Source organism: Vicia villosa, unplaced genomic scaffold (assembly GCF_029867415.1).
Source record: "Vicia villosa cultivar HV-30 ecotype Madison, WI unplaced genomic scaffold, Vvil1.0 ctg.000345F_1_1, whole genome shotgun sequence".
Classification (NCBI taxonomy): Eukaryota; Viridiplantae; Streptophyta; class Magnoliopsida; order Fabales; family Fabaceae; genus Vicia; species Vicia villosa.
In genome coordinates, this window is record NW_026705154.1 from 1,055,363 (window position 1) to 1,127,451 (window position 72,089).

At 34.0% G+C, this 72,089-nt stretch overlaps 3 protein-coding genes across 3 annotated transcripts; 2 read left to right on the forward strand and 1 right to left on the reverse strand.

The window, feature by feature from the left end:
- Positions 1–13,596: 13,596 nt before the first annotated feature.
- LOC131627019 (putative FBD-associated F-box protein At5g56820) lies at positions 13,597–16,504 on the forward strand. Its single transcript, XM_058897854.1, has 5 exons — positions 13,597–14,398; positions 14,487–14,757; positions 14,871–15,044; positions 15,521–15,787; positions 15,981–16,504. Exons 1-5 carry the CDS (start codon positions 14,214–14,216, stop codon positions 15,984–15,986), a joined length of 903 nt encoding a protein of 300 aa, XP_058753837.1. The 5' UTR covers positions 13,597–14,213; the 3' UTR covers positions 15,987–16,504.
- Positions 16,505–22,024: 5,520 nt separating this feature from the next.
- Positions 22,025–24,300, forward strand: LOC131627049 (inactive LRR receptor-like serine/threonine-protein kinase BIR2). The gene has a single exon (XM_058897887.1). The coding sequence runs from the start codon at positions 22,205–22,207 to the stop codon at positions 24,032–24,034; it is 1,830 nt and encodes a 609-aa protein (XP_058753870.1). The 5' UTR covers positions 22,025–22,204; the 3' UTR covers positions 24,035–24,300.
- Positions 24,301–30,565: 6,265 nt separating this feature from the next.
- Positions 30,566–32,196, reverse strand: LOC131627020 (CLAVATA3/ESR (CLE)-related protein 25-like). The gene is made up of 2 exons (XM_058897855.1): positions 31,775–32,196; positions 30,566–30,774 (listed from the first exon to the last, which is right to left on the reverse strand). The coding sequence occupies exons 1-2, from the start codon at positions 32,101–32,103 to the stop codon at positions 30,735–30,737; spliced, it is 369 nt and encodes a 122-aa protein (XP_058753838.1). The 5' UTR covers positions 32,104–32,196; the 3' UTR covers positions 30,566–30,734.
- Between the last annotated feature and the right edge of the window lie 39,893 nt (positions 32,197–72,089).

Here is a 72,089-nt window from a genome sequence, read left to right on the forward strand (position 1 = left end):
CCGTTTGTAATTTAGTCCTCGTTCTGTTTCTTAATAATCTTATAATCTTGTTGAATTGTATGATTATTATCATTATGATGATGATAATGGAAATTCTGAACCGCTTCAGTTTCCGTTTATAATTTAGTACTCGTTTGATTTCTTAATGATCTTATAATCTTGGAAAATCGGTATGATTATTATCTATATGATGATTATAATGGAAATTCTGAAAAGCTTTAGTTTCCATTTGTAATTTAGACCTCATTCTTTTTCTTAGTGATCTTATAATCTTGTTAAATCGGTATGATTATTATCAATATGATGACAACGGAAACTCTGAAGCGCTCCAGTTTTCGTTTATAATTTAGTCCTCGTTCTGTTTCTTAATGAATTTATAATCTTGTTAAATCGGTTTGAATATTATCAATATGATTATGATGAAAATTGAAACTGTGAAGCGCTTCGATTTTTCGTTTGTAAATTAGTCCTCGTTCTGTTTCTTAATGATCTTATAATCTTGTCGATTCGGTATGATTATTATCAATATGATGGTAATGGAAATTCTGAAGCGCTTCAGTTTCCGTTTGTAATTTAGTTTTCATTCTGTTTCTTAATGATCTTATAATTTTGTTCAATCGGTATGATTATTATCAATATGATGATGATAATGGAAATTCTGAAGCGCTTCAGTTTCCGTTTGTAATTTAGGCCTCGTTCTTTTTCTTAATGATCTTATAATCTTGTTGAATCGGTGTGATTGCTATCAATATGATGATGATAATGGATATTCTGAAGCGCTTCAATATCTATTTGTAATTTAGTCCTCGTTCTGTTTCTTAATGATCTTATAATCTTGTTGAATCGGTATGATTATTATCATTATGATGATGATAATAGAAATTCTGAAGTGCTTCAGTTTTTGTTTATAATTTAGTAATCGTTGTGTTTCTTAATGATCTTATAATCTTGTTGAATCGGTATGATTATTATCAATATGATGATAATGGAAACTTTGAAGCGCTTCAATTTCCGTTTGTAATTTAGTTCTTGTTATGTTTCTTAACGATCTTATAATCTTGTTGAATCGGTATGATTATTATAAATATGATGATGATAATGGAAACTCCGAAGCGCTTCAATTTTTCGTTTGTAATTTTGTCTGCGTTTTGTTTCTTAATGATCTTGTTGAATCGGTATTATTATTATCAATATGATGAAGATAATGGAAACTCTAAAGCGCTTTAATTTCCATTTGTAATTTAGTCCTCGTTCTGTTTCTTAATGATCTTATAATCTTGTTGAATCGGTATGAGTATTATCAATACAATGATGATAATGGAAACTCTGAAGCGTTTCAGTTTCCGTTTGTAATTTATTCCTGGTTTTGTTTCTTAATGATCTTATAATCTGGTTGAATCGATATGATTATTATCAATACGATGATGATAATGGAAACTTTGTAGCACTTTAGTTTTCGTTTGTAATTTAGTCCTTGTTCTGTTTCTTAATGATCTTATAATCTTGTTTAATCGGTATGATTATTATCAATATGATGATGATAATGGAAATTCTGAAGCGCTTCAATTTCCGTTTGTAATTTAGTCCCTGTTTTGTTTCTTAATGATCTTATAATCTTATTGAATCGGTATGATTATTATCAATATGATGATGATATTGGAAACTCAGAAGCGCTTAAGTTTCCGTTTATAATTTAGTCCTTGTTTTGTTTCTTAATGATCTTTTAATCTTGTTGAATCGATATGATTATTATCAATACGATGATGATAATGGAAACTCTGAAGCGCTTCAGTTTCCGTTTTTAGTTTAGTCCTCGTTTTGTGTCTTAATGATCTTATAATCTTGTGGAATCGATATGATTATTATCAATTTGATGATGATAATGGAAACTCTAATGCGCTTCAATTTTCGTTTGTAATTTAGTCCTCGTTCTGTTTCTTAATGATCTTATAATCTTGTTGAATCGGTATGAATATTATCAAAATGATGATGATAATGGAAACTCTGAAGCGCTTCTGTTTCCGTTTATAATTTAGTCGTCGTTCTGTTTCTTAATGATCATATAGTCTTGTTGAATCGGTATGATTATTATCAATATGATGATGATAGTGGAAATTATGAAGCGCTTCAGTTTCCGTTTGTAGTTTAGTCCTCGTTATGTTTCTTAGTGATCTTTTAATCTTTTTGAATCGGTATGATTATTATCAATGTGATGTTGGTAATGGAAACTCTGAAGTGCTTCAGTTTCCGTTTGTAATTTAGTCCTCATTATGTTTCTTTATGATCTTATAATCTTGTTGAATTGGTATGATTATTATCAATATGATGATGATAGTGGAAACTCTGAAGCGCTTCAGTTTCTGTTTATAATTTAGTCCTCGTTATATTTCTTAATGATCTTATAATCTTGTTGAATCGGTATGATTATTATCAATATGATGATGATATTGGAAACTCTGAAGCGCTTCAGTTTCCGTTTGTAATTTAGTCCTCGTTCTGTTTCTTAATGATCTTATAATCTTGTTGAACTGGTATGAATATTATCAATATGAATATGATGATAATGAAAATTCTTAAGCGCTTCAGTTTCCATTTCTATTTTATCCCTCGTTCTGTTTCTTAATGATCTTATAATCTTGTTGAATCGGTATGATTATTATTAATATGATGATGATAATGGAAACTCTGAAGCGCTTCAGTTTGCGTTTGTAATTTAGTGCTAGTTTGATTTATTACTGATGGGATAATCTTGTTCAATCGCTATGATTATTGTTAATCTTTTAGAAACTGAGGCTTTCTAATAAGAATATTTTCTTTATTTTTGTTTCAATTTCCATGTTTCTTCGTTTCAATATTTTGATTTCAGCTTCCAACTGTGACCTGAGTTTGTTCTAGAGGTAATGTTACTGAGTTCTTGTTCATAATGGTCAATGTTAATCATGACGAGAGGAGCGACCGATAGGTGCTTTTATGCTTGAAAAAGTTGTGTATGTGTCGGTGACTGGCACCTACACCGAATTTGTAATTGCATTTAACTTATTCATTTTTTCCAATTATTACTGTATCATCGTGTCACTGTCGGTGTCGGTGTTTTGTTCAATTTTTCCGTTCTTCATAGCTTGTTCCTGATTATGTAGGCGACAAAACCATCGCGATAAAACGATATGGCAAGTGCCGATGCCCGATACCGTTATTTACGTGACTGGGAGGCAACCACCATTATACTATGAGGTAAATATTTTTTTTGTATAAAATTATATTCCATTATTTGTGTATCTTATATAACCTAGGTATTATTTGTTTTTTTAGATTAAGTCATGCTATTAATGTGCAAGTACCTGAAGAGTACTAGCTTCCATCTCTAACAACCTTGAAGATGGATAGTATTTACTGCTTGTTTTCAAAATGAATAAATTTCTAGAAAGCTGCTTCAATTGCCAAAGATTGTATTTGAACTTCTCGACTGATGATTTACCGGGCACCCTTTCACCACCCGTCTAGTTAGATGAGCTGACAGTAATAGTCAATGGAGAAGCAGTTCAAATCGATGATGACAATCTCAGAGCTCCACTTGAGTTGGTCCCTCAAATGTCCTTCCAATGAACTTGTTAATAAGGTAATATTTTTCTAGATATAAAATGTGTACTACATTTTAAAGCTGTTTTTTCTTGAGATAATGCAAATGATTGTGATGATAATTCAAATGGAATTACTGAATTTTTAAGCTGATCAGAGACACCCCAACTTACAAAACTTGTAAAGATGTTTAGTTCTTATTTTGATGTTAGAAGAACATTTTCTACCTACACAATTTGTAATGATGTTTAGATGTTGTTTTGTAATGATGTTTAGATGTTGTTATTTTGATGTTAGAAGAACATGTTATTTGGTTGATGTAATGACAGTGTCACTTATTAAACTCTTGTTCCATACAAGGCTTCCAACACTTTTGTCCACATACACCATAGCTATTGGGTATATGATAAATGTTAGGGAGCAAATATTGAACATAAAACAAATATGAAGGTCTTAATAAGAGTCCTCCAATTGTTCTTTATCTTGCAGTGGTTGATTAACTGCTTAAAAATTCTTCAATATTTTAAGGTTGGAAGAGGGTTTTTTTTGCCTTATGAGAAGAAGAGACTTGATGTTGATAAAACTTATGGAAAGTTTTCTTCTTTAGTTAAGTCTCCAATTGATTATGAAGAAGATTTTTTTGCCTTATGAGAAGAAGTAGAGGTGTCAATTTAAAGGGCTAGGGCCTAATAATTAAGGCCTAAAAATATAAAGGGCCTAATTTTTTAAAAGTAACGGAGCCCCAATATAAAGGCCCAAACTTTTTCACAAAATATTTTTCATAAAAAATTAACTTTTTTTTTTTTGAAAAAACCGATGTTTTTTATTTTAACAAAATTCAACTTTTTTATATTTTCAAAAAAAAAAGACTTTTCTATTTTCGAAAAAAATCGTTTTTTTAACGGAAAATCGACTTGTATTTTCGTCAAAAAATTGGAATTTTGCCGAAAAGTCATCTTTTGTATTTTTGACGAAAAATCGATTTCTTTTCAGAAAAAGTCGACTTTTTATATTTTAAAAAAAATTAATTTTTTTTTGAAAAAACCGATGTTTTTTATTTTAACAAAATTCAACTTTTTTATATTTTCAAAAAAAAGACTTTTCTATTTTCGAAAAAAATCGTTTTTTTAACGGAAAATCGACTTGTATTTTCGTCAAAAAATTGGAATTTTGCTGAAAAGTCATCTTTTGTATTTTTGACGAAAAATCGATTTCTTTTCAGAAAAAGTCGAATTTTTATATTTTAAAAAAAATCGATTTTTTTCGGAAAAATCAATTTTTTATATTTTCGAAAAAAATGTTTTTTATCGGAAAATCGGCTTCTTGTATTTTCAACAAAAACTCAAATTTATTTCTGGAAAAGTCGATTTTTTATATTTTCAAAATCGATTTTTTTCGAAAAAGTCTAATTTTTATATTTTTGATAAAAATCGATTTTTTTCGAAAAAACCTACTATTTATATTTTCGATTAAAAAATTGTTTTTTTCCCAGAAAAAGTCGAGTTTTTACAATTTCGAAAAAATCGATTTTTTCCGGAAAACTCAATTTTTTTCTTTTTTGAAAAAAATCAAATTTTCGATTAAAAGTATTTTTCGAAAAAAATCATCTTTTTGTATTTTCGAAAAAGTCGACTTTTTTAATTTCAAAAATAAAACGGTTATTTTTTTCGAAAAAGTCAATTATTATATTTTCGACAAAAAATCTGTTTTTTTTTCTTCCAGAAAGTATTTGTTTCAAACTATTTAGTTTCAAACAAATTATAATTTGGGGCCCTTACTTAGGCCCCATAAAAAAAACAAAAAAATAAGGGGACTTTGAAATATGGGGCCAAAAAATTGTTTATTTAGTAAAGGGCCTAAAAAAGAGGGGCCTTATAGGGGCCTAATTGATTGGGCTTTACAATTTTGGGCTTTTTTGACCCCCTCTAAGAAGAAGGAACTCGGTGTTGATAAAATTTATGGAAAGTATTCTCATTTAGTTAAGTGTGCAATTGATTATGAAGTGTGTTTGAGAGTTGATGTGTTTGTTCGAAATAATTTTTCTACTTTTTCAAGCCTCATAGTTTTGAAAGAACACAAAACGTTCAAACATGCCTGCCATACATTCACCTTTTCATCTAGTATTTAAATCTTAGATTGTCTAGAAGTGCTTCACGATTTAATAATTAAGCATCTTTCACGACTAGCCATGCATGATCATGGTATCATAATAAGTACATGTCCGATTGGTAAGGTGAGGAGTGTCCCTCTATATATATTCTTTCAATGCTCTATCTCCAACCAATGTGGGACTCTAGGTTCTTCCTAATACACCCCTTCACGCCCAACACTCTTTTGGATTTGGTGCGTGGATATTAATGGTGGACGGCCTATGACCCGATCAATAGACTTTGATACCATATTAGAGTTTGACCTAACTCATCCTTACAAAACCGGTTTGTAAGGTGAGGAGTGTCCCTCTATATATACTATTTCCATGCTCTATCTCCAACTAATGTGAGACTTTAGGATCTTCCTAATATGTAGTAAGTAAGACTCGGTTTAATTCCCCTATAAGAATTTTTTTTAGATTCTCCACTTATAATGTCTTGATTACATGTGTATGGCACCTTCTTTTGACTATTTCAACCTAAAATCTTATAATAATAATTCTATGTGGTTGTATTTGGATGGTCTAACCGACATTATTTTGATTTTCAATTATATTTTAAATGACATTTACGTAAACTAAATCATTTAAATTTATTTATCAGACCATCGTGTTTATTCTCCCAAGTAAAAATTAGAGTTTCACTTATATTCCCAAATCCGTATTCTCTTTCTGTAGTGAATGCAATGTCGAATGTAGAACATTAAACTTTGTTTCAAACTCTTTTTATAGAACATGCAACTGTCTAATGTAATTTTTACCATGGAGGTGAATTTGTAAGGGTCTATGATAAGGATAAATAGTACAAAGGTGGTGTGCACACGGGAGGTCGTGTCCACACTATAATTTATGGACAACATATTGAGTGTTATGAAAAACGATGTCAAGAACAAAATATAATAGGGAATTAGTGAAGATAAGAAACACAAGAATTTGTTATAACTGCTATTCTTTTACTTTCTCTTAAAACAAGATTACAAGTTTACAAGAATAACAAATAACCTCTCTCACCTTAAATTAGGATTTGTCGCTTAGCAATGATGAGAGACTAGTATGTTATTTATAATAAAACCTAACATACTAACTAATGGGCTTTTCCACAAGGCCCATTACACAAGCCAACTTAATAAAAAAGTTAACTTAATAAATTAGGGTTTAAACACTAAAACCTAATTTAACATGCTAATAACCCTAGCATCTTCGAAACAAGCATGTGAACAATCTTCGACTTCATGCTTAATTCTGTCAAACCAAGAAGCTACCCGTCGGCCATACTAGAGTTCGATCCAATATCTCACATTGAGAAACGGACAATGTTTGAAATTTATAAGTTGGTTAATGAGTGGAGTTATAAAGAAGGAAGTTATAGGGCTTGGACGAAATTTCTTGAAGTAGATGAAATTTTTTCATTTAAGTAAAGATGATGATGCATACGATTTTGATGCATATGTTTGTGCAATTCAATTTAATGGTGATTATTGCGGCGGAAAAATTAAGATTAAGCTATTGATTAACTTAACTAGAAAAGCAAGAGTTACAACCGATCTTTATTGTTTCCAAAGGGAATGGAAAAAGAACGAATAAAATCCACAAAAGTTTTAAAACAAAATTATTAAAACAAAGAGATAAGGATAAGAGGGTTAGTTATGCAAGGGGAATACGTTAGCAACCCTCACATCCATGGTACTCCATGGGAACCTTTTAGATATATGTATTAAGGCTAAAATTGGTAGTTTGCAAAACTATTGTGGAGATGAGGAAATTATATTTTTATTTTTATTATGCTCGGCAAGACATCGCATCTTGTGCCAACATACCCCTTATGTGCAATAGAGAAGTCAGGGCATTTGTAGTTCCGCTAAAAAAAGAAATAACGAAAGTTTGTTGATTGATTTTAATTGAGAGATATATTGTCTTATTTGAGTGGAAAACACAACATACTCTCTATCGTAAGTTCTTTGGTTTTATGATTGGCAACAACTTTGATAAAACATGATTCACAGAAAGATGCTGTGACAAATATAAATAATATGTTGGTAATACATCTCAAAAGAAAAATGTTGGATAAGATGTTGTGACATCTTGAACAACTGATATAGCAGGAGCTGCTGTTATTTTCTTGATTTGATTTGTTTTTCTAGTGAGATTCTCTATGGAAATATCTCACTAATTTGCGCAGGTCAAGAAGATTTTATTTTAAACAATTGATTTGATCTCCTACTGTGTATAAGTTTCTAAAATAGGTTCTTGAGACAATTTAAGAAACTTGATATTTTTGTTCCATAAATCAAGGAGATTTTTCTGCATTATTGATACAACCCTCAGCTTATGGATCAACAACAAATTTGGTGAAGATTTTGAAGCTCATGGACAACTGAGGAGTACATAAAGAGAAACCTAATCCTGATGAAATATGACTTTCACAATTTTGTATTAAAAAAAGGAAGTTTAGAGTCTTAAGTTTTAAGAGTTTCTTTAGTGTGCTTTGTTTTGTGTATGTCACTCATGTATCAAGTTGATACATAGAGTTTGACTGATTGTTCATTGTCAATCACTCATGAGCTTTTAAGAAAATAGTGTATTGTGTTTAATGAGAAGTGTATTATTCTGTTTTGGTCTTTTGTTATTATCATTAAGGTGATTGGGAAGTGAGAGGGGGCTCTCATATCTAGGAGTGTCTAATTAGAAGTTACATAAGGTAGTGATTAAGTGATAAGTTATAAACTAGGGTTGTTTAAGCTTTGAACTAATACTATCCTAGTGAATTTCCTTCCTTGCTTGATAGCCTCCAGAGTAGGTGACGGTGCAACAAACTGGGTTAACAATTGATTGTGTTCTTTTACCTTTTGCAATTGACTTCTACATAGTTTATATTTTGGTAAAAGAGTTTTCTGTCAGCAGATGATGACATAAAATTTGTCTTGATATCTATAATATAAGAAAATTAATGGCGGTGGAAAAGTCTACAATACCCTTATTTAATTTTTTTGCCACCACATTAAAATTGTGGTTATTTGGTTTTTGCACAATAAAGTTCTTAATTTTATTATTAAAATAATACAACCTTCATATTTTATCAAACATACCAAATCTCTCTTCATTCTCTATTTTTTTCTCTTTCACCACTTTCTCACTTCTTTCTTCCACAAATTTTTTTTTTGATATATATTTTTATATACGAAAAATTGTATTTATGATTGAAATATTTTTTAGTCAAAAATGGTATACGGGAAAAATTTATTCAAAAAAACTATTATTGATCTAAATATTTGTATATACGAAAATTTAATATTGATCCAAATATTTTTGTAAATGATACCTAAATAAAAATAATATTTGTATACGAAAAAAAATCTATTATTTACGAAAAATGATTTATATGATCCAAGTATTTTTTTATTCAAAAATGATAAACGGGAAAAAAATTTACTATTGATCTAAATATTTTTATATACGAAATTTACTATTGATCCAAATATTTTTGTAAATGATACCTAAATAAAATGAAGTTTGTATACGAGAAAAAAATTTATTATTGATCTAAATATTTTTATATATGAAATTTTTTATTTATGATTCAAATATTTTTTATTAAAAAATGGCATAGGCCAAAAAATATATTATTGATCTAAATATTTTTATATACGAAAATTTAATATTGATCCAAATATTTTTGTAAATGATACCTAAACAAAAATAATATATGTATACGAACAAATCTATTATTTACGAAAAATAGTATTTATGATCCAAATATTTTTATTCAAAAATGGTATACGGGAAAAAATCTACTATTGATCCAAATATTTTTGTAAATGATACCTAAACAAAAATGAAGTATGTATATAGAAAAAAAATTATTATTGATCTAAATATTTTTATATACGAGAAATAATATTTATGATCAAATATTTTTTATCAAAAAATGGTATACAGGAAAAATTTATTATTGATCTAAACATTTTTATATACAAAATAATCAGTTATCTATCTAAAGTTTTTTCTTTTTTAACATTTTATTTAAAATAAATGATGTATCCAAATGCGCGTAACAGAACAGAACCCGTGTGTATGCACGGGTTTGTTACTAGTTGTGTAGGTGTTATGACATCAGTCTTGACATCTGTATTGGAAGTTCCAGAATTTCATTACTATTATTGTTGATGTCGAAAGAGATGTTCTTACCATTTTGTCTTGTATTTCTATCCATGTTCTTTGGTACCTTATTGAACTGTATCCCAAGAATTACACTAGCATCTGTAATTCCTTAATCAATCTTCAAATCAAATTGAGCCTTTTTATCATCATTATTGGAGATACAGGCTATGTTTTTGTTCCTTTTTCTAAATCTATCACTAATACCCAGTTCATAGGTCAGAAGAGATCCAATAAGTTCCTTCACTTTCATGTTGCAGATGTCTTGAGCTTCTTCTATAGTTTTGACCTTCATGTCAAATTTCTTAGGCAAGGACCTGAGAATTTTTCTAACAAGTTTTTCTTCTGACATCTTTTCTCCCAATGCACTAGATGAATTGTCAATATCAAGTATACTCATGTAAACGTCCTGAATACACTCATCATCCCTCATCTTGAGATTCTCAAATTTGGAAGTAAGGAGATGAAGTCTTGACAATTTGACTTTTGGTTTGCCTTCATGAGTGGTTTCGAGAATTTTCCAAGCATCTTTAGCAACAATACATATATTGATTAACCCGAAAACATTCTTGTTCACTCCTTGAATAGAGCATTCAAGGCTTTAGAATTTCTAAGAGCTAATTCATCTTCCTCTTTAGACTGGTCTTCTTCTGGTTTTAATTCAGTAGTGTCCTTTCCATCCTTGTCTGTCAGAACATGATGTTTCCAACCTTTTAAAACAGCTTTCCATGTTTTGTTGTCCATAGATTTTATGAAGGTCACCATACGTGATTTCCTGTAGTCATAGTTAGTGTCATCTAGAAGAGGTGTTCTATTTGTGAAACCTACATCTTTTTACATAGTACCATAAGACATCTTCCCTGGAGCTCACCCAAAACAGAACAGAGTGTCTGCTCTGATGCCAATTGAAATTTCGACATTTTGAAATAAATGTCAAGACTGATATCCCAACACCAAAAACACAATGTCAAGACATATGTTAAGACATCATCTGCTGAGATATAACTTGTACCAAAACAATAGTTATGCAGAAGTAAATAGCAGTAGATAAAAGACACAATCAATTGTTAACCCAATTTCGTGCAACTCATCTACTCTGGGGGCTACCAAGCCATGAAGGAAACTCACTATGATAGTATTAATTCAAAGCTAAGCAATCCTTGTTTACAAATTATCACCTAATCACTACCTTGTGCAACTTATACCTAAGACACCCCTAGATATTAGATCTCCCTCTCACTTCCCTCAGTCACACCTTTGTAATTGTTAACAATAATAACAATTGATAGAAAACATACTTCCAGTTACACAGATTACACTCTTGGTTAAAATCTCATGAGTGAATCATAATGAACAATGGTCAATCAAGCAAACTCTATGCATCAAAAGATACATGAGTGACATACACAAAAAACACAAAACTCTAAAAAGGACTCCCAAAATGTTAATTATCTGTTTTTGATTGGTATTATGTTTGGTAAGACTAACTTATGGGAACGTGTTGAACAAGATGTTCCATTCTCTTCAACTGAAGAAGATGTCAAGAAAGATGTTCTATGCAGGTTTCATTCGACACCGCGTTTGTCATGGTACAGTTGGATCTATTGGAGTTAGTTAAGTACATGTGCGGAATATTTCTGAATATTATGCAATCCTATGTGGCGCTTGATTTAAGGGATAAGAGATTGTCTCTGTTTTCAAGATATTTGGTTAGTTACTAAATATGGAGAAAATTTAGGAATCTAATATTTGAATCCATATCTTCAAGGAGAAGATTGTGGAAGATTTTATGGAGTGCCCTGCAGCGATTTAAAGCCCAATTCTAGTCAAGAATATTGTTATATATAGCAAGCATCAAACCTTTTGTTTGGTGGAACTCATATTTATAATTTGTGTTAGGATCTCTGCAGTCTTGTCTATTGTGAGTCACTCTAATATCACTTTTACGGAAGAGTTTGTTTTTTCATTGAGTTGTAAATTTTGTGTTCATTCATAAGCTTTTAAGCATTGGATGACTATGTTTTAGAAGCGTGTCTTCTAATATTTGTAATTGTATTGAGGGAGATTCGAGGTGGGCCTCACACCTATGTTAGTCTTAGGTAGAAGTTAGCACGTGTAGTGATTAAGTTATAAGTCAGTAAACTAGAGGTTGTTTACGTGTGAACCGGAGGTTGTTTGCATAATACTTTGAATTGATATTATCATAGTGGATTTATCCTTGGCTTGGTAGCCCTCATAGTAGGTATTGTTAATACCAAACTGGGTGAACAATTACTTGTATTCTTTATTGTTTCTGCAATGAACTTTTATACTTTGTCATTGTGTGTGTTTGGAAAATGTTGTCTCGACATATTTTAGGACATCTGTAATCTAAATTCGAGAATTTCAAGTGGTATTAGAGAAGACATCCTACTCTGACTCTAGGTGAGATTCAGGGAAGATACTTTCTGGTACAATGAACAAGGACGAAAGAGGATTCTTGAATAGACCACCTATTCTTGATGTAACCAACTATGACTATTGGAAAGCTCGCGTGGTGGCTTTCATTAAGTTTATAGACGGCAAGGCCTGGAGAGCTATTGTCAAGCGTTGGAGTCCTCCCCAGGTTAAAGACAAGGACGACAATATGGTTGTCAAGGAGGATGCAAACTGGGATGAAAAAGATGATGGATACGCCATGGGAAACTCCAAAGCATTGAATGTCCTATTCAATGGTGTGGACAAGAACATATTCAAACTAATTAATGGATGTCCTATTGCCAAATATGCTTGGGAAATCCTAAAAAAATGCACATATGAAGGAACCTCCAAGGTAAAGATGTCAATACTTCAACTTCTTACCACTAAGTTCGAGAACTTAAGAATGAAAGAAGACGAGAGTGAGCATAACTTTCATATAAATGTTGTGGACATTGCAAATGTCTCTGGTGCTCTTGGAGAGAAGACATATGATGATAAGATGGTCAGTAAAATTCTCAGATCTCTACCTAAGTGGTTTTACATGAAGTTCACTGCTACTGAGGAAGCCCAAGATTTAAACACCATGAAAGTTAATGATCTTATGGGATCTCTTCAAACTTTTGAGATGGGACTTGGTGAAAAAGTCTAAAAAGAAGAAGAGCTTGGCATTTGTATCCAATGCTGAGAGTTTAGAAGACAAAGATGAATGGCTATCAAAAGATCTTGTACTACTTTGTAGACAATTCAACAAGGTGTTTAAAAAGTTAGACTGGAAGTCAATACCAAATGTCAAGAATAAGTATCTTGACATCAGCAGAAATCAAGATGATGATAAAAGGTATAAAATTGAAGATCAGTTCTATCAAGGAAAAGGAGTCCAGCGCCATGAGTGTGAGGGATATGGTCACATAAAAGCATAATTATTTTTTGGATGGATGGATATCCATCCATTAGAAATATGTTAATGGATGGATTGGATGAATTTTATTCTTTAATAGATGAATTGGATTGAATTTTTATTAAGAGAGTTTAGTGGATTGTTAATGGATTGGTTTGGTCCATCCATTAACCATCCAATTCATATCCATTCAATCCATCCATTTTGCCACTCCTATCTTCGAATATCATATCAGTTATATAAAATCATAAGCATACAAATATAAATTTGTAATAAACCCCTCCCCTCACTCGTGAACCAAACACATTTTTAACCAAAGTCTCTTCACTTCCCTCCCTCCCCTTGCCTCCCCTTGTCTCCATTAAAATCTCTCTCATCCCCCTCATTTGAGACAAACGTTGGATTTGATAGATCTATTTGTATCTTCCTTAGCCAAACTTCATCTATACTGCAAAAGCCAGAAGAAGCTGCCGCTATCCATTGCAGAGTGGAAATCACAAAAGTCAGAGGGAGCTGCCGCTATCCATAGTAGAGGAAGATAGGATCAGTAGTCTACCCGATCATTTATTGATCCACATCCTGTCATTCCTATCAAGCAAAACATCAGTTCAAACAAGCATTCTATCTCCCAGGTGGCGCCACATCTGGCACCATGTCTCCGTTCTCAATTTATCGGACGAAGACTTTATCAAAATCAATCACAACTTTATCGATTTCAATTCCGAACAATTCAAGGACTATCTCTCCGATCTCAGTTTATCCAAAGACTATTTTGAATTCCACGACAACTTTATCCAACTGAATTCCAAACAATTCAAGGACTATTTCTCCGTTCTCAAATTATCCGATGAAGATTTTACCCAATTCAATCGCAACTTTATCCAATTCAATTCCGAACGATTCAAGCACTTCAGAAGATTTTTCTATTTTGTCAACATCCTAATCTATGTCCTCAGGCCCAACCAAGTTCAGAAGATGCGTCTCTCATGTACTAAATCTTTCACTGTGAACCCCATGTGCTCAGCCTCAGTTAGCACATGGATCCACTACGCAATGGGTCCCCTCATCCAAGAACTCGACATCACGCTCTACACTATACACCATTATTACTTTTCCTTTCCCAATAACCTTTCAGAATGTTCTAATCTTGTTTCTCTCAGGCAAGAACATTCTATTCATTATTCCTTTTTATTGTAGTCATAATAATATGATTGTCCTAATCTAAAACTGTTTTTTAACTCAATATAGTCTCAAAGGTGCATTTTGTTTTGCACGGTCATGGGCCAAGTCTTTTAGTTTACCATCATTAAAGAAGATGGTACTTGACATATGTGGTATTGATGTGGATTGCCTCAATGCCTTCCTTGAAGGTTGTCCTTGTCTAGAAACTATGGATTTTTACTGGTATGTTGAGGATTATGGTACAATTTGTGTTCTGCCTCTTTGCCTACCAACTTCTTTGAAGACCTTGAAAATTGTAGTCCTTAAACATTTAAGGTTGAGAAGTTCAGCAACAAAGGTACCACATGTGTTGACAAGTCTTTTATATTCGCACAATTTTCACTAAAATATGAATTTTTTTGGATAGTTTTCTACTTGCTCACATTAGATCATTACTACTTGTGAACACAGCGCTTACGTCGCGACGTCGCTCAGTTATATTTTCTAAAATTTGACAATTTACTTCATCTGAATCTCAATCTTTTGCGGTTCAACTCCAATTTTATTATGAGCCTATTTCAAATATGTCATTCACTTAAAGTTCTCATAATTCAAAGTGACGAGGAGGTTTGTAATGACAAGGAGGTATGTTAAGTTCTTAAGTTTGTTTTATTGAAGTTGTGGCTTACTAACTTTTTCTAATGTTGAATGTCAACTTTAGGGTCCGCATAATTTTAAAAACCATCATATTGATCCTTAACTTTTCAAGGCACACTATTTTAGTTTTTTTGTTTAATTAGTGATTTAAATTTGTCACTAATAGATGAAAATGACTAACGCGGTTCTTTAGTTACGAGACCAACATAAACAATGATGTTTACCTACAAAATTCATGTACAATCACTAATACTCTTGAGTTAAAGGATAAAAATAATATTTCGTCAATTTTTTTTTTTTAAATTGAAATTTATGCATATATATACCACTATATCAATTCAATGTTTTTATGAAATAGATTACATACAATCTTGATATTTATATACCCGAAATCCTCAAAACTTGACGAGTATGTGTAAGTCTTGATGTTGTGTTTTCGATAAATCTTTGTGCGGTGTCTGCAGGAACAATCATCCTTATCAAAATGGGTTGCACAACCCAGTGTTCCTAGTTGTCTTGAATCACATCTGAACTTTATTCAATTCAAAGGATATCGAGGATTTACAGATGAATTATACTTTGCTGAATATATTTTGCAAAAAGGATGTGTTTTGAAAACAATGATTATCAGTGATATTTCGACGGATCTAAAGGAGAAGTTCGACACTCTCAAAAGATTATCTAATGTCTCAAGGGCCTCTACAATGTGCCAACTGAAATATCTCTCTAAGGTTTGCTCTCTCATTAATAACTACTTTATGCTATATGTCTCATTAATATTTTTACACTAATGTAATGTTGTGTTGTGAAATACAGAGTTTTAAAAAAAATTAAACAACAATAAAATATTCTAAATAAACTTTTGTCCATTTGTATGTAACATTTCAAAGTTATGCACTTTAATGTATCCTATTATTGTCGCAGGATTAACTGACTATTTGAAGAATTAACATGCACTATGATGGATCAGAGGATCTATCACTGGCGCGGGATTAACTTTGTGGTGCTTCACCCCAAATAATAATAAAACCTTATACTTATATTTATGAGTTTGATCTTCTAGACAATCTAGTTAATATAACACCTAATGTACTTTTACAAATATTTTTTTATCTAGATTTGTTTAATAAATATGCATTTCTAATTTAGTGTGGTTTTAATTTTAAAGTATTTTAAACAATTTAAGAGTTTTGTTTTGGAAAATTTCCTTTTCTTGCAATGGTTAATTATAAATTTTCACTAGATTTAATTGTGACGTAAATTAATTAAGGACAAAATTTAGGTACAATTCTTTAGGTGTAGTTCTTATTATTTTCCAATGTAAATATGACAAATATACTTAAATATAATTTAGTGAGTGAAAATAGGAGAAATTAACATACGTGTAACAGGAAATTATACACTCGTCATAACTTTATTGAAAAATAGTAAGAACCACACCTAAAGAATTGTACCTAAGTTTTGTCCATTAATTAATAGTTGAAAGGTTAATTTTGTCTTTTTATCGTATCTTGTGGGGTTCACATTCATTCTTTATTTTGGTCTGGTATTTCTTCACCAATTCTATTTTCATTTGTTTGTAGTTTTTTAGATTGACAATGATTCTTCTATGTTAAACGATGTCTGAAAAAAAATTACTAGTTGTATAGGGAGAGAAAGTGAGTTATGAAAAAAAAATTATTATTCAGGACTTCTCGTTGTCGTGAACAAATCTTAATCACCACACACCATCATGTGTAATTTACATACTAATGGTGTGTTTGTTTCAAGGATTGAAAATATATTCCTGAGAATATGACATTGGAAATGAAACAATTTCATGTTTGTTTCAAGTTTATAAAAATTGTTCCCGGTATTTTTTATTCCTAGGAATGTTGTTACACATAAATTTTCTCAAGTTTATTCCCATGTTTTAAAGGTGGGAATCCAACATTCCTATGAGAATAATGATAAACTAATCGTAACTTCCCACTAATACTCATATTTATTTTAATTTTAATTTTTTATATTTTTTAAATTAAATAAAATTTGTTATGATTCCTAGGAAATACCATTTTTGACCAAACACTTTCATAGGAATATTATTCCTAGGAATAATAATCCTGGGAATAGAATTACAAGGAAAAATATTTCTTAACTTGAAACAGACACACCCTAAGGTCTTTAAATGTCTTTGTCATTTGTAGGGGTAACATGCACACTTATACTTTTTTGACCAGTACAATAACGCCTACTGTGGGGCTCTAGTAAAACTAACTTGGGCCACACATTTTTCATCACGATCACAATTCTCACTATTATTCTCCACTCTTATAATAGTATTCATGTGTATCCGTAAATACCTGTTGGTATCTCAAAATCCACGAACAACTAAAACTTTAAATTTTACTTATTTTAATGATTTATTTTCAACCATAACACTAAACTTTGAATTTCTTTAAGGGTACTTACTGGTAGTGTATGGTCTAGGTCGTAAGTCCTAAAAGATGAGGTAGTAAAATCGTTGGTTTAGCACACTATATTTGTCGTTAATGGATGTCCTACATTTTTTTTGCAGTCTCGTAGTGAAAAACTCACAAAAATTCATCTAGACTGAGAGTGATAGTGATGAAAGTTTTTGCTTTCAAATCACATTTCACATTTTCTTTATCATCTTTGGTATACTCTTTTTCATGTTTGTTTATTACAATATCATTTACTTTGTGTGTAGGAACAAATAGACCTTCTTTCACAACCTTCAAATAACTTTATGAAAAACTTCATTAAAAGATGGGGATTTTCTTAGTGAATAACTTTAAGTCATTTTCCTCCTAGAACGGTTAGTCTTTAACAGAAGCTAGACTATGATGCCCCTTGTTGGTCAAGTGACTTTAGACACAAGTTTCTCTGTGTGTGTGTGTGTGTGGGGGGGGGGGGGGGGGTGAATTGTGATATTCAAAATTCATGATTAATTTAAAGATTTTATTACATAAAAAACAAATTGTGTCAGTATCTTCGAGATTTGCGAGACAAAAGTGAAAATAAAACAATAAAGTAAATAACAAGAACTAAAAGATAAAGGTTAGAGAAATGGCACCCAAGAATTATCCAGGTTTGGACGAACATTTGCTTAGTCTTGTACCAAAGAGTTCTTCTTGAGATTTCACTATAATATCGAACTTTTACAAGTTATGTCCACGAAGCTTTCATACAAGTGAGTCAACAGATTTTAGATTGACTTATCCCTTAACCAAAAGAAAGTTTTTTCACGGGTTGAACTCATGAACCGAGTAGAGATTTCACTAGTTGTCTCAATAGGTGAACAAAACTTTTGCAGACTGAGTTTTATAACCAAACTAAAACTTTTAATGGTTGATCTCAAAAAACAAACTCAATTCTTCAAGAGTATCACACTCTTGAAAATAACAACAATGATACGACACCAATACAACTCTTTTCTCACAGACAATTTTCACTCACAATGCATTAAGGTAACTTTGGTGAAAGAAAATATATAAAGAGAGAGATAAATTGTAAAGAATTAAGAAAAATAATAATTCTTGTAAAGACAGTACTAATTTCTAAAAATTTAATGGTATTTTGAATTTTTATATATTGTTCGGAGTCACCCAAACATCCTAATAAGACCGACTCAATTCAATGGCCGATTCCAAAGTTTTGTTGGTGTAAAGATGACGAATATGTACACCATAGGCAAAAGGTCACATACTTGAACTCAACACTAGGTTTATCGCCAGTCTCTATACTCCACGCCGCGTTCATATGAGAAAGATTTAACTGTCACTCCTATAAAAATGCAATCACGCCACACCAAGGTTGATTTCATTCAATCTTACAAGTTACACCCCTTGATCTCATAGACACAAGCGTTGAGTGATAACCTTGAAAATGTACCCCTTCCCCTACCTACCAAATATTTTTACTACTGTAACAGAAAGCTTCTGCAATGACTTTCATCAATACATTATCAAACTGTAATTTGAATAAATATACATCAAACTGTAATTACTTTAATGAAATGTTACATCAACATTTATAACGAAATATTTATGAATATTACATTAAAATTTAACATATACCTTCAATAAATCGTTATAAAAATGACAAATCATTATAAAAAATTGGTATTAATCTTAGTGTCCACTTTCTTACCGCAGCTGCAATTTTTTTTGTCTTGCAGGATCAAAGACAGATCGTTTATATTTCTTGGGATTCATATCTGTTCCAATCATAGGAGGATTTCGTTGTGGAAACCTTTGTTATCCAAGTTGGAGGCTTGTATAGATAATTGGAAAAATAAGATTTCTAAGTTTTTGAGGCATCACATTGCTAAAATCTGTTCTATCTAGCATATCTATTTTTCAGCTATCTTTCTACATAGCACCAGTGACGATATGCAAAGAAATTATGAAGATTTAATCTAATTTTTTTGGGCCGATACAATCGAAAAGAGGAGGATTCATTGGGTAGGGTGGTAGCATATTTGCTTACCTTTAAAGAAAGGATGATTAGGTTTGAAGAGAATTGAAGAGTTCAGTGTAGCCTTACTTTTTAAATGGAGATGAAGGATTTTACAGGGAGAGCTCGCTATGGATAGATGTCTTGTCGGTTAGGTACAATATTTTGAGAAACTTTTTTTAATAGACAATTGTGCCTAGCAGGATCCGAACCTGAGACCTTGAGAGGAACACACCCTCAAGACCCAAGCTTTCACTACTAGGCCACACACAAGCACACAATATTAAGTTTGCGCTGGGCAATGGCGTTACAACTCTATTCTGGGAGGTGATTTGGTTTAGGGAAATCAGTTTAAAGAACCTATTTCCAGATATGTATTATTTTAGTTCTTTGAAGGAAATAGTTGTGGCTAAAATGGGGAGATGGAAAGACAGTGGTTTGCAGTGGGGTGATTTTGGTATAGGATATGATCTGAGTCAGACTGAGGCGAGTCGATTGCAGAATTTGTTCGACTTGTTGTCTTCAGTTGCGCCGTTAAATGATGGTATTGACGAGGTGTGTTGGAGGCCTGATATCCAGTCGGGTTACACAACAAAATCTGGTTTTGATTTGTTGTCTCAGTTTCACGAGGCTTTAGAAATCGAGGAAGGCTTTGTGAAAGCCATTCGCCTTCTTTGGCATACAGGTTGCAGGAAGAAGAGAATGAAGGAAAGTAAGGAAGGTATAATTTGGTTGGCGGTAATGTGGGGTATTTAGAATTTAAGGAACAATATTATCTTCCACATTGAAACGTGTAATGTTTCTGATCTCATTTGGAATATCAAAATGAAGGCGTGAAAATGATTTTTCTTTGGAAAATTTTTTAATTTCAAATGTAATTTTTATGAATTTTATAAAAACCGTTGTATTATTTAATGTAAATTTCATTTGGCTAGGAATTTTTGGTGCTCCAAAACCAATTCTCATTTTTTCTAAGTGAGTTAGAGTAGTGGTAGTACTCTTTCGATGACACCTTGTTGCTTAAAAAAAAGACATTTTTTGTGTAAACATTTCGGTTATTAACTTTTTTTTTTTTTATTAATGAAATGTGTTAATTTTGTTTTAGTAATAAAAAAAAAATAATTTTTCTTGATTAATGGAATGTGTTAATTTTATTTTGATAAAAAAAGAAAAACTTTTCTGAGGCAACACTTTAATTAATACTTAAGACACATTCTTTGACCGTTTATACACATAACTTTATTGTTTCCTTAATAAGTGTGCATTTTCTTTAAATACTCAATCTTTTGAAGTGTTGGTTAATAACTACTAGTTCTTTAAAAGCATCATAATGCTGAGTTCTTCACCTATATATTTAATGTTGAGATTTTTCAAATAATTTTTTAATATTAGTATTAATTAAATATTTATTAACTCAAATACAACACTTTTATATAAAAAAAAATTAAACGAGTCACATCTATAATTTTATATCATAATATTTTAACAACATTTAGTTATTTTATACAAATTTAATAAAAAATATCATATAAAATAAGTAGAGCAGAGAGAGAAAGAGTGAACTCGTTTAACAATCTCTTCTTAATATTCATGCATTTTTTAATCTATAACAGAATACCTAATATGTAGTGATTCATAATAATAGGTAAAACCACTAAATTAGTCATACTTTATGAACACTATTAATTTTTTTTTAAAAAGGTTAATTTTGTCCTTAAAAACATTTGTGAAAGTAATAACAATAAATATATTATTTCTTAATAATCATATTTTTATTCCTTAATCTTACATAGTATTTTAAAGCACATATAAGCAATTTTTTCATTTTAATATGAAAAAAAATGTTGGTGTGTAAATCAAATTATCCAACTAAAAGCAAACAATTTGGCAATCAAGGTGGTGTACTAACACCAAACTCACAAACAGCTCTAAGTCAAATAAAGACTCCCCCAAATCAACCTTCACTAATAAAAAACAAGCCTCTTCATAAATCACCTAATCCCATTGCTCTTCACAATTTTAAAAATCAAATTTTTTTCAAATCAATTAAAGATCATCATCTCAATGTTAAAAATTTGAATCGAATATTAGATTTGATCTCAAAATCTTTACTTAAATTGAAAGAAATCTTTAGCGTCTCAATTAAGTTAAGAAAGGTTGTGTGATAAATTAAATTAGAATTCAAAATCTTTAATTAAATTGAAAGAAATGTTTACTATTTTTTTTCGAACACTCTAAATCACGTGAACATGTTTAACCAAACAAAATTTAATATCCACATTTTTTTTCCGAACACTTTAAATCATGTGAACATGTTTAACCAAACAAAACTTAATGTAAAAACTTTGGAATTATATTGTCTATTACAATCATATCCAATTTAACTTCTACATTTGCACATTATAAATATTGAAATTTCAAAATTCTATTTAAAACAACAAAACAAAGAAATAAAAACATATATAAAACACAAAAATTCCAATTTTGTTTCCATATTTAACCAATCTTCAACCCAAAACACCCAAAGTTCCCAAACTCCTTCCCCTCACAAACCCACTAACCCTTTTCACCCAAAAAAGTCAAAAGCCACAAAACACAACACAACCAAAAAAAAAAAACACACCAAAAACCAAAAACCCCATTTTCTAAAAATCGAAACTTTATCATCGTACCACAACCCTTTCACCTCAATGATTCACAAAACCATGTCTTCTCCACTCTTCTTCCTCCTCTTCACAATATTCACTTTCTGGGTTTTCTTCACTTCATCCCAAGCTGAAGAAGACGACGTAAGATGTCTCCGAGGCATCAAAGAATCCCTAGGAAATTCCGAAAGTGGTATTTCATCGTGGAGTTTCAACAACAACACCGTAGGTTTCATCTGTGATTTCGTTGGTGTCACTTGCTGGAACGTAAGAGAGAATCGAGTTTTGGGTTTGGAGCTAAAGGGTATGAATCTTAAGGGTAAGATCCCAGAATCCTTGAAGTATTGTGGACAAAACTTGCAAAGATTGGATCTTGGTTCAAATTCATTGAATTCTGTGATTCCAACACAGATCTGTAGTTGGATGCCGTTTTTGGTAACAATGGATTTGTCTAGTAATGATCTTTCAGGTTCAATTCCGAATACTCTTGTGAATTGTTCATATTTGAATGAGTTGATGTTATCTGATAATCATCTTAGTGGTAGAATACCTTATGAAATTGGTAGTTTAACTAGGCTTCATAAGTTTTCTGTTGCTAATAATCAGCTTAGTGGGAGTATTCCATCGTTTTTCAATGGTTTTGATAAGGATGGTTTTGAGGGGAATAGTGGTTTGTGTGGTGGTCCACTTGGTTCAAAGTGTGGGAGTATGAGTAAGAAGAATCTTGCTATTATTATTGCTGCTGGTGTTTTCGGTGCGGCGGCTTCGTTGTTGTTGGCTTTTGGGTTATGGTGGTGGTATCATATTAGGTTGAGGAGGGAGAGGAGTAAGGAAGGGTATGTTGTTGGTGGTGTTGATGATTGGGCGTTGAGGTTGAGAGGTCATAAGCTTGCTCAGGTTAATCTTTTTCAGAAACCGATTGTGAAGGTTAAGCTTGGTGATTTGATGGCTGCGACGAATAATTTTAGTTCGGAGAATGTTTTGATTACGACGAGGACGGGTGCGACGTATAGGGCGGATTTGCCGGATGGTTCGACGCTTGCGGTGAAGAGGTTGAGTACTTGTAAGATCGGTGAGAAGCAGTTTAAGATTGAGATGGAACGGTTGGGAAAGGTTAGGCATCCGAATTTGGCGCCTTTGTTAGGGTATTGCGTTGTGGAAGAGGAGAAGCTTTTGGTTTACAAGCATATGTCGAACGGGACACTTTATTCGTTGTTGCATAAGAATAGCGGTGCGTTGGATTGGTTGATGAGGTTTAGGATAGGGTTGGGTGCGGCGAGGGGACTTGCGTGGTTGCATCATGGTTGTCATCCTCCGTTTATACAGCAGAATATTTGCTCTAATGTGATTCTTGTTGACGAAGAATTCGACGCTCGGATAATGGACTTCGGACTCGCGAGGCTTATGACAACTGACTCGAACGGTAGTTTTGTGAACGGCGATTTGGGGGAGCTCGGTTATATCGCTCCTGAGTATTCGAGTACGATGGTTGCTTCGGTGAAAGGAGACGTGTATGGATTTGGAGTTTTGCTTTTAGAGTTGGTCACAGGGTGCAAACCTCTCGAGGTGAAGCGTGGCGATGAAGAATTTAAGGGTAATCTGGTGGATTGGGTGAATGTGCAGTCTAGTTCAGGCAGACTCAAGGATTGCATCGACAAAGCGATATGTGGAAAAGGTAACGACGAGGAGATTCTGGAGTTTCTGAAAATCGCATCCAAATGTATCGTTACTCGCCCGAAAAATAGGTGTTCTATGTATGAAGTTTATCATTCATTGAAAACCATTTCCAAAGACAATAGCTTCTCCGAACAAGACGATGAATTTCCATTGATCTTCGATAAGCCAGAAAATGATCCGTCAAAGTTCGTGCACTAGCGCGTGGCAGCAGGAGAAGAAGACATAAACCGAGGTTTTACCGAGTTCATGGTTGACACTAATCAGAGGTATAATTGTTCTTGTATGATATAAGAATGTCTGTGGTATAGATTAGGTTATTGTGATTTATGAAATCTAATATGTTTCAATGTACGTTGTATGAAATGCAACCTTAAATGTTGTCTAAGATATTTGGAGTATGTTTAAGATTCTCTGTAAAAATGTGTTATTAAGATGGTTAATCTTTTATTATGTTTTTGCAAATATTTGATTGGAAAATTTGCAGCATTTATATTCTGTATAAATAAAACATGTCGTAGGTTATTTGGTTAGAATTGCATATGATTATAAATTGCTAGTGAAATATTTTTGGAGAATTTATATGGTCTATTTAGATTATATTTTTTTATGTGTAATAATTTTTAAAATGTCATCTTGTTATTTTTATTAAATATATAAATATTTGTGTTAGAATTGGTGACAAATAAATCTTTGTTATTTAGTGAAAATAAAACATCGTTGTTAGAACAAAGACCAAAAGTCTATTTGTACTAGGTGGCTGTATTGTCTATTTCATTATGTCTTGTCATGAATTAAGGTTAGTAATATACTAGTAGTATTAAACTTATCTATAAATATATACTACTAATTGAATGTTAATTACATAGGTAATTATATTTTTTTTATAATTTATAATACTTGTCTTATATATATTTTACATTTTTCTGTTTTGTGATAAACTTTAATTTTCGTTTAGTAAATTGGCAAATAATTTTTCTTGGTAATTTTCATCTCTGAGTATCTGGATTACTAAGCTAATTTTTTTTTACAATGAGTGTTATCTTAATTTTTTAACAAATTGAGAATGGTAAGAAAGTAGAAAGATTCTTTAATAATAATTTTGTGGTATACTTATTTATCCATCTACAACACTTTGCTTACTTTTTATTGGCTCTTTTTTCTCACAAAAATAACATGCTTTTGATGAGTTTATCATTTTAAAGCAATTCTTTAAAAGTAGAACTTTTTTTTTTTAATTTATAAAAGTAAAACATATAATTAAAGTGATGTTTTTTTGTACTTATTAATAAAACAGAAAATAAAAGATAAACTATTTTCTCATTAAAAGCCTTAGCAATCCAAAATGAACAAATAGATAAAAAGAATTAACATATTTGATTCTACCGAGAATAAAATTAAATTGATTTTGAGTGAATTAATTTTATAAAATTGATAATAATTAAAATTGAACTGAAGTTAAATTGATTTATGTTTGAATTATTTTTTTATTAAAATGAATTGAATTATAAATTTCAGGGATCGTAACAATTATACTTAAATTAAATTTAGAAATTCTATCTTTTAAGAGAATCAACTCTAAGAAACATAATCAATTTTAGTGAAGAACATCTTAATATATCAAAATTAATTCTACTTATTCATAAACAAACAATTTGGAGTGATTTAATGTGAATCTAATCATACACTCAATGCTCCGGTTAAAAAAAATGTAAATAATTCTGGAAAAAATTCATTACAAAGAAGGTATATAAAATAGAACTTATAAAAAACCAATTATTTTGGTGTCATAGTTTTTGTGTCTTGTTGATTGAGACATACTTAGCGTAGAAGGCAATTCCTTTGATAAAAAAAAAACTCTTAATAATTGAAAATAAAACAGTCAATTTTTGTATCTTTGACTAGAAAAGTAGTAAAGGAACATTGCAACTTATGTGGACCATTGCTATCAAGTTAAATGAATGACTCTTTAACAAACGACTTAAATCAATGACTTTGAAACTTATGTTGCTTATTGTGAGGTGTGTGGAAACTTCACTTAATAATCATAGAATTTGGTGCTTTGAACAAGTATGAGTTTAAAATGAAGCAAATAAATAGGGGTGAGAAACTCAAAAATCTACTTTAAAAGTGATAGTTATTTCTACTTTAAAAGTGATAGTTATTTATTTTACTTTTTTTGTTAGGGAATTTGTTTTCCCATGTATTGTGAAACACACAAAACTTAAAAATATTTTTAAAATCGGTCAAAGATGCATCTCTGAATGTATTATGAATCATTTTTGTTAAATATTAGTTTGAAAATGCATCTTCGAAAATATTTAAGGTGTATTTGGAGATATATATTCGAAAACATCACTGAACCTATTTTTCCAATGAGTATTATCATTTATTCACTCAGGAAATTTTCTGATATGCATCTTCGAATATTTCTTAGGTGATTTCGGATATGCATATTCTAATATTTCTTAGGTGATTTTGGATATGCATATCCAAAAACATCCTTGAATGAAGTGTGGGCAAAAATATTGTCCAAGTTTGTATTTTTTTTAAATTAGAAGTCATTTTAATCTGACTAACAGTGCCATGATCCATAATTTGATTCAACCATTACAGTCTCAAAATAGGATAATGCATTAATAATTAAAAAAATGTCATAATATTACGAACATAGTTCTCAAAATACAGAAAATTAGAAAACATCTGAAACATTAAAAGATATAACCTACTGTGTATGCTTAATCCTAACTGACTCCTCCTCTGCCTTCGGTAACCCATGGCATTATGTGTCTTAATAAGAATGGAACGTGCTAGGGAAACCGTATCATCGCCACCTCTCTCAAACAGCCCAGTCTCTACGCCATCTCTCGTAATCCGTATAATATTTTGATAGATCGACAACACATCAACGACATAGTTATCCCTGGTCTGCTAACTCTCAAGGATCTCCTCATGAGTAGGCCTAGGTGGACGTCCAGGAGCATTTGGTGTCATGAAATGGTGTGACACAGAATAAACCAAGTCATGTAACCCTCAACATAATGCCAATGACTAGTGGCGGACATACTCCGATACTCCTCTAGTACAAGATAACTCTTGTAATCCGCCAATATGTCATCAAGATGCATGCGAACGATGTTGATAAGAGTAACCACCAAGGGGGGGGGGGGGTCTCAGAATGATTTGCACAAATCAAAACTGACGCATGCATTGCTCTGACAGATACTTGTACGTCAAATTAGTCTCACATGCCAGCCATCCGAAGTTATATCAAATGGCGTCAAAGGGAGTAGTTTCAAATTACTCACACTACTTCAGGGTTCCCATTGGGTCAACTCCCAAATACATCACCATCATCTCTTAGGCCTCATCGCGTTTGATCCTAGAATGATCAAGTAACTTCCCCTTGATGGGAAGGTATAGAAGGAAAGCGACATCATCTTGCCAATGGGGAAGTAGAAATATGACGTTATTTTTTGCCCTATCTCAGCAAAAGCCCTTACATGCATGACTGATGGTTGCGTAACCGGAAGAACACATACCAACCAGACTGAAGTATCTGATGACATTTTAGAACCACTCATCCCAAGGCTAATAAAGACTGTGAATCTTTCTGGCATGGTTACCAGATTTCAAACAACCGTGTTCTTATTGTAAAGAAAAATATAACAATATTAATCAAATTGAATTTGTTTAAAACAACAAAATTACAACTGTTAACAAATATACCTCTCCGGCCCAGACTTCGCCGATTTAGAATTGGATCTAAGTACAACTGGGGGGCTGCATATTTGATTTATCTGTACTCTAAACTAGGTGAAGCTTGTCTTTGGAAGATAAGACAGATGATTGGAAGCTGCACAATGTTTACGGGTAATTCACTGGTAATATTTATTGTTACTAATATTTTCATAACCCTTGTGTTACATTTGTTACTAGTATTTTCACAACACTTGTGTTACATTTGTTACTAATATTTTATCTGAATCATTTTTCAGGCGTGGATCATCTATCACTTTCCTTGCATATCTGGGTGGGAGCTTGAGATGGACTACACCAAGGATTGGCCACGTGCTTGCACCTTTGCCCCGTACAAAGGGAATTAGGCGAGAGCTGTTCGAAATATTTATTGACCTTACTATAGGATATGACATATGCTTATGTCCATACGATGGTCACTGCTAGATGTGTCCCTTGTATGACATAAATTTCTACTCTAGATGGCTGGCTTAAGGGTTGGGCCTGATGTATCCACATATTTCTAAGCGGGTCATGCGACAATTCAAATTTCTTCAAATTATTCCAAAACCTCCCTCCGTGTCATCTCATCAGACTATCCACCATAGAGATATAAATGCCATATTCAATGATTTCTTTAGTCATCTGGTACCAGATGAGGCACAAAGTGTACGTGCGGGCGAACCATGGACTTATGCACAAGGCTACATTCAATAGCTCTATCAAATGTCACATCCTTACATGACACCAGATGCCACAGGAGCACTACCTAGACCTACTCATCAGGAGATAATGGAAGAGGATCAGACTATGGATGACCACACATCAGACATGTTGCCGGTCTATCAGCGTATTACGTAGATTGCAAGAGATGCCACAAAGAGAGGAGACATTGGAGAAGGTAATTCTGGTATGGTCGCCTTACAAACCATCTTACGAAATAATCCCAAATGCTTTCGGGCGTTATTCTGGAGATGTATCTACGAAGTAACCCCAAACAATTACAGAGATGAATCTCCGGACAATTTCTTGACAAATATGGGATGGATGACTCACTTATGAAGCGTAGTGCAAAGATGTATCTCTCAAATATGGAAGAGAAAATTTGGGTTTCCATTTTGTTAATATTTTTTTGTTTGGCCCGACCTTTTTAAAAGCTCAGTCCTGATCTAAAAGCATATTCAAAAGCCTTATTCACATTAAGACTTTCAAATAATCTACTTTATCTATATTTTAAATATTAGACCTGACATTTTATACATTATTTAGCATCTTTTCAAATAGACATGCATGTATAGGTCGATCTATAAGGTTTCAAAAACTTTTTTAATAGTTTAAACCTGTCATATTTAACTAATTAGGCTTTTAAAAAATTGAATAGGTTAGGCCAGACCAGACTTAAATATGCCAGACTATAGGCCCATATAGATTGAATGACCTACTTCCATCCTTATGTGTTGTTACTCTAGAACGCTATAACATATCTAAGTCGCTCGATCTCAAATCAACGGTTGAAATTGTTGTACTACGTAGAACCATCTTTAAAATCTAAGTCATTCAATCTTAAATCAACGGTCGAGATTGTTCATGTGTATGTTTGAGTCCACTTTTTGAAGAGTAAAAAGTGATTTTAGAAGTGTAAAATTGATTTTGACATGTTTGATTTCTATAAAACTAGAATTAATTTTATATCAAGAACTAATTCTAGATGAAGATACAATCTATACATTTTGAGTCTAAATGTGGTTTCAACATTATAATTTACCATTCAATTTATTGTTACATAAATATATTCAAATATAAAATATTTCACCTTCAACACACTTTTAATCAGAATCAAACACACGCTATATATTCGTAAGACCATTCCAACATTAAATTGTAGTCCCACATTCATATCTTGTCGTCCTAACCACTCGACTACAAAATGAGATGCAAGAAAGTGAGAAGTTATCCTCCATTTATAATCACTAATTTGACCATATGACACATCAATGTGGAATTTCCAACATATTGAAACAAAAAATTGAAGTGTACTTCACTTCATTCTACCCTTTTGCTACTAAGAAGACAAGAAAGAATGTAGGGGCCCTAATGAAAATAGACAAGTATGACAATTTGTGATCCGATTGAGCAGAATTTCATCAGTCAATAAAGAGAAACATAAACTGCCATAATCTGAGAATCTGTCTCCCATGCAATATATATTCATTCATTTGTTTGAATCTTAGTTACTTTGGACCAAGTCACATCCTTCTCGAATCTATAGAAAAAATCAGTCTTGAAAGAAAAAGCAAAGATAATAAAGAAAAAGCACTAGGCTGCAGAGATTGCTCATTTGCCTTTAGTCGTGTGGGATACCTCAATTTGGAACCTCTCCTTAATTTAATCAATAATCATTTCTTTAGAATTTGCCAAATTGGGTGATCCTAACTAAAATTAACTTATTAACACACCACAAAATATCATGCATAACGTATGCGATAATAATCTTTAGAAACTTAGGGTCTACGAACAAATTTATTTTCATTTTTTTTGGGTCTAATAATTTATTGGTCAAATTTTTAATATTTAAAGATGAATAAGTAGAATGTTGCGAGTTAGAATCTGCGTTATTGAAATCGAATGTATTTATAACTATCGATTGAACTGAATTAACGAGACAATTTATTTTTATTATAATTGTTTAATTAATAATCAAGTGACACCATTATAGGTCCACATGACACAATAAAGAAACCATGATGTTTAAATTAATCAATGAAATGTGTAACCTTTAAATTAGGGAAAGTGCTTTGTTGAACACTAGGCACTTAAAAGAAGGTGCCACCATAAATAAATTCCTAAAGACTACTAGTAAAAAAACTAAAGCCTAATTATATGATGCATAGAGACTACATTTTTTTACTTCATAAATTTATAGGACATAATTGAATCCAAAATTTTGGTTAATTCATTACCTAAAAACTTGATTTACAACAAAAAGTTACATTTAGAGAGAAGAAAAAAAAGAAAAAAAAAAGAGAGACAACATTAAGATCACACTTGCAATACTATGTTACATCAATAATATCTTATAAAACACACTTTGAATTCTTCAACTCAAAAAATCATGATTTCTTCTATGATTTTTCCTCAAACTAGTTGTGGAACTTCACAATGTTCATGCTTGATTAGGTGGTTGTCTATATTTTGCTGCTCTCCTGAATTCATATATAAAAATACAAAAATATTTAGAATAATAGATAGATAGAGAAAAGGATGAGATAACTTTATGAATATAAATTAAATAACATAAAAAACAAATGTTTTAAGAACTGGATCGATATGGCTGATTCAATCGATGAAAAGAAAATCTGTCAATTTGTCGGTTGGTTTGGTTCCTACGATAACCTAGCCTAGTTGAAATCGATTAAATCCGATTGACATAAGGTTAAATCAATTTTTTTTTACATTTTTAATTATTTTTAATTCCTAATGAATCCTAAAATTTAGAGTACTTAATTAATTAACATCAATAAGAAAGAAAATTGCATTTTGATTTTGAATTGGGTTGTTGAATTCAAACGTGTCTAAAAGTTTACCATGATCCTAAAATAAATTAATCAAGCTTTTCATAGAAAGGAAAAGGAACTACCTAATTAATTTTTTTCATCTTCTTTTCCCTCCAATAACTAAAGTGGTACAGTTCTTCACCCAATGTCTTTTTTTGATTTCTCATAAAAATAAGAGAAAGATTGTTTGTTAAAGAAGCTTTTGATAAAGAGTGAAAACTATCACTCTTTCTTGAGTGTCTTCAAGTATTAACAGCTTTCTTTTAGTAAAAGATAAACTGTGCAAACCTAAACCTAATGAATAAAATAAAATTGAATTTTACATTTCAAAATAAATATTATATTAATATTTTAAGATTTCACATAACAAATGTTGTAACAATTAAAAACGAAATTGATATATTCATACAAACGACTATTATTATTAAACCCTAAAACATTATAGGAAGTTATCTATAAAACATAAATATTGGATATGATACTGATACCGACATGCTGACATCATAAATAAATTGAACATAATCTTAAATGTCAGTATCAGTGTCAATGTTTGACACTGACACGTAATTTTTCAGAAATATTGTACTAGATAGGAAGCTCCATTAATATATGAAAAAAGTATATGATATAAATTTGTATATATACATACCTGTTATGTATTGGATCAGGTCCATTTGGTACTCTTCTCTTGCTAACAAAGACAAGTTTAGAATTTGAATGAAGAACATGTCTCTTCATACCAACCAACTTTAAATGCTTGGAGATGACATTAACATTCATTGGAACAAGGATTGTTCTTTTTGTTTGAACATTCATTGTTGAGATTGTAAGAAACATAACACACATGATTCCTAAAGATAACAAAGCTCCAAGAAACAACCTTCTAAAACTAAAACCAAAACAAACAACATCCATGTTTTGATATGTTTTATGAGTTTTCACACAATGGTAGTGACTTGAAGATGAAGGCAAATGCATGAGAGTGTTTCAACAACATTGAAATATAGAGAGGAAAGGGGAATTGGGAGAAAGTAATGAGAGTGTTTTTGGGAGAGAAAGTGAGAGAGATTTAAGAGAGCATGGATGGAGAAAGATGAAAGGGTAATGAATCAGAAAAGTTAGTTATTTGAGAGTGTTAAAAAAAGGGTCCACTTGAACTCTCTTTTTGTTGAGTTTGTGCATTTTCATGCAACTACAAAAGGGGATCTCTATCTCACTATGATATTTCTAACTCACAAATATTCTTTTTTATGGTACTTTCAAGTGTGTATGAGTTAAAAGCTTTGCAAGTTATGTTTTATGTAACAACAAACCGATTAAAAACAGAGAACACACTAGCCAGAGGAAATCTTTGCAAGTTTTGTGTGGACAAAACAGAGTAATTCTTTACTTAACTCTCATTAATCTAATTGTTAATTTTTTTAACATTGTATATACATATATTTTTTAAACAACTCGATATCCGATCATATGATCGATTACTCTCCACTATTCATTAGCAGAGATTCATTTAAAGATATAATTTTGCTTTGTATAAATTATTCCAACCCAACCCAAAAGTTTTTATCTTCTAGATTCGAAAATAAAGTCCCCTGTATTATTGAAGTGAAAGTATAGTTTGGTTTAAATTTATTATCAATGTTTAAATTTAAATTTATTATTTTATTTTACATAAAGTTATTTATATTTGTTCCGTTCTGGAACTAAAGGTGATTAAAAAGAATGAGTTTAGGGGTCTCTTACGTTAGATTGCAGCTTTCGATACGGTGAACAGTGGACTGACCTGCAAGTTTAGTACTTAAACGCTCAAATAAATAAGATAATGAGTAGTAAAGTTTGAATACGAAAATATTCGAGTACATGTTAAGTGGTACACTTTTTCTTTAAATATGGGAGATGATTGATATCCGCACGCGTGCAAAATGGCGTGGGATGCGGTTAGCCATTGGATTAATCTAGATTGTTAGCATGACATTTATCGTGAGGAGTTACATGCGGTGTGAAGGAAAAGGGGTATGCGTGCTCTGCACCTAGCAGCTTTGTTACTTAGTAGTCAGACCTTCATATTTTGGGCTTTGCAGACGGCCGAGATAACTTTCTCCCAAGCCATCGTCTCTACTTTGCAAGGCGAGGGCTTGTGACACACATCATTACTCGGACACAAAATCTGTGGACGTGGTAGTCCTAGATAAAATATTTCCATTCTCGGAAATGAGCGTATTAAATATCTCTCTTGAAAATCGTAACGCAACACTAGGAGTGACTTACATGCCTTTATTTGCTAGTTAATAATGATGTTTCTCGTTTTTTAGAGTGCTCGATGCTTTTGAACCGTTTATGAGAAGATCTCACTGTTGGTAATGTGGGGTTGATTGTACGATTCTTGGTGCTTGAAAGGAGAATAAAGGGTCTTTGAAGCGTTACTTTACCTTTTTTTCGCTGTTAGTTATCTACAAAGAGAATGTTTAGTTATATCCTTGAATCAGACTCAAATGATCTTGTCCATCAACATTGGTTTTGCATGATGGATTGATCTTTATTTTAAACTCGAAGTCCACATTTTCTTTGCTCTTGTGCCCCTTCATTCGGGCTTCCAGGGTATCCGATGAGAACTGATATCTATTATGAGAAACGAGAACTATCTATATTAAACGTCAAATTTAATTAACGTTCAAGATTTAAAAATAAACTTATCCAAAAATTTCATTTAAAAATAAAATTATACAAACTTTAAATATTTTCAAAACTAAAATAAAAATTTAGAAAAATTATATTAATTAATATAATAATCAAAAGCATAAATTGTTTACTTAAATTTCTAGTGAAAAATTATATTTAAAAAATTGTGTTATTTAAATTTTAATAAAAATAATAACTCTTAAAAATTTAATTTAATTTTAAATAAACTATTTTAACATTGTATCTTGAATTTTATAGAATTATATTTTCCATAATTTATTTTGGTAAATAAATTGTTCTAGGCTTAATTTTAAAGAGTATTTGGTGAAGGTATTATTGTAGCATCTTAGCGTGAGATATATTAGCCTTTGTTAATTTAAATAATTATTTATTTTGTTTATAAAATAAAATCATTTTTTGATTATTGATTACTCAGAGAATAACCTATGTAGTTATTGTAAATTTGTAATTAGTAATCTTTATTCTTCGAAGAAACTCTTGGGGATTAAGTTTTCTCTCTCTCTCTCTTGGCGATTTTATTCTCCTTCTCTTTAGAAGGGGGTTAGGTCAATGGTGGCTTCCATGAAGGGCGGTGTTTCTCTAGGCGAGGCAGGGTCGACGACGGTGGGGAAGAAGCATTTCCGAAAGTGGGTTCCATAATGGGACACATTCTCGTCGACAAAGATGGCAAAGGAGGCTTTGGTTGTTTCAATTTTCGTATCACACTTTCTAGATTTTGTCAAGGCCAAGGAACCGTTTGACATTTTTGGCGACATTGGGGAGGTTTTGGAAGTGTCTATTGCTCTTAGGAGGAATAAATTGGGGAAACAGTTTGGTTTTGCTAGGTTCATTGAGGTCGAAGACGCGCGCTTACTCGCTGTAAAGTTGGATAATGTCCTGATAGGGGAGACGAAGCTTCATGCTAACATTCCACGTTATGAGAGGAAAGTTCTTGTAGTTGATGTAAGGAAGGTTAAGGAGGGGGGTCATCGTCAGGTTACTATCGAGGGCTTGATGCTGAGGTGAAGCGTCCTAACAGAGGGTCCTCGGGCGGTTGGAAGGATCACAGATCTTTTGTCGACATCGTGGCAGAAAGAATCCCTGAGGTGGCTTTTAGAGTACAACTAAGAAATGTGCAATCCCATCTTCATCCTTCAGCAGATCTTTCTATGCCTATATTAAGAAAACTTTGAAGAATGGAAAATAAGAACTTTTGAGAAAATTTTTGAACAACGTTTGCACAACTCTCTCGATCTTAATATTTCATTATTTCGAGAAAAGTTGTAAGGCAAGGAACTTTTGTTCATAAATTTGCTCTCAAACACTATTGTGTTATTCATTGTATTTCATTTGTGTAATCTGCTTATTAAGAAGCATCTTTGTAAACACACCTTTGTATTTCAACTTATGAGTTGATATTGTTCCTTGAGAGACTAGAGTATAGTCAGAATTCTCAAGAAGACATTGACAGTAGGTATTTGTGTGTAATCAATTTGGTTATAGTGGATTAAGTCCTTGTGAGAAGGCAAAATCACCTTGGCAGGTGGACTGGAGGTAGCTTCGTTAACAGAGATCCAGGATAAAAATATTGTGTTATTTATTTTTATTCTAAGTTCTTTGTTTGTTTGTCTTGGCTAAAGCAAAAGTTTTTATTCGTGAAACTCAATTCAAACCCCACTTTCTTGTGTTTCCTTTACCTTCACCTTGGTTCAAGGGCGATAAGGGGCGACATCCCGAGACAGTTGCCTTCTTTCAGATGTCTCTCATTAATGGTATGCAGCGTTGTTTATCCTTTCTATTCCTTTACTTTGGGAACGACGCCAATTTATTGCGACCCTCTAGAATTTAACTAATAGTATGTTTGAAAGGGGATTTTGAAGATTATCCTTAGGGATTCGGCTGGACTTTCCTCGATCTAGCTTACTCCGAAATCACTATTAAATAAGGGATAACATTTCTTGAAATTTTCTCAATACGTCCTTTTCCAAGCAATTTAAGTTATGCGAACGTGCCAGAAACCTGAGGGAAACCTTCGTCTCGTTTGCTCTTTCCAATTGAGTGTGCGAACTTTATTATTCTGCAATAGCGAGCTACCAAATTATCGAAGGTCAATGGATTTTTTCCATAATATGTGTTCAGATCCCACTTCTAGAGATTCGATTGCTCAAATACGCAAGATCGGATGTTGTTACGGGAAATCCTCTATCTCCGAGATATCTCATAGGCGTTGAAAATCATCTTCAACTATGCACTCGAGGCTCTGCCTGTATTCTCAATTTGAGAATATCCTAGTGCGACTCGATCCTCGTTTTGCGGCTTAATATCGATGGTTGTTTGGAAGAGGTGCTCCGGTGATCTCAACGGTGACGATCAAATACGGAGGAACAAAATCAGAATGTCTAACGAATCTCTTTATTGCTTTGTCTTAGTTGATTGTCTCCTTCTCTCGATTTTTATAGAGATCTGACATTAGATCAAGGATGATCTACTCATGAAATTTTATGGGAATTAGGAGCCAATTCCCACAGACGGCGCCAATGTTCCTTTATGAAACCAGAATCGGTGTATCTTGACAGTGGACCTGCAAAGTTAGCACTTTAACACACATGTCAATTTAGAATTCAAGATGAGTTTAATGAAAAATAAATATCAGAAAGTGTACCTTAAATTTCACATGACCTAACTTCTATGCATTAGGTCATTTTGAATGGATTTATATTGAATTGGGTTTTGGTTTTTTTGTTGCCTTTGCCCAACCCAGAATAGTAATAACGTGACACAACTAAGTTAAGATTTTGAGGTAAAATTATGTTAATTTTGCAAAATTGCGCTTTTGAATTTTATCAAGTATGATATCGCATAAATTAAGTTTTAAAAAAGATGACTAAAAATTGATTAGAGTAATATTTCTTCCGTCCAACAATGACCGAATCAGCTGACAATTTGACATAAATTTGAAAAGTATATAAATGAAAGAGCAAATAAATTTTTAGTGAACACTCCGATACCTTTGAGTTTATTTGGGTACCGATACCCTCATCTAATCAAATACTATGATTCAATGACACATCATTTTTTACAATTATTTTATTTTAAAATAAATTCAAATATTAAATTAATTTGCACTTAGAGTACCGGTACCCAATTATTTATCATAGATACCTAAGAAGAGTTTACCATAACTTTTTATTAAAATATACTCATGTATTGGAAATGAACATAATATTAATTAGGTAGTGACGGTAGAAAAATTAATTAACAGGGCATTGAAAAATAATAGTGTATTGGAAAAATTAGTTAAAAAAATAATAGAACTGAAATATTAAAGTAAAGAAACAAATGATAATGTGGTTTTAGTTAAACAATATTCCAAACACAGATAAAGTTTAAATCATATTAAAAAAATTCAAATTTTCAAAACTTTGGATTGATATAATTAATAACTTTTTTTTAGATAGTAAAATTCAAAATGAACTGTGCTCACATTGTTATTCTAGGTTAAAACTCATTTGTGATATTTTGTATGATGTTTTTATTTCAAATAAGTAATAACTATTAAGCATCCAAAATTCATTTTCGATGGTAGAATTATTTATACTTTCTAGAATTGAATCTTAGAATTTGTATACATTGAAGTTTCCTATTCAACTTATTTTGGCAGAAACTTATTGAAACATAAATTATTTTAATTTCAATTCATTTTTAATCATAATCAATTAAACAAAATCAATTCACCCAGTAGAACCAAACATAGGTTTAAATGAATGTAAGTAAAGAATAGATAGAAATAGTATGGTGTTCATTACAAGATTTTGGTATTGAAAATTTTCCATCACTATTTTGAGTATTAAGATCAGATTCTCAACCTAAAAATAATTTGTGATAATTTAAGTAACTCTGTCAAAACAAATCATTCAAAACTTCAACTTGATTACATCTGCCAAGCCTTCAGTGTCACTAGAAATTCAGTAAGACTTCAGTTCCCAAATAACATCTGCATAGATATGATAATAAGTAAAGTCAGCCATAGATGAAGTCAAGTGCCAAAACAACATTTTAATCTGCTCTGACATATGCCCACTATAACAGTTTAAATTGGATTTTAAAAAATCAAAATGGAGAAATTGCAAGTATAATAATAACCTGTAGGAACTTGCAAATATCAGAATGAGATGTACAAGATTTTTTATAGGGAGTTCCTGCAAAGGACAAAAGGTAAACTGCTTTGGAATTAGACATATAGAATGTGGTTTCTATTGATAAGTATCTAGCAAGGTGGTTTCTATTGATAAGGAAACATACCTTGATCATTTTGTTCATGATTTCATGAACGGTGGTTGTTCTTACTATCAAGACTTCCCCTTTTTTTTCTCTGCAGAAACAACATTAATAGTAAGGCTCTAGTAATTCATAATGACATTATAACATGCAGAACTCTTAATAAAACAGTTAGCAATACCATATAATTCTACAACTTTATTATCTAGTTCTTTGGAAGATCCTCGATTTAAAAGATGAAATATTCTTTTCCTACCCACATAATCAATGTAGTTTTGCAGCTGTGAATATAACATAGAAGGAAAGGTCTCTAATATAGGGACAAAATAGAAAAGGTAGAAAAAAATCACTACTAAATAAAGGACAACATAAACAAGTTGCTCAAACAAGATGTCAGTATTTAGAACCAACTAACTATGCTTAATTCACAAACAACTAGTTAAATTGAGCAAACATGTAGGAATATAACGAAGAAGTTACCTCTAAATTGATAACGAAGAAGTTACCTCTAAATTGACAGAATGAAGCACAATCAACCAAATTAATAACCCCAGTAAATGAAAACATTCTCAAACTACACATTCAAGAAATAACATAACTCAATCTCAATAAGAGTTATCCAACATCACAATTCATATAGCTAACATTTCATCATTAATCTAACTATGTTTGTCCTTAAAAGGACTATTTAATGTAGAAGGAGGATAACTATCAATATGTTCTTTTCGCACATCAGTATCAAACAAATTCTTCAAAATCATCATTCAGAATCATAGTCATGGACTCACTAATCGTATACCATTACTCAACTAACAACAACCATTTGTACTAGTCCTAACTAAATTTATTTCTTCTTCCCTCGTAATATACTAAAGCTATGCATAGACAATGTCTCAAAAGAAAAGGTTATACCCTAAAATTTCAAGACATAAGTGTTTAAAAACTCAAACCCAGGAATTGTAAAAGCAACTTAAAATTACAGTCTCTTGTGATCACTGATCCCTAGGTTCTGTATCAATTAATTATTTTTAAAACCTTTAGAATCTCTAATGATAAGGAAATTTTGAACAGAAATCATACCTTGCTTATTAAATAGTGATATGATACACTATCAAACTAATTGTCCACATAATGGCCTTATATAGTAAAAAAAAAAATATAACAGTCTCATACCTTATTTATATAAGGTGATAACTCATTCTACTCAAGAGACAGAGTAGGGTACTAAGCTACAACTCATCAAAATAAAAACAATTAATTAGATGGTGTAATCCAGTTAAAAAAGAATTATTTATTAAAAAAATATTTAACACTTACCACTATGAGAACGGATGATTCTAGGGATGACTCTATGAATTCTCGTTGGCACTGATTCAGACTTAACATTACGGCGGATTCCATGACGTGTAGTTGACAATGATTCAGACCTAACAATGTTAGTCCGCCACCAGTTCTTTATCTTTGATATGCATGTACACGGAAAACATTCACACGTCCGCCACCAGTTCTTTAACTTTGAAATCCGGAAAACATTCACACGTCTGCCACCAGGTTTTTATCTTTGATGGAAAAAGCATAATTTTTGAAACAATTATAATTGCCGAAATGGCAATACACAGTATATAATATACCTAATATGCTAAAAAAAATGATATAGCATCGTTCAATAAGATAGCAACCATTATTTCAAACATTCCATTTTGTAAATTTAATGTGTAGATATCATAAATAATTATTAAAGTGTTGTGTAAATTAAAACCTACAAACATCGAAAATATTACAATCACATTATTTATTATATTCAAAGTAACAAAAGAACCTAATGTTACTGCATTTTGGACTGAAATAAGGGGTAGGTTTGCTAAAAATTTCTGTTTTGTAATGGAGTGGTGTTCAGGAAGTTCAGTGTGTTCGACATCATCACGAACTTCTGAAATACGTCGAACAAAACAAAAGAAGGTGCAAAATAAAAAACAGCCAGAAACCATATAATGAAAACAAATTAACACAATTGCCAACATATACTAAGCATCATAAGCAATGAAATTGTACATGTGAAGAACATAAAAACAAAAATTCGAGTATGTGTTCCGGGAAAAGATAAAGCCTCATCTATAGTAAAAAGCATTTGAGAAATAAACAGAAAATGAAATAAAGACATTAAAATATATGTGCAAATGTGATTTGATTGAAAGAATTTATTGAAAGTATCATGTATAAGAAAATTATCAAAAGCATTAACAAAAATGAAATTAAGGTTAGAAAGGAAGTTCAAGTTATTAAGCAATTCTTGTTTTCGGACCGAAGGGTGCTCAGGTAACTGTTGTTCCAAGTCAACGATGAAGATAAGAAAGGTTAAATTTTATGATAGATATAAAATAAGATCAAGAGACAAAATATGAAACTTAAACACAGGAAAAATTCAATCTACTCAAGCGTGCTTCTTGCTCAACCTACAAAGAAAAAATCAACAAGCATGTGTAAATAACATATGGATTGAAATGTTAAAGTGTCTACAAATTCTAATAAACCATATAAGGTTACTCTAGTCTTCACCAAACCTAAAATCCTATAAAAAGTAAATAAAAAAGAGTTTATATGAAAAGAGCAAGAGAGATAAAGTAGAGGGACTTACTAGAGAAAGAGGAGTTGAATAGTAAAACAGAGAAACCAGTAAAAAAGAGAGAGGAAGACCGGTGAATGAAACCCCAACAAGGGAAGTCCGGTGAAAGGGAGAGATGTAACACCCGTATAATTTTAATTTTAATTTAATTTGAATATTAGATTAATAATTATAATTATTATGGATTTTATGAAAATAATGGAAAAATGATGGTTTATGGCATTTGGGTCATGTAAGAGATTAGTAAGAAGAGGGGGTGTGGTGTAGTAAAGCCCTTACTTATTTAATATTATTTTTCATAAAATAATTAGAACTAGTGTTTCTACCCGTGCGAGGCACGGGATAAAAAAATTTATGTTAAAAAAAATTATATTATAATTATTTAGGGTTTACAAATGAACCTATGATAACATAAAAATAAATGAATAAATTATTAGTAGTACATATGAAATAAATAATTTAATTATTTAATAAACAATAATTATATAATCTTTATTGTAAAAAAAATTGATTGTATTACTGAACCATTATAATTAGATGTACTAAAAAAAATTAAAAATTAAAAATTGTCTCAGAACTGATAAAAGTGAACCGTATAATTAAAACATGTGTTTTACTCTTTACTTATTTAGAAATAATGACGATTTAAGTATAAGAGTAATTATAGGAATTAGTTAGACAATTTTATTCAATGAATGGTTCGCTGAATTCTTTGATTCCTGAATTTTTTTAGTAATAGGAAGGAAATATATATTTAGAAGTAATTAAAATGATGTATAAGTACCATGTGAAATTTTATTTTTCTTTTTTTAGTAAATAAAATAAATTAAAGGGAGTGAGACGGTATAATTCCAGCATCATCAAGAAAAATAGTTATTCACTATTTATGAAAGGTTGTAGAGGACACCACCCACCACAACAAACATATCTTATAGAAACTAATTAGAAACATACAATAACAACAATAATGATATCCTTTAAAGAACTACAATTTTAGTTACCTCAACCATAACATATTGCCTAAACAAAACCAGCTACTCACTCCTAAACAAAACTTGCTACTCATGCAATTTACAAATTACTTAAAAGAAAATCCTACCACTCTTAATATCATTGGCATAAGCCAAAATGATTTTTTATTAACCTGCTACATCACAAAATGTAAACTTGAAACAGTCCCATTTTGGCAAGAATTTGGATCCAGCAAACCCTACAACTTATTAGTACCACAATCAATAAATGATTGTTATGATATTTTATGATAAAAATTTGTATGAATTGCAGCACACATTGCAATTTTCATTCTTGTATTCCAATCAATTGATGGTCCATCGGATCTACCATACAGTAGGCGGTCCAAGCTTCCATGGTATAGCCTTTCATAGACCAACATTCTATGTTATGAACTCTCACGCGCGTAAAAACCTAATAATTTACAATGGTTTGGATGTTGCAAAGTTGCAAGAGTTTTGACCTTGTTTATGAAATCCTTCAAGCCCTGAAAAAAGACAGATGATTTTAGGCCACTTCAGAGAGGTTCTCATGTTAGTATAGGAATTATAGAAAGTACTTTTAAGTGGTTCCATGTTAGTATAGAGATTTCCAATAATCCTTATTGGTGCATGCATCATTGTCAATCATAGAACCAATAATAACTGTTAGAACAAGAATTGTTCTGATCAATAATCTTAGTTTTGATGATAACAATGTATATGAATTTTGCTCAAGATAATGTGGTACTCTAATCCTATGCAATTTCCTTTTCAGGAAATATATAAAGAGTATGCACAAATCAGCGCTAAGAAGCTTTGACTCAGAAGGTTCAGTATGCAACTTCAGCACATGGTCTAGCAAGACATCAGAAGATGGTCAAGCAGAATCAGAACATGGTCTATTAGAAGCATCAGAAGAACTTGAGTTCAGAAGCAGAAGCACTGAAGTCATGGAATCACGCTTAGAAGCATATCAAGATCAGAAGATCAGAAGATGCTCTGCACCAAGCTGTTTGTACTCTGATGATTTTCAACGTAGTATTTACAAAGAACAAATCAGAATCAAGTACTAGATGGCAGGCTACGCTGACTGACAAAAGAAACGTTAGAAGCTATTAAAGGCAATGTCAGTAGTCACAGCAAAAGCAAGGCTCGAGGTAGTTGACAAAACAGTGAAACATTAAATGCAATGCTGTACGGAATACGCAAAGCATTAAATGCTCCCAACGGCCATCTTCTCAAACGCCTATATAAATGAAGTTCTGATGAGAAGCAAGGTTACCAATTCTTAACAATTTCTGTGAATATTAACTTGCTGAAACGCTGTTCAACTCAAAGCTCAGAAACTTCATCTTCAACCTCACTACATTACTGTTGTAATACTTTAGTGAGTCTAAGCTTAAATCTGTAAGAGAAATATCACAGTTTGTGATTATAGCTTTTCAGAAGCAATTGTAATACTCTTAGAATTGATTACATTAATTTGTAAGTAACTAGAGTGATCAAGTGTTGATCAGGATACTCTAGGAAGTCTTAGCTTGTGTCTAAGCAGTTGTAATTAGAGTGATCACGTGGTGGTCAGGATACTCTAAGAAAGTCTTAGCTTGTGTCTAAGCATTTGTTCCTAGAGTGATCAGGTTGTGATCAGAAGACTCTAGAAGACTTAGAAGTTGTCTAAGTGGAAAACCATTGTAATCTCGTGTGATTAGTGGATTAAATCCTCAGTTGAGGTAAATCACCTTGTATAGGGTGGACTGGAGTAGTTTAGTTAACAACGAAGCAGGATAAAAATACTTGTGCAAATTATTTTTATCTTACGAGTTTTTGAAACTACACTTATTCAAACCCCCCCTTTCTAAGTGTTTTTCTATCCTTCAATAACTACACCAGACCCATCTTGAAGCTCAAATACATATTGGATTAAGCCCTGAAAAAAAACAATCATAGCATAATAAAGCTAAAATGAGTATCAAAATAAGAATGTACATTGAAACATTTTAGGAACAGTTTTAAAACATTTGACAAAGATATCATAACTTCTAAAAGACATAAGTCATTTTGCATTGGTAGATCTGTTGTACATGTATTCTTGGAAGGAACAAAATGCAGTTAGTTTTTGCAACAAAATGATATTCTCAAGCAGAGAACCAAAATTCTCTAACAATAGTTGTAAATATATAAATTAATAGAACAAATTAAAAGTTCATGACTTTTGAAGTGAGGTTAAGCAATGGCTCCAATGCAGTAAGATCAAACTTGTGAGATATAATGTTTAAATTGTAACAAAATTTTTACTGCACCCATGCTTCAAATTGTAACACGATTCCAAACATATGCAGTGCCAAATGTGTGCATACATAGGATATCATAGAAAAGACAATTGTCTGCCATGGTACCCACAATCGTGCCCTGCAAGAATGAGTAAAAGCTCAGGAACAAAACAAAAGAGACAGCTTTATAGACACTACAATTTGGTTAATCTCATTCATCAAACCTTTAGATTTGAGCACAAATTTATATACACTGTAAAATAACAACAATATTTCTTAATTCATAGTTAGTGAAAGAAGTACCTAAAATTCCAATAAAGTATGCTTGCAATATGTATGTAAATTGTATGTGATATCGTACAAATCAGCCAACGTAAGCAGGTAGATAAACAAAATGGTTACAGTGACACTGAGTATCTGGATTAACTTGTAAGTTTTTGTCGTCATATCAGAAAAAATGTGTACTCATAATAACCAGCATAAAGGGAAGGTAAAGGGAAAAACCAACATAAAAAACCAGATCCAAGATGCAAGCTTTGACATGTATGACAATAGAAACTTACTACTACCATAAGAAATGTAAGTTGAATGAAGAACAATTAGCGATAAAAAACATTCCATTTGAGAAGGAAAATTCATTTAAACAAAAGTGATGAAAGAGCAAAAATTCCAGATCCAATATTACCGTGTAGTTCTTGGTTATATAACCTTTCATCGCTGCGAACAAAAATTGTTGTAAAAAATAATATAGATGGTAATAAAACTTTTCAGGACAAACAACGCATAGTCATGCTACTTGTTAATCTTATTTGATGCATATATAAATCTGAAAAACATTTCTTTCTAATATGCAATAAATTAGCCCAACTAACCATACATTTTTTAATAAAATAAAACTGAATCATATCCATACTTTAGACAAAAGCCTTATGTCATTCATGGCATGCAGATCCAAAAGTCCATCTAAGCTCAGGTGAAAAAAAACCATCATATGCAACCACTCCACCCAAATTTTGAGTGTTGGGTGTATACAGCTCCGCACCATGAACCCTAAACATGAATCTTAATAAAAAATCATAAAATAATTAATAAATAATAATCAAATAGCTATGAAGAAACTCAAATGGTGGGAGATGATGCACAAACCCATTTTTGAAAAATAGACGAAATGTGAGAAAGATTGTAAAAGTAAGCTAAACCAGCAGAGAAGATGGATAGATGAACAAACATGGGCATAAAAATTCTTGATTCATGACAGGAAAAGAAAAAAGAGAAGTTGGAAGAGAGAGGGGGAAAGTGGTTAGAAAGAAGATGAAGAAGAAAGCATATCGATAGATAGAGAAAGATAAAAAGTAGGGTTAACATTGGATTTGAGTTGGGAAATCAAATATTTTTCTTGGAAACAAATGAAACATTTAATAGTTGTACAATATGAAATAGAAAGTTAAACCGTCGGCCAAATATTGAGTTGTTCTATAAACTTATCTAGTCATTATAATTAATTAAATAATAAAAAATTAATTAAAGATAATAATGGAAACTATTCTATTAATAGAAAAAATTAAAATAGAATGGAGTCCTAAAAACTTGACACTTGGTAAACTTGCCCAAATTCTCATCTAGCTTTATTATATTGTATGATTGGGAAAGAAGGAACAGAACGTGAAAAGAGAGAAGTTGGAACACGAAGAACGTGAAAGAGGAACAAAGAGGAAGAGACCAAAGATCAATAAATTTGGCTAAGGTAAGGGGGGACTCTTCCAATTACCATCTCTTATTGTAATTATGAAATTGATAGTGCATGATTAGCTGTGTTGTTGAGTCAATTTGATTTGTATGTAAGACTTAGGTTTTGGGTTCCAAGAATTGATTTAGAATTTGGGTTTTTGATGTATGAATTGATATAGGATGATAGTGTAATAAGTATAGATGAATCCTATGCATGAAAGAGTGAAATTGGACTGTTTTAGACTCAAAATCGTGGACTGATATGAGTGAAAACGAGTAAGAATTGGACTGGTGCGATGTTGCAGGATTCTGTTAAAACTACTAGTGTAAGGCTCACAAGAAGCGAAATGACTGATGATCAAAAGAAAGAATTCAAAAATCATCACAAATGCAGGACTGTTTTGCTGAATGCTATCTCTCATGCTGAGTATGAGAAGATATCTAACAGGGAAACGGCTCATGACATATATGAGTCCTTGAAAATGACTCATGAAGGAAATGCTCAAGTTAAGGAGACCAAAGCTCTTGCACTAATCCAGAAGTACGAAGCCTTCAAGATGGAGGATGATGAAGACATTGAGAAGATGTTTTCAAGATTTCAAACTCTGACTGCTGGATTAAGAGTTCTGGACAAAGGCTACACCAAGGCTGATCATGTAAAGAAGATCATCAGAAGCTTGCCCAGAAGATGGGGCCCAATGGTAACTGCATTCAAGATTGCGAAGAATCTGAATGAAGTTTCTTTGGAAGAGCTGATCAGTGCCCTGAGGAATCATGTGATTGAACTTGACGCAAATGAACCTCAGAAGAAAGGTAAGTCTGTTGCATTAAAATCTAATTTTAAAAAATGCACTAACGCTTTTCAGGCTGAAGAAGAAGATCCTGAAGAATCAGAATCTGAAGAAGAAGATGAACTGTCCATGATCTCCAGAAGGGTAAACCAACTCTGGAAGAGCAAGCAAAGGAAGTTCAGAGGCTTCAGAAGTTCAAAGAGATTTGAACGAGGAGAATCTTCTGGTGACAGAAGATCTGACAAGAAGAAGGCTGTCTGCTATGAGTGCAATGAGCCTGGACATTACAAGAACGAGTGTCCAAAACTTCAGAAGGAGAATCCCAAGAAGAAGTTTCATAAGAAGAAAGGTCTGATGGCAACATGGGATGATTCAGAATCAGAATCAGACTCTGAAGGAGAGCAAGCCAACTTCGCGCTAATGGCTACAGAAGATGATGGATCAGAATCTACATCAGAATCAGATTCTGAAGAGGTATTTTCTGAACTATCTAGAGAAGAGTTAGTTTCCAGTTTAACAGAACTTCTGGAACTCAAGGCTCATCTTAGCATCAAATACAAAAAGCTGAAGAAGCAGTTTGAATTTGAAACTAAGAAGCTGGAAGTGGAAAATTCTGAACTGAAGGAAAAAGTTTTAAATCTATCCAAAGATAGTGGATCTCCTTCTGAAACAGAAAAATCCATTCCTAGCATGAATCATATTCTGAAAGAATATCACTCGAGCTTCAGAAAGTTCTTATCTAGAAGTATTGGCAGAAGTCAGCTTGCTTCTATGATATATGGTGTTTCTGGAAACAGAAGGTTTGGTTTTGGCTATGAGGGTGATACCTCACATAAATTTGAACCTGTTGATGATCTGAAGATCACATACAAGCCATTGTATGATCAGTTCAAATATGGCCATGCTCATGATATTAGGCTCACTTCACATGCACAGAAGTTTAACACTGTTCACACCAAGAAGCATGTGACACATCCTAAGAAATATCATGCTGACAAACCTAAAGAATATCATGCTGTTCCTCCTGTTAAATATTTTGCTAAACCCAAGTTCAATCAGAACTTGAGGAGAACTAACAAGAAAGGACCCAAGAAATTGTGGGTACCTAAGGAGAAGATAATTTCTGTTGCAGATATCCTTGGCGGCAAAAAGGACAAAAAGCAAAATGTCATGGTACCTGGACTCTGGGTGCTCGCGACACATGACAGGAAGAAGGTCTATGTTCCAAGACCTGGTGCTTAAATCTGCTGGAGAAGTGAAGTTTGGAGGAGATCAGAAGGGCAAAATTATTGGCTCAGGAACTATAAAGTCTGGTAACTCTCCTTCTATTTCTAATGTTCTTCTAGTAGATGGATTAGCTCATAACTTATTGTTCACAAGTCAATTAAGTGACAATGGTTATGACATAATCTTTAATCAAAAGTCTTGCAAGGCTGTAAGTCAGAAGGATGGCTCAATCCTATTTACAGGAAAGAGAAAGAACAACATTTATAAGACAGATCTTCAGGATCTTAAGAATCAGAAGGTGACTTGTCTTATGTCTGTTTCTGAAGAGCAATGGGTCTGGCACAGAAGATTAGGACATGCTAGTTTGAGAAAGATTTCTCAGATTAACAAACTAAATCTTGTCAGAGGACTCCCTAATCTGAAATACAAATCAGATGCTCTTTGTGAAGCATGTCAGAAGGGCAAGTTCTCCAAAACTGCATTCAAGTCTAAGAATGTTGTCTCTTCCTCAAGGCCGTTAGAACTTTTGCACATTGATCTGTTTGGCCCAGTCAAAACAGCATCTGTCAAAGGGAAGAAATATGGATTAGTCATCGTTGATGATTATAGCCGCTGGACATGGGTAAAGTTCTTGAAACACAAGGATGAGTCTCATTCAGTGTTCTTTGAATTCTGCACTCAGATCCAAACTGAGAAGGAGTGTAAAATCATAAAGGTCAGAAGTGATCATGGTGGTGAATTTGAGAACAAATTCTTTGAGGAGTTCTTCAAAGAAAATGGTATTGCCCATGATTTCTCTTGTCCTAGAACTCCACAACAAAATGGAGTTGTAGAACGAAAGAATAGGACTCTATAAGAAATGGCCAGAACCATGATCAACGAAACCAATATGGCTACGCACTTCTGGGCAGAAGCAATAAACACTGCATGTTATATTCAGAATAGAATCTCTATAAGACCTATTCTAAATAAGACTCCTTATGAATTGTGGAAGAACAGAAAGCCCAACATTTCATATTTTCATCCTTTTGGATGTGTTTGAAGGATAGAAAACACTTAGAAAGGGGGGGGGGGTTTGAATAAGTGTAGCTTTAAAAAACTTGACAGATAAAAATAAATTGCACAGTTATTTTTATCCTGGTTCGTTGTTAACTAAACTACTCCAGTCCACCCCCGCAGAGATGATTTACCTCAACTGAGGATTTAATCCACTAATCGCACGGATTACAATGGTTCTCCACTTAGTCAGCAACTAAGTCTTCCAGAGTCTACTGATCACACACTGATCACTCCAGGAACAACTGCTTAGATACCCTCTAAGACTTTTCTAGAGTATTCTGATCCACACGATCACTCTAGTTACAACCTGCTTAGATAACCTCTAAGACTTCCTAGAGTATACTGATCCACACGATCACTCTAGTTACTTACAACTTAATGTAATCAATTCTAAGAGTATTACAAATGCTTCTTAAAAGCTATAATCACAAACTGTGATATTTCTCTTAACGTTTAAGCTTAATCTCACTAATATATTACAACAGCAATGTAGTGAGCTTTGATGAAGATGAAGATTCTGAGCTTTGATTTGAACAGCGTTTCAGCAAGTTAATATGAGTTGGTTTTGTGCAGAATCGTTAACCTTGCTTCTCATCAGAACTTCATATTTATAGGCGTTGGAGAAGATGACCGTTGAGTGCATTTAATGCTTTGCGTGTTCCGTACAGCATCGCATTTAATGTTATACGCTTTTGTCAACTACCTCGAGCCTTGTTCACGCTGTGTCTACTGACGTAGCCTTTAATAGCTTTAACGTTCCTTTTGTCAGTCAGCGTAGCCTGCCACTTGTACTTCCTTCTGATCTGATGTTTGTGAATACAACGTTTGAATATCATCAGAGTCAAACAGCTTGGTGCACAACATCTTCTGATCTTCTGACCTTGAAGTGCTTCTGAGCGTGATACCATCAGAACTTCAGTGCTTCTGATCTCATGTTCTTCTGATGCTTCCATAGACCCATGTTCTGATTTTGCTTCGACCATCTTCTGATGTCTTGCCAGACCATGTTCTGATGTTGCATGTTGAACCCTTGAGACAAAGCTTCTGAGCGCTGAATTATGCGTACTCTTTATATATATTTCCTGAAAGGGAAATTGCATTGGATTAGAGTACCATATTATCTTAAGCAAAATTCATATTATTGTTATCATCAAAACTAAGATAATTGATCAGAACAAATCTTGTTCTAACAATCTCCCCCTTTTTGATGATGACAAAAACATATATAAATGATATGAATTTGCGATCAGAAAGAGCAGACGGCAAAAGACAAATTACACAGCTATAGCATAAGCATATGAATATGTCTCCCCCTGAGATTAACAATCTCCCCCTGAGATAAATAATCTCCCCCTGAAATAAATACTCGAAGAACTTTAATAAAAGACTTCCCTGATTATTTCGGTAGAGACGATCACATAAGCTTCTGTCTTCAGAGAATTCGTAGCTTCTGACTTCTGCTTCCATTGGACAGCTTCAGAACTAGAATTTCTTTAGATCCCTAGAACACTCACAGCTTCTGATTCCTGCTTCCATCTAGGACAGCTTCAGAACTTGAATTTCTTTGATCTTCAGAACATTCACAGCTTCTGATTTCTGCTTCCTTCTAGGACAGCTTCAGAACTTGAATTTCTTTGATCTTCAGAACATTCACAGCTTCTGATTTCTGCTTCCATTTTGGACAGCTTCAGAACTTGAGTTTTCTGGATCTTTAGAATGTTCACAGCTTCTGATTTCTGCTTCCCTCGGATAGCTTCAGAGATTTGAATTTCTACCAACATCACTTCATGCTAGATTTGTATCAGAACATTGTTGAATGTACCAGAGCATCATCAGAGCATCTCTACATCCTGAAATGTTACAGAACAAAAACTAAACGACAAAAGTCAGCATGAACGAGTCAGGACATAAAATGTATATTAGAACACATGATATGTATCAGAGCCATATAGGCTAAAATAATGTTATCAGAGCAAATAGAATTTTGTCAAAGCAAATAGACAAATATGGATCAAATTCTATTATCAGTGCTTCTGATTCATTCTTCTTTCTTGCTTCTGATTTCTGAAGCTTGACAGCACTCAGCTTGCTTCAGTTTCCATGAGTTTATTCTTTTTACAGAATAACACTTCTTATGGTTTTGCTTCTTGTGTTTGCTTTGAAGATTCTCTTCACTTCTTTATACCTGCAAAACACTTAAACCATATAGAACTTGCAGTCCTTGTTAGTAGATGCAACTGATTAAATCAAATCATTTATCACATATTTCTCCCCCTTTTTGTCATATCATCAAAAACAGAAAAGATTCAGAGACAAACAAAACGAAACACACGGAGGAAGAAGATGATTTCATTTAAGTTCAAACAGCAGGTACAGAAGTACATGAAGATAAGTAAGATCAGATGCACAGAACCAAAACAGATGCAACGAAAAGAAAGAAACAACACAGACTCAATCTAAGATGGCCCTAGCCTTGACAAGATCTTGGCCAGCATCTCTTTAACCTCATTGTTGTGTCCTTCTTGCCTCACCATGAAAGCGTTATACTTATCATTTAGTGAGCTTTGCTCATCCTGTCTCTTCTGAATTTCTTCCAGAGTCCTTGCAAGACGAGAAGATTCATCAGAAGAAGCTTCACAGCTTCTATCCACAGGGATGACATGTTGATCTGCAGCTTCCATAGATAGATCATTTGCAGGGATTTCCTCAACAGGAACAGTTTTAGCAACATGATCTTCAGCATCTGCTTCTTGCATAGAAGCATCTCCATATTCTGCAGCAGGAATTTCCGAGTCTCCATTCTCAAGTGCCTGAAGAATGGCAGCTAGATTCCTGGGAGCAGAAGGACCTTCAACTTCTGGTGGGTCAACAACTTCTGGAATGACCAAGCTTGGGTCTTTCTCAGAAGGGTTTTCCCTCAGAAAGTCAAATAGGGTCTTGAAGTCTCCGAGCAGAACAGGATAATCAGGAATAAAGATAACAATATCCCTGCATGGATTTGCTTCCATTTCAGCAGCCAGTCTTAATTGTTCCATCTCATCCAAGAAGGGCTTCTCTTCCAACAGATGTCTTCCTCTGAGACGAACAAACCAGAAGTCTTCATAGTTTCTCAGAATTCCACGAGGCCGTGGGGCAGCAGCTACACAGGCTTCCTGAAGTTCTAAAAACAGAGCATCTGATTCTCTGCGAAGGATCCTCCAGAAGTTCCGCATAGCAACATCATTCAATCCAGAACTTTCAGCAATTCTGAGAGTATCAAAGATACTTCTGAGATTCCTCTTTATGTTTTCAAAAACTACACCAATAGGGTATACAGGGCGAAATTTTATTTGGGTTTTTGAAAAAACAGGGTTGGAGGTGAAGTACGGATGAGGTTCTCTATCCAACCTATAAGAAGATTCTGCTTCAGTATCAGAATCTAACACTACTACTTCAGCTTCAGGACGAGGCTTGGGAGTGTAGTTGCAATCACGGAGCAGCTGCTCATGTGATGCAGAGGTTGGAAAAGGAGAATCACAAAGATTATTTTGAGAGGTGGAGGGAGTATGTTCAAAGGTGGCATTTGGAGAAGGTTGAGATGGAAAGAGAGTTTGAATGGGTGGTATATCCAAAACATGATCATCAGCAGCTTGGTCAGAAACAAGGTTAGTTGAAGATGAAGGAGAAGGGATGGAGGCATCTGGAATTGGTGAGAGAGAAGGAGAATTGGGTTTGGTTGCATGAGGAGATGGAGGTGTAAGAACATGGACAAAAACCGGTGATTCTGATGTGGTTTTTTCTGGTTCAGGTGTAGGGACAACCTCTATTGGTGCAACTTCTGAACGAACAGCAGGAACAGAATCAGGTTCAGAAATGCATATACCTTTGGAACCTCTCAGAAAAGCTTTGGCCACATCCTCAGTCTTCTTCTGCTTTTTACTCTTCGGCTGTTCAATAATCTTTGCTTTGCCTCTAGAGATTTCTTTCCTTCTGACATAAGCCAGAACTTCTGGTTGATTCTCAGCCTCTTGAGCAGCATTTTCTTCATCTGAGCTTTGAATAATCATCTTCCTTTTTCTGGTTATCTTCTTCTTAACAATTTCAACAATCTCATCATTGTTATTTGACTTCTTCTTCTTTTTCTTCTTCTCAGCTTCCTTCTTATTCTTCTCAAAATCAGCAGATACGTCCTTAACAACTTTTGCAATCACTTCTTCTGGGACTACTTCATTTTTAGTGGTAGCAGCAACTTTCTTTGCAACCTTTACTTGATTAAAGGAGGGATGATCAAACTTTCTTTTGGTTCTTTCTTCCTTCTTGCGATTCACTTTAATAGGAGCACCTTTGTCTTGATCTTTAAGACTCTTATCCTCTTTTTGTGACTTCAGATACTTAGTTCTGACTTCAGGTACCTCACTATTGAAGAAGGTTTCAAAGTCAGCTAGAACTGGTTTTCTTCTGATTCTTGTTCCAGCTAGAGGTTGAGGAACTTTGAGGATAGTGTCAATTATTTTCATCTTCTTTAAAGAAAAAGCATTCAGACAGGCTCCAGAGGTGACAGCAAGGTCTTTGATAATACCTTCAGACTCCAGACTCTCAACAATCTTGGAATGCACCAGAAGGTTTGTAATAATTCTACCAAAAGGAATGATTGTTCCACCATTTTCTTTTCTGAAAGCGTTTCTGGAATCCTTTACTGCTTTCCACATATGGTTGAAGATAATGTAAATCGCATCAACCTTCTTCTGAGTGGCAATGCAATAAAGAATATACCTTTGCTCATTACTGATGAAATCCGAAGCATGTGTTGCTTTCCTATGGTAGAAACACCCAAGAATGATTTTTGTCCAGATTTTGTAGATATCTCTCAAATCCTTGACGTGTTTTGTTTTCTTGACATTTGGATAGAGAGTGGATAGAACATCTCCCAAATCTGCCCTTTGATCAAGTTCAAAAACCCCTTCAGGGTTTTTCAGATCAAACATCACTCTTAGGATGTTTTCAGTAATAACAACAAACTTTCCATGGACGAAAGAAAGTATAGATTTTGGAGCAACCACAGCATGTGCCCAGAACTCCTTGACAAGATCCGAATAAACTGGGCCAACTAACTCAGCAAACAACGAGGTCCATCCTTGAAAGATGATGTCTTCTTTAAGATGAAATTCATTTTCTTCAAGGTTGTCAAAATCAACCATGAGTTCACATATAACTTCTAATTTGTCCTTGGGAATAGAGCATGCAACAACAGGGGTAAGTTGCAAAGTTTCTTCTTGGAGATGGTGAGGAACAGATGTACCAACATTTTGGGATGAGAAGGCAGCCATGGATGCAGAATGAACAAAAACGAACAAGAGAAGAGAACTGGGTTTTTGATTAGGGTTTTAGAAAACGGCTAAGAACTTTTCAAACGAGAGAATGCAAGAAGAAAGAGAGACAAGGGAGCGAAAAAAAAAAAGGTGTATGATATGATTTGAAAAGAATATATAGAGACAGATTTGAAAAAGAAAATAATAAAAAATATAAACTGAACAGTTCCAGAATCAAAAGAAATCAATTTTATTAAATGATGAGTGACGTAAGGAGAGAGAACGAGGTAAATGAAATGATTTAAAACAGTTACCTAGGTCGGCGTCTTTTCAACTGCACGCTTTGTACTGACCGTACAGACACGTGTTCACCATCAGATAATAGATGACAGCTGTAAATTTCAGAATAGACTTTACGCCTTCAGATTCTGATCACTGCTTCTGATCTGATCAAGTTTCTCTTCTGGAAACACTCCTTCTGAAGTGTGCTGATATAAGTCTGAATGATCTTCTGATCCATTACTTCTGATATACACAGCTTCTGGAGATTCACTTCTTTGTTCTGCAGCTTCTGATAAGACAAAACTGTATCTGCAGAAATTCTTAAGCTGCTTTGTTTCATCAGAAACAAGTTTATCATCAAACCAGATATTTATTGATTCGTCCACAAACAATGTTTCAGTATTGTATATTCTGTAGCATTTAGAGCATTCAGAATAATCAAGAACGAAACATCAATGCTTTAGAAACAAACAAAACAGATGGTTCCAAGACTAATAAACGTTCTTTTCTGATCTCCTACAGACATAGTTTCTTCAACAGATTTAATTACCAGAGCTTGGAAGACAGTCCTTCTTCCCTTCAAGTGTTGAGACCAACTTGAGTCCAGGTGACTTGACATGTTGACTTTTATCTTCTTTGTTGCCAAGAGAATCTGCAAAAGAAATAGTCTTTTTCTTTGGTACCCACATCTTCTTGGGTCCTTTCTTGTTAGATTTTCTCAAATTCTGATTGAACTTGGGTTTAACATTGTAAGCAATAGGAGGAACAGCATGATAATTTTTAATGTGAGTTTCATGATATTTCCTAGGTTGTGTCACATGCTTTTTGGTGTGTGTTATGTGAAAACTTTGAGCATGTGAAGTGTGCCTAATATCATGAGAGTGGCCATACTTGAACTGATCATACAATGGCTTGTATGTGAGTTTCATTTCATCAACAGGTTCAAGTTTGTATGGGATTTCACCCTCAAAACCAATGCCAACTCTTTTGTTTCCAGACACAGCATATATCATAGAAGCTAGCTGACTTCTGCCAATACTTCTAGATAAGAACTTCCTGAAACTTAAATCATATTCTTTCCGAATATGGTTTAGACTAGGAGTGGATTTTTCTGAATCAGAAGGAGATCCAACATCATTGGATAATTTTAAAAGTTTTTCTTTTAATTCATAATTCTCCAACTCAAGCTTCTTTGTTTCAAATTCAAATAGCTTTTTCAGCTTTTTGTATTTGAGACTAATCTGAGACTTGAATTCCAGAAGTTCAGTTAGACCGGAAACTAACTCATCTCTAGTAAGTTCAGAAAATACCTCTTCAGAATCTGATTCTGATGTAGATTCTGATCCGTCATCTTCTGTCGCCATCAGCGCACAGTTATCCTGCTCATCTTCAGAGTCTGAATCGTCTTCTGACTCATCCCAGGTTGCCATAAGACCTTTCTTCTTATGAAACTTCTTCTTGGGATTTTCCTTCTGAAGTTTTGGACATTCATTCTTGAAGTGTCCAGGCTCATTGCATTCATAGCACATGACCTTCTTCTTGTCAAATCTTCTGTCATCAGAAGATTCTCCACGTTCAAATTTCTTTGAACTTCTGAAGCCTCTGAACTTCCTTTGCTTGTTCTTCCAGAGTTGATTTAGCCTTCTGGAGATCAAGGACAGTTCATCTTCTTCTTCAGATTCTGATTCTTCAGGATCTTCTTCTCTAGCCTGAAAAGCGTTAGTGCATTTCTTGATATTAGATTTTAATGCAATAGACTTACCTTTCTTTTGAGGCTCATTTGCGTCCAGCTCTATTTCATGGCGTCTCAAGGCACTGATAAGCTCTTCCAGAGAAACTTCATTCAGATTCTTTGCAATCTTGAATGCAGTCACCATAGGACCCCATCTTCTGGGTAAGCTTCTGATGATCTTCTTTACGTGATCAGCCTTGGTGTATCCCTTGTCAAGAACTCTCAATCCAGCAGTAAGAGTTTGAAATCTTGAAAACATCTTTTCAATGTCTTCATCATCCTCCATCTTGAAGGCTTCATACTTCTGGATTAAAGCAAGAGCTTTAGTCTCCTTGACTTGAGCATTTCCTTCATGAGTCATTTTCAAGGACTCATATATGTCATAGGCCGTTTCCCTGTTAGATATCTTCTCATACTCAGCATGAGAGATAGCATTCAGCAAAACAGTTCTGCATTTATGATGATTCCTGAAAAGCTTCTTCTGATCATCATTCATTTCTTGCCTTGTCAGCTTTACGCCACTGGCATTTACTGGATGTTTGTAACCATCCATCAAAAGATCCCATAGATCACCATCTAGACCAAGAAAGTAACTTTCCAGTTTATCTTTCCAGTATTCAAAGTTTTCACCATCAAATACCGGCGGTCTAGTATAACCATTGTTACCGTTGTGTTGCTCAGCAGAGCCAGATGTAGATGCAGGTGTAGACTTTTCAATTTCACCAGCCATCTTTTACTGAAGCGTTTTTCTCTTCCTGAATCTTTTCTAAACACGGTTAAGTGCTTGCACCTTAGAACCGGCGCTCTGATGCCAATTGAAGGATAGAAAAACACTTAGAAAGGGGGGGGGGGTTTGAATAAGTGTAGCTTTAAAAAACTTGACAGATAAAAATAAATTGCACAGTTATTTTTATCCTGGTTCGTTGTTAACTAAACTACTCCAGTCCACCCCCGCAGAGATGATTTACCTCAACTGAGGATTTAATCCACTAATCGCACGGATTACAATGGTTCTCCACTTAGTCAGCAACTAAGTCTTCCAGAGTCTACTGATCACACACTGATCACTCCAGGAACAACTGCTTAGATACCCTCTAAGACTTTTCTAGAGTATTCTGATCCACACGATCACTCTAGTTACAACCTGCTTAGATAACCTCTAAGACTTCCTAGAGTATACTGATCCACACGATCACTCTAGTTACTTACAACTTAATGTAATCAATTCTAAGAGTATTACAAATGCTTCTTAAAAGCTATAATCACAAACTGTGATATTTATCTTAACGTTTAAGCTTAATCTCACTAATATATTACAACAGCAATGTAGTGAGCTTTGATGAAGATGAAGATTCTGAGCTTTGATTTGAACAGCGTTTCAGCAAGTTAATATGAGTTGGTTTTGTGCAGAATCGTTAACCTTGCTTCTCATCAGAACTTCATATTTATAGGCGTTGGAGAAGATGACCGTTGAGTGCATTTAATGCTTTGCGTGTTCCGTACAGCATCGCATTTAATGTTATACGCTTTTGTCAACTACCTCGAGCCTTGTTCACGCTGTGTCTACTGACGTAGCCTTTAATAGCTTTAACGTTCCTTTTGTCAGTCAGCGTAGCCTGCCACTTGTACTTCCTTCTGATCTGATGTTTGTGAATACAACGTTTGAATATCATCAGAGTCAAACAGCTTGGTGCATAGCATCTTCTGATCTTCTGACCTTGAAGTGCTTCTGAGCGTGATACCATCAGAACTTCAGTGCTTCTGATCTCATGTTCTTCTGATGCTTCCATAGACCCATGTTCTGATTCTGCTTCGACCATCTTCTGATGTCTTGCCAGACCATGTTCTGATGTTGCATGCTGAACCCTTGAGACAAAGCTTCTGAGCGCTGAATTATGCGTACTCTTTATATATATTTCCTGAAAGGGAAATTGCATTGGATTAGAGTACCATATTATCTTAAGCAAAATTCATATTATTGTTATCATCAAAACTAAGATAATTGATCAGAACAAATCTTGTTCTAACAGTGTTTGTTTTATTCTGAACACTAAAGATCATCTTGGTAAGTTTGATTCTAAGGCACAAAAATGTTTCCTTCTTGGATATTCTGAACGCTCTAAAGGCTACAGAGTATACAATACTGAAACATTGATTGTAGAAGAATCAATCAATATCAGGTTTGATGATAAGCTTGGTCTTGAAAAGCCAAAGCAGTTTAAGAATTTTGCAGATATTGATATTGATATCTCAGAAGTTGAAGAACCTAGAAGCAAAGCTGCAGAAGCTGATAGTCTTAGAAGCAATGGATCAGAAGATCAAGTTGCTGCATCTTTAGAAAATCTGAGAATTTCTGAAGAACCAACTATCAGAAGATCATCTAGACTCACATCTGCTCACTCAGAAGATGTCATTATTGGAAAGAAAGATGATCCCATCAGAACAAGGGCATTCCTTAAGAACAATGCAGATTGTCAATTAGGTCTAGTTTCTTTGATCGAGCCAACTTCTGTTGATCAAGCTCTAGAAGATCCAGACTGGATAATTGCCATGCAAGAAGAACTAAATCAGTTTACAAGGAATGATGTATGAGACTTGGTTCCTAGACCAAATGGATTTAACATCATTGGCACTAAGTGGGTGTTCAGAAACAAGCTAAGCGAGAAGGGAGAAGTGATAAGAAACAAAGCCAGACTGGTTGCTCAAGGTTATAGTCAGCAAGAAGGGATTGACTATACAGAAACCTTTGCACCAGTGGCCAGGTTAGAATCTATTCGTCTATTAATTTCTTTTGCAACTCAACACAACATCACTCTTTATCAGATGGATGTTAAGAGTGCCTTCTTAAATGGTTACTGAAGGATAGAAAAACACTTAGAAAGGGGGGGTTTGAATAAGTGTAGCTTTAAAAACTTGACAGATAAAAATAAATTGCACAGTTATTTTTATCCTGGTTCGTTGTTAACTAAACTACTCCAGTCCACCCCCGCAGAGATGATTTACCTCAACTGAGGATTTAATCCACTAATCGCACGGATTACAATGGTTCTCCACTTAGTCAGCAACTAAGTCTTCCAGAGTCTTCTGATCACACACTGATCACTCCAGGAACACTGCTTAGATACCCTCTAAGACTTTTCTAGAGTCTACTGATCCACACGATCACTCTAGTTACAATCTGCTTAGTTCACTCCTAAGACTTCCTAGAGTATTCTGATCCACACGATCACTCTAGTTCCTTACAACTTAATGTAATCAATTCTAAGAGTATTACAAATGCTTCTTGAAAGCGTTAATCACAAACTGTGATATTTCTCTTAATCGTTTAAGCTTAATCTCACTAATATATTACAACAGCAATGTAGTGAGCTTTGATGAAGATGAAGATTCTGAACTTTGGATTTGAACAGAGTTTCAGCAAGTTAATAAGCGTTGTTTTGTTCAGGATCGTTAACCTTGCTTCTCATCAGAACTTCATATTTATAGGCGTTGGAGAAGATGACCGTTGAGTGCATTTAATGCTTTGCGTGTTCCGTACAGCATCGCATTTAATGTTATACGCTTTTGTCAACTACCTCGAGCCTTGTTCACGCTGTGTCTACTGACGTAGCCTTTAGTAGCTTTTAACGTTCCTTTTGTCAGTCAGCGTAGCTTGCCACTTGTACTTTCTTCTGATCTGAGTCAAACAGCTTGGTGCATAGCATCTTCTGATCTTCTGACCTTGAAGTGCTTCTGAGCGTGATACCATCAGAACTTCAGTGCTTCTGTTCTCTTGTTCTTCTGATGCTTCCATAGACCCATGTTCTGATTCTGCTTCGACCATCTTCTGATGTCTTGCCAGACCATGTTCTGATGTTGCATGCTGAACCATTTGAGACAAAGCTTCTGAGCGCTGAATTATGCGTACTCTTTATATATTTCCTGAAAGGGAAATTGCATTGGATTAGAGTACCATATTATCTTAAGCAAAATTCATATTATTGTTATCATCAAAACTAAGATAATTGATCAGAACAAATCTTGTTCTAACAATCTCCCCCTTTTTGATGATGACAAAAACATATATAAATGATATGAATTTGCGATCAGAAAGAACAGACGGCAAAAGACAAATTACACAGCTATAGCATAAGCATATGAATATGTCTCCCCCTGAGATTAACAATCTCCCCCTGAGATAAATAATCTCCCCCTGAAATAAATACTCGAAGAACTTTAATAAAAGACTTCCCTGATTATTTCGGTAGAGACGATCATATAAGCTTCTGTCTTTAGAGAATTCATAGCTTCTGACTTCTGCTTCCATTGGACAGCTTCAGAACTAGAATTTCCTTAGATCCCTAGAACACTCACAGCTTCTGATTCCTGCTTCCATCTAGGACAGCTTCAGAACTTGAATTTCTTTGATCTTCTGAACATTCACAGCTTCTGATTTCTGCTTCCATTCAGGACAGCTTCAGAACTTGAATTTCTTTGATCTTCTGAACATTCACAGCTTCTGATTTCTGCTTCCATTTAGGACAGCTTCAGAACTTGAGTTTTCTGGATCTTTAGAACATTCACAGCTTCTGATTTCTGCTTCCCTCGGATAGCTTCAGAGCTTTGAATTTCTACCAATATCACTTCATGCTAGATTTGTATCAGAACATTGTTGAATGTACCAGAGCATCATCAGAGCATCTCTACATCCTGAAATGTTACAGAACAAAAACTAAACGACAAAAGTCAGCATGAACGAGTCAGAACATAAAATGTATATTTGAACACATTATATGTATCAGAGCTATAACATTATATGTATCAGAGCCATATAGGCTGAAATAATGTATCAGAGCAAATAGAATTTTGTCATAGCAAATAGACAGATATGGATCAAATTCTATTATCGGTGCTTCTGATTCATTCTTCTTTCTTGCTTCTGATCTCTGAAGCTTGACAGCATTCAGCTTGCTTCAGTTTCCATGGTTTTGCTTCTTGTGTTTGCTTTGAAGATTCTCTTCACTTCTTTATACCTGCAAAACACTTAAACCATATAGAACTTGCAGTTCTTGTTAGAGAATGTGTGGGAGCTTTACCCAGCAACTGATAGATTAATCAAATCATTTATCATTTATCTTCTCCCCCTTTTTGTCATAACATCAAAAAGCATATTTCAAAAGATTCAGATGCATAAAACGACAAATAAAACGAAACACACGGAGAAAGAAGATGATTTCATTGAAGGTTCAAACAGCAGGTACAGAAGTACATGAAGGTAAGAAAGATCAGATGCACAAAAACAGATGCAACGAAAAGAAAGAAACAACACAGACTCAATCTAAGATGACCCTAGTCTTGACAAGATTTTGGTCAGCATCTCTTGAACCATATTGTTGTGTCCTTCTTGCCTCACCATGAAAGCACTATACTCAGCATTGAGTGAGCTTTGCTCATCCTGTCTCTTCTGAATTTCTTCTAGAGTCCTTGCAAGACGAGAAGATTCATCAGAAGAAGCTTCACCGCTTTCAACCACAGGAATAGCATGTTGATCTGCCGCCTCCATAGATAGATCATTTGCAGGGATTTCCTCAACAGGAACAGTTTTAGCAACATGATCTTCAGCATCTGCTTCTTGCATAGAAGCATCTCCATATTCTGCAGCAGGAATTTCCGAGTCTCCATTCTCAAGTGCCTGAAGAATGGCAGCTAGATTCCTTGGAGCAGAAGGACCTTCAACTTCTAGTGGGTCAACAACTTCTGGAATGACCAAGGTTGGGTCTTTCTCAGACGGGTTTTCCCTCAGATAGTCAAAAAGAGTCTTGAAATCTCCGAGCAGAACAGGATAATCAGGAACAAAGATGACAATATCCCTGCATGGATTTGCTTCCATTTCAGCAGCCAGTCTTAATTGTTCCATCTCATCCAAGAAGGTCTTCTCTTCCAAAAGATATCTTCCTTTGAGACGAGCAAACCAGAAGTCTTCATAATTCCTCAGAATTCCACGAGGCCGTGGGGCAGCAGCTACACAGGCTTCCTGAAGTTCTAAAAACAGAGCATCTGATTCTCTGCGAAAGATCCTCCAGAAGTTCCGCATAGCAACATCATTCAATCCAGAACTTTCAGCAATTCTGAGAGTATCAAAGGTACTTCTGAGATTCCTCTTTATGTTTTCAAAAACTACACCAATAGGATATACAGGGCGGGATTTTATTTGGGTTTTTGAAAAGGCAGGATTGGAAGTGAAGTACGGATGAGGTTCTCTATCCAACCTATAAGAAGATTCTGCTTCAGTATCAGAATCTAACACTACCACTTCAGCTTCAGGACGAGGCTTGGGAGTGTAGTTGCAATCACGGAGCAGCTGCTCATGTGATGCAGAGGTTGGAAAAGGAGAATCACAAGGATTGTTTTGAGAGGTGGAGGGAGTATGTTCAAGAGTGGCATTGAGAGAAGGTTGAGATGGAAAGAGAGTTTGAAGGGGTGGTATATCCAGAACAGGATTTGTGGTAGGTGGAGAGGAAGGAATGGTTAAAGGAGAAGATGGAGGTGTAAGAACATGGACAAAAACAGGTGATTCTGATGTGGCTTTTTCTGGTTCAGGTGTAGGGACAATCTCTATTGGTGCAGCTTCTGAACAAACAGCAGGAACAGAATTGGGTTCAGAAATGCATATACCTTTGGAACCTCTCAGAAAGGCTTTGGCCACATCCTCAGTCTTCTTCTGCTTCTTACTCTTCGGCTCTTCAATAATCTTTGTTTTGCCGCTAGCGATTTCTTTTCTTCTGACATATGCCAGAACTTCTGGTTGATTCTCAGCCTCTTGAGATATATTTTCTTCATCAGATTCTTGAATAATCATCTTTCTTTTTCTGATTTTCTTCTTCTCAACAACTTCAACAATCTCAGCATCGTTATTTGACTTCTTCTTTTTCTCAGCTTCCTTCTTTTTCTTCTCAAAATCAGCAGAGACAGCCTTAGCAACCTTTGCAATGACTTCTTCTGGGATCACTTCTTTATTGGTGGTAGCAGCAGGATGATCAAACTTTCTTTTGGTCCTTTCTTCCTTCTTACGATTCACTTTAATAGGAGCACCTTTGTCTTGATCTTTAAGACTCTTATCCTCTTTTTGTGACTTCAGATACTTAGTTCTGACTTCAGGTACCTCACTATTGAAGAAGGTTTCAAAGTCAGCTAGTACTGGTTTTCTTCTGATTCTTGTTCCAGCTAGAGGTTGAGGAACTTTGAGGATAGTGTCAATTATTTTCATCTTCTTTAAAGAAAAAGCATTCAGACAAGCTCCAGAGGTGACAGCAAGGTCTTTGATAATACCTCCAGACTCCAGACTCTCAACAATCTTGGAATGCACCAGAAGGTTTGTAATAATTCTACCAAAAGGAATGATTGTTCCACCATTTTCTTTTCTGAAAGCGTTTCTGGAATCCTTTACTGCTTTCCACATATGGTTGAAGATAATGTAAATCGCATCAACCTTCTTCTGAGTGGCAATGCAATAAAGAATATACCTTTGATCATTACTGATGAAATCCGAGGCATGTGTTGATTTCCTATGGTAGAAACACCCAAGAAGGATCTTTGTCCAGATTCTGTAGACATCTCTCAATTCCTTGACGTATTTTGTTTTCTTGACATTTGGATAAAGAGTGGATAGGACATCTCCCATATCTGCCCTTTGATCAAACTCATAAACCCCTTCAGGGTTTTTCAGATCAAACATCATTCTTAGGATGTTTTCAGTAATAACGACAAACTTTCCATGAACGAAAGAAATTATAGATTTTGGAGCAACCACAACATGTACCCAGAACTCCTTGACAAGATCCGGATAAACTGGACCAACGAACTCAGCGAACAACGAGGTCCATCCTTGAAAGATGATGTCTTCTTTAAGGTGAAATTGGTTTTCTTCAAGGTTGTCAAAGTTAACCATGAGTTCACACAGAACTTCCAATTCATCTTTAGGAATGGAGCATGCAACAACAGGAGTGAGTTGCAAAGTATCTTCTTGGAGATGAAGAGGAACAGATGACTCAGCATTTTGGGATGAGAAGGCAGCCATGGATGCAGAATGAACAAAAACGAACAAGAAAAGCGAACTGGGTTTTCGATTAGGGTTTTTAGAAAACGGCTAAGAACTTTTCAAACGAGAGAATGCAAGGAGAGAGAGAGAGACAAGGGAGCGAAAAAGATGTAAGATATGATTTGAAAAGAATATATAGAGACGGATTTGAAAAGGAAAAATAATAAGAAATATAAATTGAACAGTTCCAGAATCAAAGGAAATCAATTTTATTAAATGATGAGTGACGTGAGGAGAGAGAACGTGGTAAATGAAATGATTTAAAACAGTTACCTAGGTCGGCGTCTTTTCAACTGCACGCTTTGTTCAAACCGTACAGACACGTGTTCACCATCAGATAATAGATGACAGTTGTAAATTTCAGAATAGACTTTACGCCTTCAGATTCTGATCCATTACTTCTGATATACACAGCTTCTGGAGGTTCACTTCTTTGTTCTGCAGCTTCTGATAAGACAAAACTGTATCTGCGGAAATTCTTAAGCTCTTTGTTTCATCAGACACAAGTTTAACATCAAACCAGATGTTTATTGATTCGTCCACAATCAATGTTTCAATTTTGTATATTCTGTAGCATTTAGAGCATTTAGAATACTCAAGAACGAAACACCATTGCTTGAGAAACAAACAAGACAAATGATTTCAAGACTGATAAACTATCTTTTCTGATCTCCTTCAGACAAAGTTTCTTCAACAGATTTAAGTACCAGAACTTGGAAGACAATCTTTCTTCCCTTCAAGTGTTGAGACCAACTTGAGTTCAGGAGACATGTCATGTTGATTTTTATCTTCTTTGTCGCCAAGAGGATTTGCAAAAGAAATAGTCTTTTTCTTTGGTACCCACATTTTCTTGGGTCCTTTCTTGTTAGTTCTCCTCAAGTTCTGATTGAACTTGGGTTTAACATTGTAAACAATAGGAGGAACAGCATGATAATTCTTAATGTGAGTTTCATGATATTTCCTAGGTTGTGTCACATGCTTTTTGGTGTGTGTTATGTGAAAACTTTGAGCATGTGAAGTGTGCCTAATATCATGGGAGTGGCCATACTTGAACTGATCATACAATGGCTTGTATGTAAATTTCATTTCATCAACAGGTTCAAGTTTGTATGGGGTTTCACCCTCAAAACCGATGCCAACTCTTTTGTTTCCAGACACAGCATATATCATAGAAGCTAGCTGACTTCTGCCAATACTTCTAGATAAGAACTTCCTGAAACTTAAATCATATTCTTTTAGAATATGGTTTAAACTAGGAATGGATTTTTCTGAATCAGAAGGAGATCCAACATTATTGGATAATTTTAAAAGTTTTTCTTTTAATTCAGAATTCTCCAACTCAAGCTTCTTTGTTTCAGATTCAAACAGCTTTTTCAGCTTTTTGTATTTGAGACTAATCTGAGACTTGAGTTCCAGAAGTTCAGTTAGACCGGAAACTAACTCATCTCTAGTAAGTTCAGAAAATACCTCTTCAGAATCTGATTCTGATGTAGATTCTGATCCGTCATCTTCTGTCGCCATCAGCGCACAGTTAGCCTGCTCATCTTCAGAGTCTGAATCATCTTCTGACTCATCCCAGGTTGCCATAAGACTTTTCTTCTTATGAAACTTCTTCTTGGGATTTTCCTTCTGAAGATTTGGACATTCATTCTTGAAGTGTCCAGGCTCATTGCATTCATAGCACATGACCTTCTTCTTGTCAAATCTTCTGTCATCAGAAGATTCTCCACGTTCAAATCTCTTTGAACTTCTGAAGCCTCTGAACTTCCTTTGCTTGGTCTTCCAGAGTTGATTTAGCCTTCTGGAGATTAAGGACAATTCATCTTCTTCTTCAGATTCTGATTCTTCAGGATCTTCTTCTCTAGCCTGAAAAGCGTTAGTGCATTTCTTGATATTAGATTTTAATGCAATAGACTTACCTTTCTTTTGAGGCTCATTTGCGTCCAGCTCTATTTCATGACTTCTCAAGGCACTGATGAGCTCTTCCAGAGAAACTTCATTCAGATTCTTTGCAATCTTGAATGCAGTCACCATAGGACCCCATCTTCTGGGTAAGCTTCTGATGATCTTCTTTACGTGATCAGCCTTGGTGTATCCCTTGTCAAGAACTCTCAATCCAGCAGTAAGAGTTTGAAATCTTGAAAACATCTTTTCAATGTCTTCATCATCCTCCATCTTGAAGGCTTCATACTTCTGGATTAAAGCTAGAGCTTTAGTCTCCTTGACTTGAGCATTTCCTTCATGAGTCATTTTCAAGGACTCATATATGTCATAGGCCGTTTCCCTGTTAGATATCTTCTCATACTCAGCATGAGAGATAGCATTCAGCAAAACAGTTCTGCATTTATGATGATTCCTGAAAAGCTTTTTCTGATCATCATTCATTTCTTGCCTTGTCAGCTTTACGCCTCTGGCATTTACTGGATATTTGTAACCATCCATCAGAAGATCCCATAGATCACCATCTAGACCAAGAAAGTAACTTTCCAGTTTATCTTTCCAGTATTCAAAGTTTTCACCATCAAATACCGGCGGTCTAGTATAACCATTGTTACCGTTGTATTGCTCAGCAGAGCCAGATGTAGATGCAGGTGTAGACTTTTCACTTTCATCAACCATCTTTCACTGAAGCGTTTTTCTCTTCCTGAATCTTTTCTAAACACGGTTAAGTGCTTGCACCTTAGAACCGGCGCTCTGATGCCAATTGAAGGATAGAAAAACACTTAGAAAGGGGGGGTTTGAATAAGTGTAGCTTTAAAAACTTGACAGATAAAAATAAATTGCACAGTTATTTTTATCCTGGTTCGTTGTTAACTAAACTACTCCAGTCCACCCCCGCAGAGATGATTTACCTCAACTGAGGATTTAATCCACTAATCGCACGGATTACAATGGTTCTCCACTTAGTCAGCAACTAAGTCTTCCAGAGTCTTCTGATCACACACTGATCACTCCAGGAACACTGCTTAGATACCCTCTAAGACTTTTCTAGAGTCTACTGATCCACACGATCACTCTAGTTACAATCTGCTTAGTTCACTCCTAAGACTTCCTAGAGTATTCTGATCCACACGATCACTCTAGTTCCTTACAACTTAATGTAATCAATTCTAAGAGTATTACAAATGCTTCTTGAAAGCGTTAATCACAAACTGTGATATTTCTCTTAATCGTTTAAGCTTAATCTCACTAATATATTACAACAGCAATGTAGTGAGCTTTGATGAAGATTCTGAACTTTGGATTTGAACAGAGTTTCAGCAAGTTAATAAGCGTTGTTTTGTTCAGGATCGTTAACCTTGCTTCTCATCAGAACTTCATATTTATAGGCGTTGGAGAAGATGACCGTTGAGTGCATTTAATGCTTTGCGTGTTCCGTACAGCATCGCATTTAATGTTATACGCTTTTGTCAACTACCTCGAGCCTTGTTCACGCTGTGTCTACTGACGTAGCCTTTAGTAGCTTTTAACGTTCCTTTTGTCAGTCAGCGTAGCTTGCCACTTGTACTTTCTTCTGATCTGATGTTTGTGAATACAACGTTTGAATATCATCAGAGTCAAACAGCTTGGTGCATAGCATCTTCTGATCTTCTGACCTTGAAGTGCTTCTGAGCGTGATACCATCAGAACTTCAGTGCTTCTGTTCTCTTGTTCTTCTGATGCTTCCATAGACCCATGTTCTGATTCTGCTTCGACCATCTTCTGATGTCTTGCCAGACCATGTTCTGATGTTGCATGCTGAACCATTTGAGACAAAGCTTCTGAGCGCTGAATTATGCGTACTCTTTATATATTTCCTGAAAGGGAAATTGCATTGGATTAGAGTACCATATTATCTTAAGCAAAATTCATATTATTGTTATCATCAAAACTAAGATAATTGATCAGAACAAATCTTGTTCTAACAGTTACATAGATGAAGAAGTTTATGTCCATCAACCTCCTGGTTTTGAAGACTCCATGTCTCCAAATCATGTTTTTAAATTAAAGAATTCATTATACGGATTGAAACAAGCTCCTAGAGCTTGGTATGAACGTTTGAGTTCTTTCCTTCTGGAAAATGGCTTCACTTGAGGAAAAGTGGACACTACTCTCTTCTGTAAAACATTTAAAAAGGATATTTTAATTTGTCAAATATATGTTGATGATATTATTTTTGGAACATCTAATGCTACACTTGGAAAGGAGTTTGCTGAATCTATGCAGGCTGAGTTTGAGATGAGCATGATGGGAGAACTCAAGTATTTCCTTGGGATTCAAATCAATCAAACATCAGAAGGAACGTATGTTCATCAAACCAAGTATGTGAAAGAACTTCTGAAGAAGTTTAATCTTTCTGACTGCAAAGAAGCCAAAACTCCTATGCATCCAACATGCATACTAGGTAAGGATGAGGTAAGTAAGAAGGTAGATCAGAAGTTGTACAGAGGTATGATTGGATATCTTCTATATTTAACTGCTTCTAGACCTGACATTCTGTTCAGTGTTTGTTTGTGTGCTAGATTCCAATCAGATCCTAGAGAATCTCACTTAACTGCTGTTAAGAGAATTCTAAGGTATCTGAAAGGTACTACTAATGTTGGTTTAGTCTACAGAATATCTGAAGAATACAACTTAGTAGGATTCTGTGATGCTGACTATGCTGGAGATAGAATTGAAAGGAAGAGTACTTCTGGAAGTTGTCAATTTCTTGGAAGTCACCTAATCTCCTGGTACAGCAAGAAGCAAGCAACCATTGCTCTTTCAACAACAGAAGCAGAATATGTTGCTGCTGCTGGTTGTAGCACACAAATGCTCTGGATGAAAAGTCAGTTAGAAGATTATCAAATATTTGAGAGTAACATTCCTATTTTCTGTGATAATACTTCTGCTATATGTTTATCTAAGAATCCTATCTTACATTCAAAAGCTAAACATATTGAGATTAAACATCATTTCATAAGGGACTATGTTCAGAAGGGTGTCTTATCTTTAAACTTTGTGGATACAGACCATCAATGGGCTGATATCTTTACAAAACCCCTTGTTGAAGATAGGTTTAAGTTCATTCTGAAGAATATCAGTATGGATTTATGCCCAGAATGAGAAGATGAAAAGATCTTATGTATGAGTATCTTGTGAAATGAGATTGGATTAGTCTTTTATAAGAAGTTCTTATTGTAATCAATTAGAAGTAGTGATTCTGCTATTACTAACGTTTCATTGTCTAAGTTGATTCAGAATATCTTTTAAAGTAAATACAGATGTATCTAGCTTTCCAGATGGTAACACGTGTCTACCCTATTTGGACAAACATGCGTGCAGTTGAGGAGACGCCTTTCCTAGGTAACTGTTCTATCACTTCATTTGTCATAGTTTCTCTCTCCTCTTGTCACGTAACATTAAATGCCATTCATCATTTCTTTTATTTTCTTTTTCGTTTTTATATCCGTCAAACGTTTCCCTTCCCTAGAACGTTTCCTTCCCCACATTCCCTCTATTTATTTCTCCATTTCTTTGCATTCTTCAATCAATCTTTGCGCTCTCTCTTTCTTTCTCTCATTTTTCTATGAATATCTTTTGCGTAAACCCTAGTTCATTCTTCATCGATCTAGCGTTCATCATGAATCCTTTGCCTAGTTCCCTTCATCAAAACTTTAAACCAGTTGAAGAAACTAAGTCTCAAAAGTGGCTGATCTATTTGAATAGAACGGATGGAAGGGTTAATCGGTTACAGGATGAGAAACATATCTCGGGATGGCATTCCAAGTTTTTCTCAAGTCAGATCTCTTCTTTGATGCTGTTATCAACATTTGTCCAAAGGAAGAAGACTTTCTTGAGATATTGGATGAAGTTAGGTTCCATAAGGACTTAACTTCTATGTTATGGGAAAGCCCATCTGAGAATACGCTCTCTCCTGGTGAACTGTTCTCAGTTCCTCTTTTGTATTCATTTACTTCTTTCTCTGGGAGCTGCTCAGGCATGCAGAGTTTCAAGATTTGATGACCAAGCAAGAGCAAGAACAACGCTGGGATTCATGATATGCTAGCTAAGATTATGACTAGGCTAGGGTTGTAGTCCTTGTGTCTTTGTAGTTTTCTTTGCTTATTGCACTTGCTTATTCAGCATACATCTTTTGTAATTCTGTCGGTTTAATCAATGAAAAGCTTTTTTTTGCATAACTCTTGTACTTCTGCTTTTTATCAATAACTATTTGTTTCTCTTTCCATTTGTCCTGTGGTTACATCTGAATCTTTTACATTCTTTTTGATGTTATGACAAAAAGGGGGAGAAATAGTGATAAATGATTTGATTTATATTAGCAGTTGCCGGAAAGAAAGCCCCCACATTACTAACAGAAGCCGCAAGCTTCATATGTTTCTAAGTTGTGTTGTTGCAGGAATTGAAGATTCAAGATCAATAAGCATCAAGATGAATCAAGTTCTTGGATTCTTGAAGCAAGCTGAGTGCTATGAAGCTTCAGAATCAGAAGCAAGAAGGAAGAATGTTCAGATATTCTGATGATAGAATATGATCTGAAACATTATGTCTATTTGTTCTGATACATTTTATATGGCTTATATGGCTCTGATACATATTATATGTTCTGAAACACATTTTATGTTCTGATTCATTCATGCTGACTTTTGTCGTTTAGTTTTGTTCTATAACATTTTAGGATGTAGAGATGCTCTGATGATGCTCTGGTACATTCAACAATGTTCTGATACAATCTAGCATGAAGTGATGTAAGAAGAAATTCAAGCTCTGAAGCTGTCCGCTGGAAGCAGGAATCAGAAGCTGTGAATGTTCTGAGGATCTAAAGAAATTCAAGTTCTGAAGCTGTCCGATGGAAGCAGGAATCAGAAGCTGTGAATGTTCTGAGGATCTAAAGAAATTCAATGTTCTGAAGCTGTCCTATGGAAGCAGAAATCAGAAGCAGTGAATGTTCTGAAGTTCAAGCATATGTGAACGTCTCTACTGAAATACTCAGGGAAGTCTTTTATTTATAAAATTCTTCTAGTATTAATTTCAGGGGGAGATTATTCATCTCAGGGGAAGATTGTTAATCTCAGGGGGAGACACATTCACATTATGTTTATATGCTTATGCTATAACTGTGTAATTGTCTTTTGCCGTCTGTTATTCTGATTGCAAATTCATATCATTTATATATGTTTTTGTCATCATCAAAAAGGGGGAGATTGTTAGAACAAGAATTGTTCTGATCAATAATCTTAGTTTTGATGATAACAATGTATATGAATTTTGCTCAAGATAATGTGGTACTCTAATCCTATGCAATTTCCTTTTCAGGAAATATATAAAGAGTATGCACAAATCAGCGCTAAGAAGCTTTGACTCAGAAGGTTCAGTATGCAACTTCAGCACATGGTCTGGCAAGACATCAGAAGATGGTCAAGCAGAATCAGAACATGGTCTATTAGAAGCATCAGAAGAACTTGAGTTCAGAAGCAGAAGCACTGAAGTCATGGAATCACGCTCAGAAGCATATCAAGATCAGAAGATCAGAAGATGCTCTGCACCAAGCTGTTTGTACTCTGATGATTTTCAACGTAGTATTTACAAAGAACAAATCAGAATCAAGTACTAGATGGCAGGCTACGCTGACTGACAAAAGGAACGTTAGAAGCTATTAAAGGCAATGTCAGTAGTCACAGCAAAAGCAAGGCTCGAGGTAGTTGACAAAACAGTGAAACATTAAATGCAATGCTGTACGGAATACGCAAAGCATTAAATGCTCCCAACGGTCATCTTCTCAAACGCCTATATAAATGAAGTTCTGATGAGAAGCAAGGTTACCAATTCTTAACAATTTCTGTGAATATTAACTTGTTGAAACGCTGTTCAACTCAAAGCTTAGAAACTTCATCTTCAACCTCACTACATTACTGTTGTAATACTTTAGTGAGTCTAAGCTTAAATCTGTAAGAGAAA

Excerpts from the sequence above, each read along its gene's own strand:
- LOC131627019 (XM_058897854.1), top strand. The coding sequence starts at position 14,214 with ATGCGTCTCTCATGTACTAAATCTTTCACTGTGAACCCCATGTGCTCA. Across the intron at positions 14,399-14,486 it reads TCTAATCTTGTTTCTCTCAG|TCTCAAAGGTGCATTTTGTT; the intron begins GCAAGAACATTC and ends AACTCAATATAG. Across the intron at positions 15,045-15,520 it reads AGGTTTGTAATGACAAGGAG|GAACAATCATCCTTATCAAA; the intron begins GTATGTTAAGTT and ends CGGTGTCTGCAG.
- LOC131627049 (XM_058897887.1), top strand. The coding sequence starts at position 22,205 with ATGATTCACAAAACCATGTCTTCTCCACTCTTCTTCCTCCTCTTCACA.
- LOC131627020 (XM_058897855.1), bottom strand. The coding sequence starts at position 32,103 with ATGCATTTGCCTTCATCTTCAAGTCACTACCATTGTGTGAAAACTCAT. Across the intron at positions 30,775-31,774 it reads CCTGATCCAATACATAACAG|GAGAGCAGCAAAATATAGAC; the intron begins GTATGTATATAT and ends ATATGAATTCAG.